The following is a 72,089-nucleotide window of genomic DNA, read 5'->3' as shown; positions in this document are numbered from 1 at the left end:
GCTTCTAGTGCCCATCCTGGTTTCCATGTAAACATTTTTCTTTTTCAACCGTTGCTTGTCGCCTACCCCACTGAGCAGCAGGTTGTGGGTTAGCCGGTGCCTTCCCCTTCCTCTTACTACCTTTCTTCTTCTTTCACTTGTTAGTGTTAGAAGTAGAAGGTACAAACTTAATTCCTAAGGTCGAACCTCGATGGAACTTCTTAGATGATGAAGCAACATTTTCCTCACCAACCTTCTTTTCCTGGATTTTCAGTAAGGATTGGAATGTCTGCAACTCGTTGAGGAGAGTTGTAAAGGTGTAATCAACTTTGTTCAGAACAACGTTGCCGACAAAGTGTAGGAAGCTTTCTGGCAATGTGTGCAGAATAATACTAACTTGGCTGTCCTTATCGATGTGAGCCTCATTCATCTCTGCCATATTAAAGTGGACCATCATGTTCAGAACATGTTCTCGAACAAATGTACCCTCTTCCATTTTGGAGTTGAAGATGCACTTAAGAGCTTCATCTTGAACTGCCTAGACGGTTGTCCGAACATTCCCCTTAGGGACTCCATGATCTCATGAGCAGAGACCATGGGCTCATACTTCTTGGCCAAGACATCATTCATGTAGGGATGGTACTAGCACACAACGGAAGAAATTAGGATCGATAAGTGATGCCTTATTTTATGATGTGGAATTATAGATGAAATGCATTGATGGAGTTGCGTTGAGCACTCAAGTTTTCTCAGTGGAATCCAGTGTAAACCCCACTGAGTTTCCTGGTGAGTCTGGGGTCAAACTCAGGGACTTGGGAAAAAAGGTTGCGGTGGTAATTTTTAGGGAAATTTTACGGTAACCAAATAAATCAATAGGTGTTGAGGTTGATGTTTGCGGTAATGAAAAATAAACAAATGCGGCAGAGTTTGAAAGAGTTGAATAAACGGAAGATGCGATGAGTATGCGGTGAATGAGTTGAGAAAAGTTTCGACTAACACTTCCTAGGATGCGTTCATGTTATGCGATCATGCAATGCATGCAACAGTAAACCACCTCTCGGTGTGAATGCCACGGCTTCTAAGGCTAGAACGCATGCGATATATGTGATAAGTCTATAGGACCTACACATAAGCCTCTATTCTTATTTATGCGATGACAAAATGGCGCATATACAAATAAGGTGACCACATAATATCATTCACATCTCTAGGATGCATGCGATGCAGGTTGACAAACAGAGCTTATCTCTAAGTCCTTATCTCTTGTTTATGAAATTCTAATCTTGCTCTATCGAGTCTAGATTCTAACCTAGCTCTCTCGAGTCATTAGTTTCTTTCTTTAGACTCTCTCTCGAGTAGCTCTAAAGGGGTATTGGGCGCAACATAAAACAAGACAATCGCAAGCAATGAACTTCCTAGGTCATGTTAGCTTAGTTCTTCTCAACCCATTCGACTAGTTTAACTACTCATGCATGCTAAGAGTAGAATAAGAGCTTCCATTGTATAGATATAAAGATGAAGTACAAAATAACAATGCAAGGATAGAATAAAGAGTCTGGTAGCAATCTCTTGCTGCCCAGGCTTTTACACTATTTTTCTACTCCTGTTCAAAAGATAATCTTGCTCTCATGAGAGTTAGCCCGCTCTCTGCTTCTACGCCTCAAGTTCTCTCTCGAGTTTCCGCGAGAAATTTCTGACGTCTTTACTCTTCTCTTGCTCTGCCTTAAAATAAAAAGGAAAAACTATGGACAAAGACGTGCTAAGCTAACTGATGAATTTTCTAACTGGTGAACCCCTTTTCTGAAGGATGCCATTGGTATTTATAGAGCTTCGAGGTAAAGACGGCTTCTCTCTTATGATTTCTCAGATGGGATGAGTTTAATTCCCTGACTGATGTGCCGAATATTTGTCATCGGAAAGCTGAATGTACTTGTTATCATTAGCGACTGTTAACTTAATTCGGATTCGACTGTCATCAGCTTTCTGTCCCATCACGATTAATTATGCCTTTCACCCAGATGCGCATACCAAGTTGCGCCCACCAAGTTGCGGCAATCCTTCTTGAGCAAATGTTTGCGAAGATAATCACCGCAAAGCCTTACGGTAATGCTGCGCTCGACCAATGATTTCTTATGATCGCAATTTTCGCCTTGCATCAGTGCATATTTTGCATAGAAATACAAAAATCAACTATTCTTATGCGATGAATGCATGCGACCGCAATATTATGAATTTGATGCTTTTTAGACGCAATCTAACATATTTTATCAATGCAAGCCAGCATTGTTTAAAAGCTTAGCACTATGATAACGTGCATTTCTACCCGTTATCAATAAAAACATGCTTAAGCAGAATTTAATGTGCTTCAAGAACATACCTTTGAAGAACCTTTGAAATCTTGATTTCTAGCTGCTAAATCCTCCAAATCTTTGTGTAGACCATCACAAGATCTTCCCTACTATTCTTTTGGTGCTCTATATTAAGTTGTGGGACTCAAAATAAGCTGGAATCAAAAGTAATTTTGAAAAAGTTCACTACAACAACCCAAATGAAGAATATCTTCTTCTATCCGATTTTTTCAGAAAAATTCAATCGGTTGCAATAACTTCAACTTCACTCCAATCTCTTCATTATATTATAGACTATCATGCAAAGAAATTTGTTGCATGGGATGCAGCTCATGGTTGGAGTTATTGAATGTTGAAGATAATGGGTTCTTTGTGATCTACTTTGAAGATGGATATGAAAAATATCATTTTTCCCCTTTTGTGTAATTTTCTATTTACAAAATCCAAAATTGATTTTAAAATCATATTTGATTTTTAAAATCATAATGTATTAATTACAAATTAATTTTATGATAAAACTAATAAATAATTATTTAAACAATTTAAATAATTCTAATTAATTTAATATCCAATATTAAATTAATTTTACACAAATCCATCTTTATATATTTAAATATATATTCTCCAATTTCGTTTGATTCTAATTTGAACGTTTCAAATTAAATTATCACGCTACTCTAGAACTAATCCATTTCCGAGCTAATAGGGGGACCTTGTGGACCACAGATCATGGGCTCCAACGATCCATGATTAATCGACTAAACTCATTAAACCAATCTAGCCTTCATTCGTTAACTAATGGGTCACTCCACTAAAGCCCATAGTTTAACTCCCCTCACTGTAGATATATTATGTCCACTCGATATAACCATGATTAGTAAGTCAACCTTTCACAGGTTGTTCGTAATAACGGCTGGGTCAAATCTCTATTTTACCCTCGAAATTATCTCTTGTTTCTTAAGTCCCACTGATCCCCTAATGAACAATTGTTTTTTTTATCCAATCAACAAAACTGAATCCCTCTCGGGCCAATGAGAGGGCGGGGCTCCTTGTTCAAGACCCAAAATCAGCACTTAAGGGAACAACCTCTCTACTATCCCTAAAGCGGGTAGAAAATTCCTTCTTGCAACTTATGTCCCTAGCTATCTATTCGATCTTACCCATGAAATGGGAGGTTTATTGAGCCGGTGCTGTTGAGCCAAATCTTACCTATGTAAATCTAAGGATAATTCCAAATAAACAGGAGTTCATAGTTAGCTCAGGATCAAGGTCAAGTTACCTAGGTCATCGCTTTGAAATAGTCAGTCTTGAACAGTAAACAACATTATATAGTAAGAGTGACTAATTTCGTGGTCCGATCTTGTACAAACCTTTTTGCACAAGGACACCCCCACTACTCATGTCCCAACATGAACGAATTAGGATCACTTCATTTGTAGCACTTTAATACTCTTTGTAACAACTACAGAGTAGGCTGCATCCAATAGTGTTACCAGAATAAGGTACCCAACCTTATTCATATACTATAGATCATTTTGACTATTTACTCTAACCTGATTCATCTTTATGTCTCCACATAAAGTTCAAGTACTCATCCAATAGTTAAGGGACTTTCAGGTTTATTGGATTTCTATTAAGAAAAACGTTTATTTTATAACACTTTATTGAACTTTTAGAATAAGTTCTATTGTTTACAAACCATGAGTTCTAGGACATAAAACCCAATAGTTCAGATTGGCCAAGATGTAAGCTCGGGCCTTCTCATTCGTCCGTGTCCATTTCTCATATGCCTCTCGAACATTTCGAGCAACAGTTTGGAATAGGAGGACACTCCTCTATAAGGACGAACCAGAGGTCATCGATGATTAGTATGGTATTAATCGTGTTTTTTCAACTAGCGTAGTTTTTGCCAGTTAGTTTGTTGACAGACAATAGAGCTAAAGTGGCGGTTGCGATTTTTAAAGTTGCTGAAAAAGATGAACAAATTTAATAAGTCTATTGGCACTACCACTTTTAATAACAATTTTAGGTTTTAGCAAAATAGTTCGAATGTACCCTAAGTAAAATGACATCTATTTTGTAATGATGCCCCAACGAGGCAAGACAAAAGTCACTGTCGGGGTGATCAGATGTCCCATCACTAGGACTGTCTCTTATACACATCTAGATGTGTATAAGAGACAGGATGTACCCTAAGTGAAATGACATCTATTTTGTAATGATGCCCCAACGAGGCAAGACAAAAGTCACAGAAGGGGTGATCAAGTGCCCCTTCTCTGAGATGAGAGATTCTCAACGATTAGACAGAAACAACTCTTGTAACTGACTCTAACAGTCACCATTTTTCGGTACATAATTTGTTAACAACCTTAACAATTCTGCGTAAGTGTAACCCCTCATTTTAGGCCCTAGAGTCCCGCCCTAATGTGCCCACAGTAGGGAAAGAGCAGATTAGGACAAGAGACTAAATCAACCCTATCCTTTTCAAGAGATTAGATAAAGAGTTGTGTAAAACTACCATCCTTTAAGGCGACACTCCCAGAGTGTCTCGAGGCGATGCCCGAAAATGTTATCCAACCTAATGAGAGAGACTGTGGGATATGTTGTCACACGTCCCGCTCCCACTTACTATGAACATTCTCTCCATTCACCTTCGTATTGACCTACCCAAACACCATCCTTTAAAGGGGACACTGTCAGGGTGCCTCGAGGCTGAGGATAGATCTCACGGTGTGAACTTTAGGGAGAAACATGTAGAGGTTTAAGTGAAGTATCATATACCCCACGTACCTCCCACTGAATGTTTTACCTATGGATTCATTAACTTAGACAATCTGGCTATTGATTTTTTGAAAGAAATCAAACACGAGGATTTACATGAGCAGTAGAAGAGATCGTTCCAAATTCCAATCCAATTGAACACAAACAATTACAGTCTTTAAACAGAAACTAACAAGTCATGCATAATAAGAAATTACAGCATGCTAAACGATGATACAAGGGATAGAGGATGCATACCTTTGAAGAACCATTCTTCATGAATCCTTCGATTAGTCTATAAAGCATCTACAACAATCTTCGAACGCAACGAACAAACTGCTACCAACAGCTTGAACACAACGAACACAGCCTCCACGAACCCAATGGAGTCGCACTTGATTCACGAACTGAGTTAGGACACCACTGGTTACCTTGGTATTCTCGGTGTGAGAATCCAGGAGTTGTGGGGTCTATTTGACATTGGCTTGAGGAAGAGACTGGAGGTTTACGATCGAGCAAGTAGGAGATAAGAAGTTTTCTATCGTATAGACAATGTTCATGATCGTTTAATAAACGACAGCCTATCATATAGACTTAGCCACTCAATCGTTTAACAACGATCAGCTGAATGACTATCGTATATTCAAAGGTAAGCGATCGCTTAGCTGAAAAGGTAATCTCTCAATGTTATCGCTTAATGAAACACTTTCACTTGATAGCTTGTCACCGTGAGTTCTTTCTGAATGAAGTAACCTCTAATTTTAGGGAAAAAATTTTCCTTTTATCTCATGGTTACAATAAAACTACTAATAACCTCCCACTCAATTTATTATTAGAGAAAAAGAATTAATTATCATATCATTAATTTATTATAAATAAATATGATAACCAACTTACCATATTATACTTATAACCTATAGTTTTAATATTTCATCTCATGAAATATATAAACCATAGTTTTTTTTTTGTATTTTATGGTACTTAATGTAAATCATATTTACATTAATTCATCCACATGATGTATCTCATACATCACACCAATTATATCACATATAATTGAATTTTCTCTTGTCAATTTGAACACTTCAAATAAACCCCAAAGTCTGATTCTCAACTTGAATCCATTGAGCTACCAAGGGGACCTTATGAACCTATAGCTTGAAGCTCTAATGGTACGTGAATAACTGACTAAACTCTTTAGTCACGAGATCCACCATCCATTAACTGTTAGGCACTCCACTAAAGACCGATAGCTGCACTCTTCTTACTAAAGATATATTTCTGTGTCCATATTAACCAATAAACAGCGATAACCCTTCACAGATCGCTCATAAGCACAACGGGGCCAATTTACCGTTTTGCCCCTATAGTTACTATTGGGGTTGATGCCCTAAAGTCTCATGTCTTGTAGTTTATAAACACATTTTTTATGAATGCTTGTGACGTATAATATATGATATTTACTTCACTTCTTAACTTTACACATTTGCTGTTTTATTTACTTTTCCACAAACTAATAAACATAAAATCCCTAGTTGTCTTTATGTAACTTAAGCATGTATGTGGTGACATATAAGTGGATCATATCTTAAGTGACAACCGAAATGGTCTATAGTATATGGAAATAGAAGAGAAACCTTATCCTAGTAACGCTACGGACGCGGCCCGCTTTGTGGAATAGTTACAAGTGTTGTGACTTGTCACAGATGGTCTGATCCTGATCATTTGTGTAGGGGACATGCGAACGAGGACGTCCTATACAAAGAGTTTGTATAAGACTGACCACGAAGTCTTAACGTTCGTCATATAAGCCTATTCATGACAGAGACTTCATTTCACTAGGATGATCATAAGTATATGAACTCAATTTTGAGTGAGTTGAGAACTCCTGCCATTGAAGACGGTCTTTTAATTTACATGAGTGCAAGTGGCCAGAGCGCCGACTCAAACCTACCACTTTGGGGATTCGTCTGATTTGGGAGCTAGGAACTCAACTACACAAGATGGAGTCCACTTCTTCCCCGAAGCAGAGGTAAGTAGATAGAATGCTCTCTTAAGGGTTGATCCCGGGACTTGAACAATGTGGCGCCACACACCTTCTCATGGCCGAGAGGTGTTCACACATAGTAGGACTATGTTGTATTGTTCATTAGAGGAATCAGTGGTACTTAAGTAGTAAGATGTAACTATAGGGGCAAAACAAAATTAGCCCAACTGTACTTACGAGTATCTGTGAAGGGTCATCATACTGATGATTGGTTATATCCGATGGACATAGGAATATATCTATGGTAAGAAGAGTTCAGTGTTGGTCTTTAGTGGAATGTCTGGCAGTTAACGGATGGTGGATATCGTGGCTAAAGAGTTTAGTCAGATATTCACGTACCGTTGGAGCTTCGAGCCATAGGTCCATAAGATCCCCTTAGTAGCTTGGATACAAGTTGATAATCAGTTTTTGGGTCAGTTTTAAATGTTCAAATTGACAAGAGGGAGTTCGATTATATATAATTGAACCAGTCAATTATATATGATATAATTAACTTTATATTTGAGATACATTAATTTAGAGGAAATTGGATATAAATATGATTTATCTCTAGTAGAGGAAAAATACTATGATTGATATATGATATTATTCCATAGGTTATGAATATAATGTGATTATATTTATTATTTATTAATTGGATAGTTAAGGGATAATTGGCCCGTGTCTCTTCCTTTTTCGTTACTGATGAGTAAGATAAAGAATCGTTTTGAGACACTTCAATAACTCACGGTGTGTTAAGCATTGATCGGATATTGTTTGAGAGGTCATCGCTTAGTAAATCAGAGCCTATACGATAGTGCAGTTTACTAAACAATCGCTTACACCCACACACGCCATTTACTAAACATCGTTTATCTTTTACTAAACGATTGTTTAGCGCCTGAGTTTTACTAAACGATCGTTAGTTTTTCGTTTAGCGTTGAGCTTTACTAAACGATCGCTTAGCTTTTCCTATACGATCGTATACTTCACCTAAATGATCAAGCATTTTGTTTATATGATAGACGAGTCTTTCTCCCATTTTCTTGATTGTCGTATATGATCTTTTTTCCTCCCCCCTTCTACCAAATCCGAACAAAGCCCACCCTTTGGATTCTCACTCCGAGAATATTGAGGGCTCCGAGTGGTGGTGTCATCCTCGTTTCCTTCTGTTCGTGTGGAGACTGTGGTAGACGATTGGGTATTTCTGAATGATAGCTTGCCATTCCAACGAAAGCGAGATTTTCTGTGAAGAAAAGTCTTCAATTGGTAAGTTTTCTTATTCTCTTGTTTATTTATCTCTAAGCATGCTGGTAATTTAATAGTTTGAATGCATATCTGTATGTTGAATGTATATGTCAAAATTCTGTCACAATGAATTGAAAAGATCCGCTTCCGCTCATAGGTACTCTTGTATATGAGTTTCTTCAGTTACATCTAACTCCTTAAGTACCACTGATTACTCTAATGAACAATAAGTCATAGTCCTAATATGATTGGATCCTCTCTTCCAAAGAGAGGATGTGACCATTATGTTCAAGACCCAAAATCAGTTCTTAAGGGAGCAATCTATCTACTTACCCCTGCTTCGGGGAATGAGTGAATTTCGTCTTTTGTAACTGAGTTCCCAGCTCCTCAATCAGACAAATCCCCAAAAAGGTAAGCTTGTTGAGTTGACAATTTGGCCACTCTTACCCATACTTATCAAAGGACCGCCCTCATAGGTAGGAGTTCCCAAAACACTTAGGATTAAGGTCATATCACCTATGGTTGTTTTAGTGAGATGTAAGTCTCAATTATCAATGGCGTTATATAAAAAGAGTAATCATCTCGTGATCCGGCCTTATATAAACTCTTTGTATAGAACACCCCTGCTCACATGTCTCCACATGAATGGTCAGAATCAGACCATCTATAGTAGTTCACAACACACTAAACCTAGGCTGTATCCGTAGTGTCAATAGGATAAGGTATCCCTTCTTTATCCTTATACGACAGACCTTTTAGATTATTACTTAAGGCATGATTCACTTGTATATCTCATATACATGCTTAAGTTTACATACAATAACCACGAATCTTTGTTTATTGGATATGAGTAAATGCAAATAAAATAACTCTTATTTTATTAATAACAATGTGTACAATGTTTACAGACTATGAGACTCCAGGAGAATTAGGACACCAATCCCAACAATTTTATTGAAGTGTGAGTTTAATTTACTCAAAAACAATTCTTGCTTTTGATAATTAAACAAGTTCAAGTCAAGTCCCATTAAACACTTTAACATACTATCATCAAATTTGCATGCATGCAGTAAATCTATCTAATTCACCTTTCTAGGTAGGTTCCCAGGTAGGGGTGTTCCGTTTCCGTCAGCTTAAATACCCCAGCCTAGACAGATCCCGCCTTAAACAAAAAGTCCTTTATAAATAGATTTGATACATATTTAATTTTTTATTAGTTAATTTCATCTTATTAAAACGATTAAAAGATTAAACTTACGTTTCTAATTTTATTAGAACTGTGATCTTAAGTCTATCTCAATCAAATTTTAAAACTCTTTTAAAACATGATTTAAGCCTAAGTTTGCATGCATGTCTTTCTTATTGATTTTAGTTCTAATTTCCATTATAACTCTTATAAAAGGAAACAACTAAAAATATCCACATTGCTAAGCTAGACTAGGTATTTATAACTTTTATAAATTAATTTATGTGTCATACCTCATGCAATGTTCATTCATTACTATATATAAATCTTATATAAGTTGTAATGAACTAAGCATACATGTTTTCATTCACCCTTATACTATAACACTTATAATATAAAGATGATGTATTAATATGCTTAATGCATGCATATATTATAACTCATATATTATATGATGCATGAACATGCTTTAATGTAATTTAATCATGCAAGCTACTATATTATAACTCTTATAATATAAAGATGATGCATGAATATATGCATAACCTATGGTGGGATTAAAATTATATGACATATAATTTAAACAAATATCAAATGTATATTCATAAAAAATTAATGGATCGGGATGATTAGCCTAAAAAACTGGAAATTAAATCTATCTATTACATAAACCATCGAGTCATCCGGTTCAAACAAGTGAATTGGGTCTTGAACCGCCCAGGCAAAGCCTCGCTCCTCTAATCGTGTAGCTTTTTCTTGTGATCGTCGAGTAACATTGGTCGAGTAACCACGATCGTGTAGCATGGATCGAGTGCCTTTGACTATGCGATAAAGCATGAAGGTCACTCGATCGTGCAACGCACCGAGTATGACACATGCCTAAACGATCGAGTAGAAGACAACTATGCGATGAAGCATGATCGTCTAAACGATCGAGGAGCAAACGTCGAGTATCAAATACCGAGTATCGAGTAGCTAGTGACTATGCGATGAGCATGCTGGCCTACTCGATCGTTTAGTGGGCGCCCCTACCATGCAATGAGTATCTCATACTCAACAATCATTTACCCTCATCGTTTATACGATCAAGTAGCCAACACAACATGATCGAGTAAACTCTTTACTCGATTGCGTAGCATCAACCATGCGATCATTTAGTAAATGCTACATATCGAGTAGAGCTTTTCTACACAATCGCCTAGCCAAATCTAAACGATCGTTTAGCCTGGGCTACACGATCTGACCAACCCTTGGTCTTCTTTCTCGATATGAACTGCATCTTCATGTGTTGAAGCTTCATCACGAATGACTGTTACAGACTTAAACACTTTGAATACATACTCGATAGCAAGTTAATTATGCCAAAAAACACAGGGGCCCTTACAAATTAACTTTGAAATATAAAAGAAAGCAGTAATAAATAGAGGCAATCATCCAGAACATCCATTAATTCACATCCACAAATACATCTAACACTTAAACGCAATGTAGACATGCTTAAAACCCACCATGATTGTAAATGCAATTCAATACATCAATAGAATTTAGAATATCAGAACAACCTGACTCTGATACTAATTGAAGGAACTCTTAAATAAGAGTACCATTGAGCGGAAGTAAGATCATTCCAAACCCATTGTGAAAGAATAAAACATTTACAAACAAACAACCACAATTATGCATCATTGAGTAAATTATAACATGCTTTCAAGTTAAAAACAAAGTGAATCAAGTGACATACCTTTGAAGAACTCTTCTTTAAGTATTCCTTCGATCAAGACTAGTCCAACGTTCAAGTAAACTTGATCAAATGCATGAATGCAATGAACAACCAGTGTAAATCAAAAGCTGTTAGATCCTCGAACACAATTGAGTAATACTCGATCCTCGAACGACAATTCGACACTACTAAGAGGCTACCTTGGTATTATCGGTGTGAGAATCTAGGAGGTGTAGGCTCTGTGTGAATTTTATAGAAGGAATGAGGAAGTATACGATCGAGTAAGTGGGAGAAAGGCTAAGTCTATCGCATAGACTGAGTACTCGATCGTTGGGTAAATGTGGAACTATTGTCTAGCAAACTCGCTACTTGATACTTGATCATTCACTCTCTCAGTGGCTATCGTATAACTTTTTTTTTTTTACCCGATTGAAATGACTTGCATTACTAAAAATGAAACTGATAGCAACTTCCCACTCAAACGGTTAAAGGAGAAAATAATAACCAACCATACAATTATCTCATAATTTTTTTAATTATAAATAAATATAATAACTAATTTATCATATTTTATTTATAACCTATGGTTTTAATATCACATCATATGTAATATTTAGACCAAAGTTCTTTTTCTCCTTAATGACATTTAATATAAATCATATTTATACTAATTCCTCCAATTAACGTATCTAATACATCAAATCAATTATATCACATATAATTGAATCAATTTAATTATATCATATATAATCAAATTCCCTCTTGTTAATTTGAACACTTCAAACTAACCCAAAAACTAATTCTCAACATGAATCCATTGAGCTACCAAGAGAACCTTATGAACCTGTAGCTTGAAGCTCAAACGATACGTGAATAACTGATTAATCTCTTTAATCATGATATCCAACATCTGTTAACTGTCGAACATTCCACTAAAGATCGACAGCTGCACTTTTCGTACTACAGATATATTTATGTATCAATTGGATATAACTAATCAACAGTACAGTGATCTTACATAAATCGCTTGTAGGTACAGCTGGACTAATTTACCATTTTGCCCCTGTAGTTACATCTAACTCCTTAAGTACTACTGATTCCTCTAATGAACAATATATCATAGTCCTACTATGAGTGAACACTTCTCGGGCCATGAGAAGGTGTGACGCCACATTGTTCAAGTTCTGGAATCAACCCTTATGGGAATAATTATCTACTTATCCCTACTTCCGAGAAAGAGTGAATTTCATCTTGTGTAGTTGAGTTCCCAGCTCCCCAATCAGATGAATCTCCAAAGTTGTAGGTTTGAGTAGGCGATCTGGCCACTCGCACCCATACAAATCAAAGGACCGCCCTTATAGGCAAGAGTTCCTAATTCACTCAAGATTAAGGTCATTTTACCTATGGTCATCCTAGTAAAATGAAAGTCTCAGTCAAGAATAACGTTATATAACGAGACTAAACATTTCGTGGTCTGGTATTATACAAACTCCTTTGTATAGGATACTCCCAATCGCATTTCTCTACATGAATGACTAGGATCAGATCATTTGTAGCACTTTAAAACACTTGTAACATCTACAAAGCGGGCCGCATCCATAGTGTCACCAGGTTAAGGTTTCCCTCCTTTATCCATATACTGACCATTTAGGTTATCACTTAAGGCACGATCCACTTGTATGTCTCCACATACATGCTTAAGTTACAACGATAACCATGGATCTTAGTTTATTGGTTTGTGGTTAATGCAACTAAAATATCTCATATTTCATAGATAGTAGTGAATAAAATATCTCATATTATTACATCATAAATGTTTGTTCATACACGTGTTTACAAACTACAGGATCCTACGAGATTTAGGGTATTAACCCCAACAGTAACTATAAGGTCAAAACAGTAATTTTGACTCAATTATACTTACGAGCAATTTGTGGAGGGTCATCGTACTGTTGGCTGGTTATATTCAATGGACACAAAAATATATCTGTAGTCCAAAGAGTGCAACTGTCGATTTTTAGTGGAGTGACCGACAGTTAATAAATGATGAATAATTTAATTAAAGGAGTTTAATTAATTATTCACGTACCGTTGGAGTTTCAAACTACAGGTCTATGAGATCCCCTCTATATCTTAACAGAAATTAATGAGAATCAATTTTTAGATTCATTTGAATTGTTTAAATTAATTAAGAGAATTAATTATATAGATATTATTAATTTAATCTAATTATATATATATATATGATATAATTGCTATAATGTATTCGATACATTATAAAATTTATTTGAGAGAAAATAAATAAATAAATATTTGAATATGATTCAAATATTAATTATATGAATTTTATTCATATAATTAAATTTAATATAAATGAGATTTATATTAAATGCTATTGTTGAGAGAATATAAACTATATATTATATTGTATTTGACACAATATAGAATCTATAGGTTATGTGTTATATTTGATATGACATATAGTTTAATGTATATATATGTGATAAGGTAATTACCATATAAATATATATTAAATTGATTTATGAAAATAAAATAAATTATTTTATTTTATTTTAAAAATATTACTCCCTTCCTTTTCTCTATTATTATTATTATTTTTTTTTTTTTATAAAAAACATGGTAATGGGGAAGTTAGAAGAGAGGTAGTTCTTCTTCCTGGTGTATGGTTTTTTCTCAATAGTGAGATACACAGAAGGGTTCTGTGGGAAAATTGGAACATATTTCTTCCTCTAAAAATCTCTCTAAAATCCCTCTATTAAAAGCTTCTATACAAGGATCAAATATCCAAAATATAGAAGTAAGGATGACATGTCCTTCAGTTGACATTTCTTTCACTCTTCACTACACACGTGTTCCGGGATTGGTCTGCTTAACCATATACAGTCACCTGGGTAACAATTTGTATGACTTTTCCCAGTCACTGAACACTTTAGCCAATGCCTTTCTTTTGCCCGCCCATACCCTATGGTAAGAAACATGATATCTAAATTTTATTTTATGTCGGACTATTGTTGGGTCATGCTGATGGATGGTTTTTCTCGTACGGCATAACAAAACTTTGCAATCATCGATGAATCTAATTGCACATGATTGTGACTAAGTTCTGAGTAAAAACATGTATGCTGATCAATATATTTAGTGATCTCAAACAAGTCATGAGACTTTTTATTTGTTGCACGAAGTCTCCATTCGCAACATTCTTCCAACTTCTTACATCGAATTGCCAAAATCGTCGGTGTCGATTCCACAACCTCATATGGAGCATGACATTAATAGCAAAACATTTGACCGTATGTTGTAACATTTCTTGAACTTGACAAATCATCCCATTATATAATTGGGTATTGTCAACATCCACAGGGGCTACAATTGGGTCGTGTTCTCAAATGTTATCTATTACATTCATATCCAAATCGTTGAATGTACTAAAGGTAACTCATGCTCATGACCATAAAAATCTAACTCTTCAAATTCATCGTCTGTTTCTGTTCTAAAATCCATTTTTTGATTGTTAGCCACCATATCTTCATCATCATAGGGTGGTGCAACTGATTCAGAATCAGGGTCAATACATTGAGTCGGATCTTTAAACTGACTACAGGGTGCATTCAAGTTTATATCCAACCCTACCATTAACATATAAACGCACTAAATTTGAGGAGTGACATCGCGATTAAGAACATCAAGTTCATTGTTTGTTCATTAGGAATAGGAAATAACATAAACCTTACTAATTCTGATGGTGTTAGATTAGAATGTCTATATATTATTTCTAACTGACTTGCTCTCATATTTACACCAAGTGACATCCTTACCATTTCACTGAATTGTTAAAAAACAAGCTCACTGTTCACATTTATGCTAAAAACCGCACGTGGTGGTTGGTCATAATGAACTCCATCAACACCATCAATCACATTACCATTTGTAAAAAATGTAAATTCCAAACATTTGTCTATCATTTTCTAAAAGAAAAAAAAGACAAACAATACATTACTAATTATCAAACTTAAATACAAAAAAAAAAAAATATATATTAAAAAATATTAAAAAAATAAAATTAGTTTGAACATCAAAGTTATTAAAAATAAAAAAATCGAATATTATTAAAAAAAACAAACAAGAATACTAAACTTTTTATAATAAAAAATTTTAAACATCAAATTAATAAATTTGTATTAAACTATAAACTAAAATTTCTTCTTAAAAAATAACTAAAAAAACATACTAAACTTTTTAAACGATAAACATTAAAGTTAAATACTAAAAAAATCAAATATAAAAGTCTTTATATACACTGACACACGAATGATTGCATGAAATATATATAAAAAAATCACAATAATTTTGTATTAAACTATAAACTAAACTTTTGTATTAAACTAAATATTTTACTAATTATTAAACTTAAATACAAACAAAAACAAACAAAAATATATATAAAAAAATTAACTTAGTTTGAACATCAAATTTATTAAAAACTAAAAGAATTGAATATTATTTATAAAAAATAAACATGAATACTAAACTTTTTATGGTAAAAAACTTTAAACATTTTTTTAAACGATAAACATCAAAGTTAAACAAACTTTCATTAAATTAATAATTTTTTTTTTTAAAAAAACAAACAAAATACTAAATTTTTTTAATTAAAAAAAATACTAAAAAAATAGAATATCATATAAAAAAAAAAACAAACAAACAAGATTACTTCTTTTGCCTAAAATCTAATGTCTTAGATTTAAGCCATTAGATTTTAGGCATTAGATATTGTACTAACAAAATCTAATGTCTTCAAAAACAATAAATTCTAAAAATCTTAACACTAATATTATTTAAAATGTAAAAGAAAATATTAACACTGTAGATGTAATATAATATAAATAAAAATATTAAACTATAAATAAAAAAAAACTATTAACATTCAGACTATTAAAAAATTATTATTGAATTGAGACTAACATGGTAGATCTAAAATACTAACATAGTAGACTAACATTAACATGGTAGACTAACATAAACATAGTAGGTCTAAAATATTATTGAATTCAGACTAATAGCAATATATAACTAATATTAAAAAACTATTAACATCAATATATAAGGAATTAAAATGATATATCTAGCATAAAACAAATATAAACAAGTATGAAAAACAAAAAACTAGTAATAAATAAAAGTTAAACCCACAAATTCAATAGTGATTCTACTTTTTCTTCAAAGTGACAGCGTTCCCCTTTTCTTTTGTTATTTGTTATCTGGCAAAAAATACAAAAAAATAAAACAATATCAGAATCTATAACTTATTTTTTTAATTAAAAAATAGGAATTGAGTTGAGTGAACGTATACCTCTTTTTGAATCTTTGTTTCTCGAACAACACTAAAAACTATAAAAAAGAAATAATAATATGAAAATAGAAACAAAATTTATAATTATTTTTCAAAAACAGAAATCCAGTAGAGTGAATGAACAAACATGTATAACTTGTGATCAGAGAAGGGTGAAGTGTGGAGGAAAGGATTCACACGAAAGAGAAGAAGAGAGTAATGCAAAGAGCAAGAAGGCATGGAGCAAGAGAGCAAGAGGCGATTTGAGTTATTGTTTAAAAAACCATAGGTCGAGAGTTCAAATTCGACCCACAGATTTAAAATCTCTAACTGTGATGAGCCAATTCGGTATAGGGAAGTGACGAGACGATTCGACATGCGGACAGAGAGCAGAATGTCGAGGGTTGAAGATTTTACCTATGTAGGTCGAGTTTTGAATCCTCGACTTGCTTTTTAATTTTTTGTATGTCGAAATTTCAATCCTCAACTTACTTTAGGTCGAAATTTTAATCCTGACTTAATTTTTTATTTTTTTTTCTGTCTCAAAATTCTAAAACTATCACAAATCTCAAAATAATTTGAAAATACCATATTTCACTCATTACTTTTTCAAACGGCAATATTTAAATAAAAAGTCCGACGAAAAGAGGGCATAAGGAAAAGATTCAACGCTTCAAATTCTTATTAAAGCCTCCTGGTCTAGGTCTTATAGTAATGTTAATCTATGCAAATCACACATCTCCAAACTCCATATAAAAAAAAATAAAAAAAATAAATAAATAAACCTCTAAAATAGATATACAAAGCTTCGTTTTGTCTTATATAGATAGGGTAGATTGGTTAATGCACACTTTTGCACTGGTTGCTTTTGGGGTTGATTTTAGAATTAAAACTTAAAAACTGGTTTTTAAAAAATCTTAATCGTTTTCGTCTTGGATTTTTTTAACAGATTACTTTATTTTTGGGTATACCAAACAGATCAAACCAAACTTCAATAAATAAAAAAGTACATCGAAAATTAAAAACGAATTAAGTTCAACACTGGTGCCTAATATCTCCGTTGCCGGCTTCTTTTTCCAACTCCATCTCCACCTCCTCTCGTTGCATCGAATTTCTCACCCAATAGTCCATTACAATGTCCTCCTCTGAACTCCTCAGACTCTTTGACTTCCACTTTATCTCTTCCTTCAGCACTTCTGTTGCAATAAAAACCCCACCCAGATCTTCGTCGTTGTCGTTAACACAACAGTCACCTACAAATCCGACTGATTCTATGAATGTGATTTCATCTCCTCCGCTGTCATCTCCTTTTATCAGTTGTTACTCCCACTTTGCTTGCATCTAAAACTCTACCACCATCAAATGTCCACTGTCTCCTCTGCCGCCTCGGACGGTTTTGCCAACAACTTCACCACCAACTCCGTCCTATGTTCCGCCTCCGTTCTAATGTGTTTAGTAAAACAAATAGTTTATTTTCAATAAATTTTATCAAAAGTATTTAAATAAAAATATATTTTTTTAAAAAAATACTTTTTTTCTCAAATCAATTTAGATGAACTTTTAAATTAATTAAAACAATCGATTTTTAAACACAGGCTCATGTCAGGGGCTTTCAAAACCAATTTTCTATTAAGATTTATTTTATATCTTTCTCACGTAACGAGTATATTCCCTAATTTTTCATAAATTGAATGCGACCAATTTTTTCAAATCATACCATATCGGTTTTTTTTTTTTAATTAAAAAAGTTACCGATGTTTCCCATAATACTCAACCATTAATCAAGCTCTAAAGCTTAAAAAACACTAATTTGCATCATATTATTATTGATTTTTCTAGTACATTCGCTATCAATTATTTTAAAAGTTACTACAATTCCAATCTAATTCTTAATAAAATTAATACTATAATTTATCAAAGTTATAGCTCAATTAATATATAGATATATTAACGATCAAAAAGTCTATAGTTCGAATCCGCACCTCCTATTTTACTCGTTAAAATTAAAAAAAAGATTATAACTTGAGTACACTGAATATTCTCAGACCTCTTCTTCTATTTTTATATATAAATATATCTGAGTCGTTTAGACGTTTTTTTTCTTTTCATCAGCTTGCTTCTAACTTCCAAGGTGAAATTATCTTTTCCTTTAGATTTGCCTAAATTTTAGGCTCCAACGGGTATTATTTTTTTAAAAAAATAGTAGATATATACGTACAAAAAAACAATATTTTCATTGATATAAGACTTTTGGTGAAGAAAATTATGAGCGTTTATATCAAAATATACAATATTAAACTAATTGTAGATATACATGTGGGAGGGTGTTATCCACAATTGAATTGAAGTTATTTGTTATGATAAATTGAAATATATATTTCCCCCCCTTTTTTTTTTCTTTTGCTTTTCTTTGGATTTAATTGTTATCAATTTCACTTTGATTGAGAGTTGAATTGGATTGGTTCAGATTACTCAAACTATTGATTTAAATTTTTGTTCTAAAAATCATATATTAAATGAAATTAACCATTCAATTTCAATTTATATTAAAAGTTGATTTTTATGATTTATTGAAGAATAAATTATTAAAATAATATTAAAATAAATATATGCCTATATAATTGTACTATAAATAAAAAATATTTGTTAAAATTAATAATAAATTCAAGTTAATTCAGATAAGTTTTGGTTGTTTTAGGTGAATCATCCATCTTTGACATATAGACCAGAATGTAGCAGCAAGTTAATACATGTTTTCTTTTAACTTTAATTAGGAACTTCGAGGTTGTATATATACACGCATTTAAAAAATGGTTACACAAATTTGATGAAACATTAATTTGTCATCTGATGTGCATTGATTTATTTGTGTTTTTATAATTAAGGATATTGAATATTTATATTAATTTTTTTGATGCTACACAAGTCACATAATAAAATTAAAAATTTGATTGATTTAAGCTTTGTTGTCTCTTTTTCATTTTATTTGATGCTACACACAGTGACAGATTTTCAATAATTAAGGTTGTTGAGAAATGACCATCTTGAGAATTTTCAATAATTGAGGGTGTTGAGAATTTTTAATTATTAAGGGTTATATTTGTAAAAAAAATGGAAAAAAAATACGGCTATATATGTTGTATGCTATATTTAAAATTGAGAAGATATTAACTTACACAAGTCAAAGTGTTATGAATAAAAAAAAGAAAAAAACAAGAATCTTCAATAATTGAGGATTATATTAAATAACGATAGGATTTTTTATTTTTTTTTATTTTTTGTCGTCTTTAGTCCTAACACCTTTTGATATTCAAGTTAAGGAAGTTCTTTTCCTTCAAGGTCCCATCCTAAACGAGGAAGATAATCCGTGTTAAGTGATAAATGGAAGAGGAAATAGGGAAAAAAAATTTCTCAGTTACCGATCAGGAATGCTTGAATATGTTAAAAAAAAATGAATACATAAGGGATTTAGGTTGCCCGTTTGCGAAGCTTATTCGATCTCTTTATGAAAACATTCATTTACCCTAGGGCGATATGTCCTATTTAGTCAATTGAATGTAAAATAGATGTGAAATAGTTATTGCACCTTGGAGAAATCATTGTCCTGAAAACAATTACGACCCAACCTTGGTGTCAATCGTTGTGTCGGTTGCTCCCCAAAGTTAACACAATATCCAAATTCAAGTGTGCACTCGTCGGTTGCTCTCTAAGGTTAACACAACATTCAAATTCAATCGTGTACTTGTCGGAAGATAGATTCGAATCAAGAGGACTCACCGGAAGATGGATCAAAATCAAGGAGAAAATGATGCTCAAAACATAATGGAACAGAAAACAATATTGGGAAAACCTGATTTTACAGAATGGTGTTTCTAGGTTTTTAAAGAAGAACTTGATCAAAACGGCAAGGGTTGAACTATCACAAATGGGAAGAAAATTTAATTTTTAGGTTGAAAAATTTAACCAGATTACTAATAGAAAGTTGTTTCTTTTTCACGCAAGCACGGTTACCCAAACTCGTTCGTCGACGATGACAAATGGAGATGGCGACGGACCGTGTTACCCAAACCAGTCTGTCGACGACGGACGACGACGACAACGCATGCGTGTGGTGAAAGAGTTATACTTCCACCACCACCACACTTTGCGGTCACCTTAGTATTTATACCTTTAAGGTAATGCTTAATTCTCTAATGTGAGATTCTTTTTACTTTTGCTATGGGCCTAAGCCCAATAGCCATTTTCAACAATCCCCCACAAATGACTATTATAGAAAAATTTAAATAAAATAAATTATTTGAAGAAAATATTCTGAGTAAAGATAGGAGATCAAACTTAAACATTAATATCTAATGATTTGAATTGATGCATAGTGAAGCGGGGCAACAACTTTATTAGAGAAAGTGAGTTACCTCTTGAGCTTTCAATACATTAGTTGAGAACCTCACAACACGTTTTACTCAAAGTATTTTTCCTTGATTCTGTAATATGGAGTGTGCTAATTAAGGCCATGCACGTAAACCTCGGGTCATCGTGAAAGTTTTAGAAAGAGACCATTAAACTCTTTCATAGAAGGCAACCACATCTTCACTATCACGTCAAATGCTTTATCAAGTCTGTTGTAAACAAACCACTCATAATTGAGCTATGAAGACTTCATCATCTAGTCCATACCAGAACCAACTTCATCAAGTCTGTCAGAGACAAACCATTCAGATACTGAGCTATGGAGAATTCAACATTATCCATCAAGTCCATATCAGGATCATCCAAAGAAAGAGCTAATCATTTAAAGGTTTTAGTTTTATCCATCAAGTCTGTACTAGGATCACTCAAATAAAGGACTATGGATCATCAAGTCTATCGAAATAGACCTTCTGAAAAGGAAAAAACTATGGACCATCCAGTCTATTGCAATAGACCACCCAGATAGAGGGCTATGGACAACTAAAAGGGTTTAAGCCCCATGTTCACCGAGGATTCTAAAATTATTTTCCTTGTTAGCCTTTTGGTAAGAGGGTCAGCCAGATTCCTCTCGAACCTCACAAATTTCAAGGAAATAACTCCTCCTTTTAACAACTATTTCACAGCTCCATGTCCAAGATAGATATATCCTTTTTCGATATTATATACACTATTCTTGGCAATTTCTATGACAACTTGTAAATCACAATGTATCAAAACTGGTACGAATGTCCTTACAATGGTACATCTCCTAGTAGACTTCTAAGCCACTTCAGCCTCTTATTCTATTAATCTAGAGTAATAAATTCAGATTCCATGATGGATCTAGCTATGCACGTCCATTTTGAATACTTCCACGATATGGCTCCTCTGCAGAGTAAGAATGCATATCCATTAGTAGAATTGACCTCATCATTATTAGTTACCCAATTTGCATCACAATAACCTTCTAATACAACAAAGAATTTATTGAAATGCAAATAATAGTCTATCGTGCCCTTAAGATATCTCAACAAACGACGAAGAGCACCCCAATGTCTTTATCAGGTTTATGTGTATATCTACTCAATGTACTCACAACACATGCAATATCAAGTCTGGTATAGTTCATTAGAAACATAACACTACCTATGATTTTTGCATATTTAGATTGAGACACACTAACTCCTTTATTTTTCTTAAGACTTAAACTAACATCATAAGGTGTTCTTATAGGAGGATCATCAAAGTAGCCAATTCTCTTTAATAATTTTTCAATATGTAGTGTGATTAACATAGAGAAAAACTATTTTCTGTTTTCCTTATTTCAACACTAAGTATTATGTTAGCTTCTCCTAAGTCTTTCATTTCAAAATGCGACAATAATAACAAATTGGTATTATTTATTACCTCTATGTTTGTTCCAAAGATGAGCATAACATCAACATACAAGCATACAATCACACACTCTGCTTAAAACAATTTTGAACAAACACATGTATATGAGAGATTCACTTTAAACCCTTTTTTTTTTATTAAAGTATTTTTGATTTTTTCATACCATTGTTTGAGATCTTACTTAAGACCATAAAGTGATTTTTTTAAGTTTACATACTTTATTTTCCTGACCGACAACTATAAAACATTCAAGTTGTATCATATAAATTTCTTCTTCTAGATCACCATTAAGAAAACTAGTTTTGACATTCATTTAATGAATTAAAAGTTCATGGATGGTAGCTAGTGCAATCAAGGCTTTAATTGTAGCTATTTTTGTTACAAGAGAATACGTGTCAAAGTAGCCAATACCTTATTTTTGTGTACACTCTACTACTACTAACCTAGCCTTGTATATTTGAATTGAACCATGTGGTCTTAGTTTCTTCTTGAAAATCCATTCACACTTAATAGGCTTACTTCCTTCCACTAAGTCCTAAGTTTGGTTCATGGTTAGAGAATTTAGTTCAATCTTAATAGCCTTTTTCCATAAGCTAGAGTACAGAACTTAAGGCTTCTTGGTAAGTTTTAGGATCCTCATTTATTAGATACATACATGCAAATTGCCAGTCAATATCATTTGACCTTTCAACTAAAAAAGTAGTCAAGAAATCAGGACCAACATTTTTCTCAGTTCTCTATCTCTTACTTCTTCTAGGTTAAATTTCATGCATTCTATCAGAGGTTCTAGCATCTTCAATTTCAAGCATACTACTAGTAACTTTATCATTTTCAGTTTCATTTATACTATTAAATGAAGAATGCATTGAATTAGATACATTATCATAACTAGATGTTCTATCTAATTCATATTATACCTTTTTCATTGAAAATATATGTTCAAAGAATTCGACATCCCTATATTCACAGATGGTTCTATCATTCAAGCACATAATTCTATATGTAGCATTATTTTGAGCATAACCAATAAACACACAATCAAAAGTTTTAGATCCTACTGTAGGTTTTTTAAAAGTAGGATATGCTACCTTATCCAAACATCCCCACATCCTTAAGTAATTGAGATTAGGTGCATAACCTCTCCAAAGTTCGTAAAGTGTCTTATCTAGTTTTTTGTGAGGTACTCTATTAAGAATAATAAGGTAGAAAGCACAACTTCCCCCTACATATCATCATACAGTCAAAAACTTAACAACACAGCATTCATCATTTTCTTAAGAGTTCTATTTTTACGTTTTGCTATACCATTTTGTTGTGGTGAATAAGGTGCAATAATAATTCATGAATAATGTCATTTGATTCACAAAATTCTTTAAGATAATTATCACTGTATTCACCACCTCTATTTGTCCTTAACCTTTTAAACTTCTTATATAATTGATTTTCTACTTCTGTTTTATATTTAAAAAAACATAGTACCAGCTTCATCTTTAGTTTTTAAAAGATAGATTTTAGTATATCTATAGAAAACATCAATAAAAGATATGTAGTAATTTTTTCGCTTCTACTTGTGGTGTTTTTGAAACCAGCTAAATCAAAATGAATCAATTCAAGCAGTTTTGTACCTCTATAGGTAACAAATTTGAAAGGTTTCTTGTTAAACTTTGCTTTCACACAAACATAACATTTACTAATTTCACATGTTTCAGATGCATTGAACACTTTTAAATCTTTAAGTTTCTTAACCGATGCAATATTCACATTTCCTAATCTACCATGTCACATATCAAGAGACTTAACTATGTAATCATAATTAGAAGCACTTGCATTCATCATATTCATAACAGGAACAGTATTCAAGACAAAAGACCATCAGTTGGATACCCCTTACCAAAAAAGTCTTCATTCTTGGTGAGGATAACCTTGTTAGCTTCTAGTACAATTTTAAGCCCAGCCTAATTTAATAAACTTCCAGATACCAAGTTCATACATAAGGAAGGTACATACAACACATTACTTAAGGATAAAGTTTTTCTAAAGGTTAATTTTAAAAGAATCTTCCCTTTTCCAAGTATTCCTATCATGGTAGAGTTACCCATGAATATACACTCTCTGTTAGTAGAGTCCTGGTAGTCTTGAAGAGCTCTCAGTTTGAGCAGAAGTGTTTTAAAGCTCCAGTGTCAAGAATCCAGTAAATTTTGTTTGAAATTGAGCAAATAGCTCTTTCTTTATATCAGTTAGTAAACCCAAATCAATCTTAATGAGTAAGATATCATCCACATATAACACTAAGAAAGCTACTGAACTGTTGATGATCTTCTTGTAAACATAAGGTTCCTCAACATTTTGGTCAAAGTCATAGGACTTGATCGTAATATCAAATCTTATATTCTAAGATCGAGAAGCCTATTTCAATCCATAAATGGACCGATTAAGCTTGTAAACTTTTTGTTCTTGACCTTATTTAATGAATCCCTTTGGTTGATTCATATAGATAGTTTCATCAAGATTATTGTTTAAAAAGGAAATCTTGATGACCATATGCCATATTTCATAGTCATAATATCAATGGACGAGAGAATTCAGATAGACTTAAGGATAACAATAGGTGAGAAAGTTTCTTTAAAGTTTACTCTCTCAACGTGGGTATAACCCTTTGCCACTAGTCTAGCATTAAAGGATTACACTTTACCATCTACACCTCTCGGTCTCTTATAGATCCATTTGCAACCTATAGGTTTTATCCTATCAGGCTAATCTACAAGATCCTAGACAGGACTGAAGTACATAGACTTCATTTCTAGATTCATGACTTTAACCCATTCATCTTTGTCCACATCAACCATTACCTACTTGTAGGTTAATGGATCCTCAACGTCATCATTTGCTATGATTGCTTGAGTTTCTGTTAAACCCAAATATCGAGTAGGTTGGGTTATAACTCTCCTACTACGTCGAGGCTCTCTCAACTCTTGAGAAGGGTGTGCTTGGCTAAATAAAGCAACATCAAGCAACTTTTGTTGAAGTGCTAGCTTATTCAACAACTCTTGTCAAAGTTTCGGTAGTCTCGTTGGAAAACTCATTGAGTACGGTTTTACTTCTTGGTTTATGCTCCCTAATGTGGTCTTCCTCCAGGAAAGTAGAATTTTTCTATACAAATACTTTATTCTCTTTTGGATCATAAAAGAGACCACCTCACATTTCTTTGGAGCATCCTACAAATAGGCATAACTTTGTAGCACATGAGTTGGACCCCAAATCTTAAGATGTTATAAACTACTTTTACGACCTCTCTATAATTCAAAAGATGTCTTAGAAACACTTTTTTATGGAACTTTGTTCAAAAGATAAGTTGCAGTCTTCCCTGCATAACCCTAGAATGAGTTAGGTAAATAAGCATAATTCATCATCAACTGACCATGTCTAATAGGGTTCTGTTTCTCTTATCTGATACACCATTTTATTGAGGTGTACCAAGTGTTGAGAGTTGAGATATGATTCCATGTTCTATCAAATAGTCATGGAATCTCACATCCATATACTCTCCACCTCGACCTACTCAAAGTGTTTTTATATTTTTACCCAATAAATTCTCAACTTCAGGCTTATACTTCTTGAACTTTTTAAGTGTATCAGACTTATGTTGCATCAGGTAAACATACCCATATCTAGAATAATCATCTGTAAAAGTGATGAAATATTCATACTCTCCTCTTGGCTTAATATTTATCAAATCACAAAGGTCTGAATGTACAAGTTCTAAGGGCTCATTAGCTCTATAACCTTTAACCTTTTCCTGTAAAAGTTTATTTGTCATTTTTCCTTCTAGACAAGATTCACATATAGGTAAATAATTTTCCTCTAACGCTTTTAGAAGTCCACTCTTAACCAACCTCTCAATTCTATTGAGATTTATGTGATCGAGTCTTAAATGCCAAAGATGGACATTTTCTTTTGGAGAAACTTTTAGTCTTTTATTTTGTGTAGTAGCAGTGTTTAACATATCAATATTATGGAGCATTTTTTATGTTAACAGCCTTAGCGCAAATAAGTTATTTTCGTTTATTGCTGAACAAATATGAATACCATTTTTCGAAATAAAGACTTTATCACAAATAAACGATATATTATATGAATGTTCCAATAAAATAGATACTGAAATCAAATTCCTTTTAAAATTACGAACAAAAAATACATTGTCTAACAATATAAATTTAGAATAAAAAAATGACTTGAAGCTCCCAACTGCTACCCTGTCCTAACCCGCAGAGTCATATTTATAGCCCCTAGGTGCTATCATGGATTAGTTTCCTATAGAGAAAGAAAAAAAGTGGTTAGTGGCCCCTGAATCAAATATCCAGGCAGAATCATCATTTTCCACTAATAAAGTTTTCAAAATTAGTAAATCATATTTACTTTCTTTTGCTTTTTTCTTCTTAGCCAAATATTTTGGACAGTTCCTTTTCTAATCCTTATCCTAGTTGTAATAAAAACAGGTTCCCTTTGCAACCTTAGCCTTTTTTCCCTTGTGGACGGAAACAACAGAGATAGCTTTATTCCCCTTACCACCTTTCTTCTTCTTCCATTTCTTTAGTCAGAAGAATAAGGTGCAGACTTCGTCCTAGAGGTAGAACCCATGTGAATTTTTTTGAGGAACTGGCAACATTTGCCTGCCCATGTTGTCCTTTGACTTTCGTCAAGGACTCATAAGTCAATAACTCATTGAGAAGAATCATAAGAATGTATTCTATTTTGTTCATTACAATGTTGCTGCGTAACTATAAGAAACTCTTTGGAAGAGTCTTCAGGATAAAGCTTACTTGGCTGGACTCGTCTATAATAGCCCCATTCATTTTTGCCACGTTGAAGTGGACCATCATGTTAAGGACATGCTTCCTAATAGATGATCTTTCGTTCATCCTGGTGTTGAAGATGAATTTGAGAGCGTTGTGTTTGAGATGTGTGGACGATTGCCCAAACATCTCATGTAGTGACTCTATGATCTCACGTGCAGTGATCATGACCTTATGCTTTTTGGCCAAGACTTCAGTTAAGCTTTCCAAAATGTAAACTCAAGCCTCTTCTTGGCCTTAGTCCACTGGACATAGGCATCATGAACATTTCGTGATGCGTTGGGTCCAGGAATTGGAGGATACTCATCTGTTAGGGCAAATTTTAGGTCATCGATGACCAAGATAGTGTTTATCATATTTTTCTAACTAATGTAATTTTTGTCAGTTAATTTGTCGACACAAAGTAACAAAATAACAGTGCTAGTCATGATTATAAGAGTGCTAAAACAAAACAAATTATTTATATTAGATATTTTTTCAAAAACTCATTTTATCCAATAAAATTTAGCAAAAAATTAATGAATCTTAATATCATTTAATTTTGCAATGAGACTTCAGTGATTTAGAATAAATGCCACCTCGGGGTGTGCAATTATTCCTTCACTGAATTGAAACATTCTTAATCAAATGTTGCATTAGAATAACTTTTATTCTTATAATATTTAACTATCATTGATTTGGTCAATAAATCATTAACTTCCTTAATATTTTCTAGTAAGTGTAACCCTTCATTTTCAACCCTATAGTCCTACCCCATTAGCCTGCCTAAGGGAAGAACATAATTGGTACAATAATCAGCGCCTAAAACACATATGATTATGACTCACACTAAAACAGTTGGTACTCCAAACAGACTATTATATTCCATATACTATTATAATTTATAGACTATAATAATGTAACTAACTCAACATCCAAACAATTCTTAAATTTTTGCAAATTTTAAAGTATTGGAACTAAATTGTTGCATTTCATAAAAGTTTAGAAACCAAAAGTGGTTTTTAGCCATACTAGAGTGTGTTTGGAATACCTCTCTAAGTGATTAAATTAATAAATAAGTTATTTTGAAAAATATTCGTGTGTTTGCCAACTACTTAAAATAGATTTTTAAAAAATGAGTTTATAAAATAAGTTGGTTTTAGGATAAACGCTTGAAACTAACTTTTAGAAAAATGAATTTTAAGTGTTTAATGGTTAATCTCTCCCTATTTGTATGGAAAACTTCAATAATCGCTACCGACAAACCTCCAACCATAATCTCCAGCAACCGCCACGGGCCAATCTCCGGCCACCACTTCCGACGGTTGCCATCTGCCACATCTGATGATAGCTATTGGCCAATCTCCGACCACCTCTTCCGGTGACCCTCCATCGGCCAACCTCCGACCACCACTTCCGGTAACCTTCATCAGTCAACCTACGATCACCATTTCCAACGACCGACACTGGCTACCTCCGACCACCATATCCGATGACCATTGGTCAACTCCGATCATCACCTCCATCTGCAAATTCTTTTATAGTAATTTGAAACTAGTATATAACAAAACCAAACAAATTTTTATATAAAAACACTGCTGAAAAAGAGTTGCCAAACATGTATATGTGTTTTTATTCTGAGGAGTTTTTATCCAAAATATTTAAATGAAAATGCATTCTTGAAAAAAAAAAAATTCGTAAATCATTCCAAATAAGGCGTCAAATTAGAAAAAAGAAACAAATGGAACAATAATAATATTAGTCACATGCACATAGCTCATCACATTCTCTCTTTTCTCTTGAAGTTAAAGGTTGAAAACAATAACGATTGCAATAATAATAATATATACGATCTAAATTAAACCCGCATCACCACACACATTCTCTAAGCATTCTTTGGAATAACGTCAAAAGATATGCCATTCTCTTGAAGTCTTTGTTGAAGATCAGTTGGTCCAAACACAATACCTGGAGTTAGAACTCCTCCTTTTGGCAGAACCCCACGTTTAGTTAGAACAATCAAAGCACATTGAATAAGGATTATGGAAGTGGTTGTATACCCAGGCTCAGGCCCCATCAATCTCGTTACAATTTCCTTATTATATCCTTCTTCATCTTCTCCACTATCATCAAACCCACGTCCCACGAACCACATTTTGAACGAGCCATTTTTTACTTCATCTTCTGGACCTTTCTTTTTGAACAAACCAATGCTAAAAATGAAAGGGAATGTCAAGAGAAGCCACCTTCCAAATGAATATTTAGCAAACATCCCTATCAAAATCCCAGCTGCCACAAACCGTCGGATTTCAAAGTAGGATTTCGAGCAAATCTTTACTCCGAAACGAGCTGGCTTCACTGATGACCAAAATTTCTTTCTTTGTTCGATGTCTTCAGGAGTTTCGTTCAGGCCAGGAAGGCCTCGGGGATTTTCAGCTAAAGTAGAGAGTGTTCTTCGAATTACACTTGAATCAGCCGAAGGTAATCTCACAGCCCAAAGGCCTAGATCCTTGTTGTGCTCTATTAAAGGTTTCTTAGGAAGAACAGATCCAGGAATCTGCAAAAATTCAACAACCTCAGAGCTTGGAATCATTAATTAATTTCAAGCATGTTCAAGATTCTAAAAAGGGTTTTCAAAAAATTTAATGAACCGAACAATCAGATCAATTCAATATAATCTTATTACGATTTGAATCGGGTTATTATCAACTCATTTTAGTTGGGTTGGATTAAATTTATGGGTTATCAAATATTAACATTATTTATAACACTTTTACACAACTAATTATAATTAAATAATTTAACACAGAAAATAAGTCAATTCCAAACATATCCTTAAGTCAAATGAAATCAATTTTAATTTCGATTGGTATAAAATCAATTTTAAAAGTGTAGACCAAACATTAAAATGATTTAATTAAAATCACTTTTAACAAATCATTTATTAATAAATTAATTTTGTTAAAATAACTATTTCTAAAAACACTCCCAAACCTGCCCTAACGTTATAATGTTATACTGTAGAAATATCTTATTTCTAGAAATTTATTTTATAGGTTTGTTATAATACTATCTTAACCTTGCTCCCTTGCTTTCCTAATATAAAATATTGTCTATAGTCCCACCTTTTAATAATATATTAACTTCATAACCAAACATATAAGAGAATTTGAGTCACCAACTTATCTTGAGTGGAGTGGACTAATGCCATTATAATAGTTGAAACTCTCGATTATTATAATTCATACTTAGTTATAGTAAAATATTTGAAAATCCTCATTGTCTATGTTGTTTATTATTTTGTAGTTATCGTAGCTCTTTCATCATTTAATTCAGATTAAATAGTATGTATCTAAACACATATTATCATAACTCAACCAAATAGTGTGTATAAACACATATTATTATAACCCAACACCCATAAATCAACTTGGTAATTAAATAACAACAATAATCAATTAAAGCAAATAAATTTGGTAAGATTTTTAAGTAATAAATAGTTAAATATTATGTTGGTGAAAATTGAGTTTTTAAGGAAAATAGCTTTTGAGAATCCCATACTGGTTAAGTTGAGGAATGAACTATACTTCTTATACTCTCATGTTGGACTTTGGTTTTGGACCCTAAGGGGTATCTATGTTTGAGAGGGAGTGAGGAGATAGATCAATGTGGGTATGGTAGAAATCCCACAGTGTGCCCCCGTCCGTTTGATCGGACGAACATGGCATGGCGTGGCTAGGCAAGGCACATGTTCGGGTGGCTGGGCCCCACTTCCCTCTCACACATCATTTTTTTCATTCTCCCAATGCTCTCAATCACTCCCTCTCTTTAAAGGTGTGAGTTTCCAATCGATGATGGTGCATTTCCAACCAATACCTTTTTTTTTATCATGAGGACGAATGGCCGTATTGGTGACCTACTTGCACACTTGGGCAGAGCCACAAAATATCTTAAAGAGAGTGAGATCTGTGACTCAATCTGTAACAAGCTTCTTGCAGGTTTCGTTCCTTGCCCGATCGTCATTTCCTTACCGTTCGCCCGTTTGTTGTTGTCCTGTTCATCATTTGAGGATTCCCATTTCCAACAATTTTAAAACAACTCCCATCTACCAAAATTTTGTAATAGCCTTTGCAAGCAACAACGACATTATGACATCAGACCTCAACCGTTCATTCCGATTCGAAGGAGCAAACCTCAAAGGGTAGAAGTAGAAGATGTTTTTTCTTACCGTAAAAAAGGTTGCCAGCGTTTGTACTATGGATAAGCCAACCGTCTTGATAGAAGATCCAACTGAACAACAGATAAAAGAATCTCCTGACTGGGAGGAGAAACATTTTTTACGTAAAAATTTTATATTAAATGGTTTGAATGATAATCTGTATGACTACTACAACACAATGAAGACTGCAAAGGAAGTTTAGGACGCCCTGCAAAAGAAGTACGACATCGAGGAGGTTGGGTCCAAGAAATATGCTGTCAGTCGTTACCTCAAGTTTCAGATAACGGATAACAAATCTGTGGATGCTCAGTCCTATGAACTACAGAAGATAGCCCATGAGATAATTACTGAAGGTATGCCTCTAGACGAACAATTTAAATTTATTGTTATTATTGATAAACTGCCCCCTTTGTTGAAAGATTTTAAGAAAACGTCGAGCCGTAAGACCAAGGAGTTTTCCTTGGAGGGTCTTATCACCCAGCTAAGGATTGAGGAGGAAGCCCGAAAGTAGGACCAGAGGGAGGAGGTGAATGTCGTACTTGGGAGATCCACCTCTGCCATGGTCAAACCTGACCAAAAATCAAAGCGGATAAAGAGAAATGGTCAAAACCATGGTTCCAACAACCAGAACCAACAAAAAAAAGCAGAAACCCCCTTTAGAAGAAACAGTATAGTTCCTTTGCTTTAATTATAACAAACTTGAACAAATGGCTAGGAACTGTAGAAACAAACGTCGTCCTGCTAGTAAGGCGAACCTGACAGAAGAACCGTTAGTTTCCATGATCATAGAAGTAAATATGACTGGTGGTTCTGAGGGATGGTGGATAGACACTAGCGCTATGCGCCATGTTTGTCAACACCTTAGTCTCTTTAAAACCTATACTGAAACTACGGATAATAATATTCTGTTAGAGGATCACCACTCTATGAAAGTTGTTGGAACTGACAAGGTGGAGCTGAAGTTCACTTTTGAGAAGACCTTCACGTTGAAGGATGTCTTGCACACTTCGGAGATAAGAAAGAACTTAGTCTCAGGCTATCTCCTCAACAAGGTCAGATTTACTCAAACCATAGGAACAAACTTATATACCCGCACTAAGAATAATGTACTTGAAGGGAAGGGTTATGCAACAGAGGGAATGTTCAAATTAAATTTCAACCTTAATAAAATGAGATCTTTTGTGTATATGTTGTGTCTATGAATGTTTGGCATGCTCGACACTATCATGTTAATAAGAAACTAATTAGTAACATGATTAGGCTGAAAATGATACCTAAGTTCCCTAAATGAATTTGATAAATGGGAATATTGTAATCAAACTAAAATTACTAAAATTGTGCATAAATCTGTACTTAGGATATCTGAACCTCTAGACTTGATTCATTCTGATTTATGTGAATTTGATGGCATCTTGACTAGGAATAGTAAAATATATTTTATTACTTTTATTGATGAATGCTCTGATTTTACTTTTGTATATTTGTTGAAAAACAAAGGTGATGCATTTGATGCCTTCAAAATGTTTGTATCTGAAGTACAAAATCAATTTAATAGAAAGATTAAAAGACTTCCTAGTGATAGGGGAATTGAGTATGGCTCAAACAACTTTAATGAGTTCTTTAACTCACATGGAATAATACACGAAAAGACTGCACCCTACTCTCTTGAAATAAACGGAAAAGCCCAAAGGAAAAATAGAATTTTAGTTGAGCTAGTAGTTGCTATTTTACTTAGTTCAGGAGTCACGTCTTATTGATGGGATGAAATCATCCTTATCGTGTGTTATTTTCTAAATAGAATCCCAAAGTCTAAAAACACAACTTCATCTTACGAAATCCTCAAGAATAAGAAACCAAACTTGTCAATTTTAGAACAATGGGTTGTCTAGCCGATGTAAGGATTCCAGACCCGAAAAGAAAAAAGCTAGCTAGTAGAGCCTATGAGTGTGTCTTTATAGGCTATGCTATAAATAGTAAAGCCTATAGGTTCTGTGATCTAGTAAACCAAGTGATCATTCAGTCAAATGATGTCGATTTCTTTGAGTATACATTTCCTTTTAAATCGAAAAATACTAGAGGCTGGGGATCCACTAATCTATCCCTAGTTAGAAATAGAACCTCTAGAAAAGAAACCAATCCAGAACCTAGAAGAAGCAAAAGATCTAGAATCGCCAAGGATTTCAGGAATGACTTCCAGACCTATAACATAGAAGAAAATCCTAAAGATCTAAAAGTTGCCTTGTCCTTAGTAGATGCCAACTTATGGCATGTAGCCATAAATGATCAGATGTACCCACTTGAGTCAAATAGGACTTGGCACTTAGTAAATCCCCGACGTTGCAAGAAAATAGGTTGCAAATGAATCTTAAGAAAAAACTTAGACTTGATGGAACAGTTGACAAGTTTAAAACAAGGTTAGTGGCAAAGGGCTTTAAACAAAGAGAAAACATAGACTTCTTTGACACCTTTTCCCCTGTCACTAGAATTACCTCAATCCCTGTTTTGTTATCTCTCGCTGCTCTTTATAACCTCGTAGTACATCAAATGGATGTAAAAATCGGCTTCTTAAATGGTGAACTTGAAGAAGAAATTTACATGGAACAACCTGAAGGTTTTTTAGTCCATGGTCAAGAAAATAAGGTTTGTAAACTAGATATATCTCTCTATGGTCTAAAACAAGCTTCTAAGCAATGGCATGAAAATTTTGATAACCTAATCCTATCTAAAGGTTTCAAGGTTAATGAAAGTGACAAATACATCTAGTATAAATTTGAAAATAATCTTTGCACTAGGTCTGATATAGCTTATGCTGTAAGATTCCTTTGAAGGTTTACAAGAAAACCTAGTTTAGAGCATTAGAATGCTATAGAAATGTTTATGAGGTACTTGAAGAAAACCCAAAACCTAGAGTTACATTATAAGTTTCCTGTTGTTCTGGAAGGATTCAGCGATGCTGATTGGAACTCCCTCTCGGATGATTCAAAGGCTACATTTGGCTATATCTTCAATATAGTAGGCGAAGTTATCTCTTGGAAGTCCAAGAAACAGATTATTTTAGCTCAATCTATGATAGAGTTAGAAATAATAGCACTAGCGACAGCTGGTAAAGAAGCAGGCTAGCTTAGAAGTCTGCTATCAAAGATTCCCCAATAGGAAAAGCCAGTACCAGCAATATTAATCTATTGCGATAGTACTGCAACAATTGCAAAAGTTCAAAATCGTCTTTATAACATAAAGATACGACAAATACATCATAAGCACAGTACCATTAGAGAGTTTCTCACTACTGGTGTCGTTAGAGTGGATCATATACGGACTGATGAGAACTTGGTCGATCCTTTAACCAAAGAACTGACCAGAGAGAAGGTTTTCAAGACCTCATAAAGGATGAAACTCATACCTATAGACTCATAAATAACCAAGTGATATTTAGTGAATCGTGCTAAAATGAACCCGGAGTTCCATTCTTATGACTTAAAGTTTGAGCATGATATCCTGAAACGTAAGAGAGGTTGAACGCAGTTCTTAATGAGATCTATACTTGATGTCATGTGCGCTACCTAGCTACAGGAGTACTCTTGATAGACTCACCTATGTGTATGTGAATGTGGAAGTAGGAGCTGCTTCCTGTGGAGTTTTTTTAGGCAAACTCTCTAGAGCGTTCACTAAACCGGGGATACACGTGTTAGGTCTTAAAGCACGGGCATTCGAACTACACCCTAATGACATTGCGTGTGAGATGTTGTTAGAGATAGAGTTCAAAACCAGGGTTACTTTAGTATATTCTGAATCATCTACACTACGTAAAGGTTCAAATCGTAAAATACCTTTACTTATGCATAGTGTTGTATGGACTGAAACTACTCGATGGAAAATGTTTTTCTTATATTTTTAAATTTTCAAGTGGGGGATTGTTGCTGAAAATTGAATTTTTAATGGAAATGACTTTTGAGAATCCTACATTAGTTAAGTTAAGGAATGAACTCTACTTCTTATACTCCCATATTAGACCTTGGGTTTGGACCTCAAGAGGTACCCATGTTTTGGAGAGAGTGAGAAGATAGACCAATGTGGGTACAATGAAAATCTCACACACGCGCCGCCGTCCAGACGAGGCAAGGCGAGGCGCGTGTGTGACTATTTTTTTAAATAATTTTTTTTTTATTTTGTTTGTTATAATAATTATTTTTATTTCAAGTGTTTCAGACACATCATTTTTTCATTCTCCCAATGTTGCTCTCAATCACTCCCTCTCTTTTGTTTTTCCCTTTTTCCGAGCAATCCAGTCTGAAGGTGTGAGTTTCCTGTCGGTGACGGATTATTTCTAACCGAGAATGTTTTTGGGTTGTTTTATCCTAGGGACGACGTGGCCGTATTGGTGACCTGCTTGCACACTTGGGCGGAGCCGAGAAATGTCTTAAAGAAAGCGATATCTGTGAACTCAGCCTATAACAGCTTCTGTTTTGCAAGTTTTGTTCCTTGTCCGACCGTCATTTTTGACCGTTCGCCCGTTCGTGAGGTTCCCTTTCCAACATATTATATTGACAAGTATTCTTAATGGGTGTAAGGATTGAAATTTAAAAATTTTAAAATCAATTGAATGGAGTAGGCTAGGTTGGTTCAAACCATATTTCGGTCGATTTGATTTTCTAAAAAATTAAAAAGAAAAAAGAAGTTTGTCAATTCCAATTTGTACAGTTTTTATATATTATTTAGAGTTCTGTTGGATTCAGATTTTATTCCAAAACATAAAAGATTTTTTTAGTAGCGAATGAATTTCTAACTTCAAGAAATATAGAGATAGTATATATTAAGTAGCGTTAGGTTTAAAGCACATATTCACTAGAAAGTAGTGGTTTTGATGTTTATTTTAAATGTTTCTTAATATGAAACTTCATGTAATAAAGCAATAATTATTATGAAGATTTTGTTTATTTTGTTGGTAAACATTTTAAAAAAATAATTGCAAATTTAATTAAATATTTATTGTATATAACAATAATTCAAAACAATTTAAAGTCCTTCAAATAAATACTTGACTTTATATTTTTTATTTGAAATTTTGCTTCTTTTCTATCATTTTCTTTACAGTAATTTCATATTTCTTAAATAAGAAACATATAAATTCATAGCAAAAGTTTAAAGACAATAACTAGTTTAAAAAAAAAAAGAAAAAAAAAAAACTATTTGTTGATCCATTTGATAACTTTAATTCTAAACTTTTGAAAATTGTGCTTCTTCTTTTTATTACCATAATTTTCATGGAGAAAATTTAAAAACAAAAACAGGTCTATAAATGATATCACACAACTTTTTCTTTTAGTTTTCAAAATTCAGAATTTAAAAAAAATAAAATAAAATAAATTTATGAGTGTTTATAAACTTAATTTTGAAAAAACAAATACTTTTATTTGTTTTTAAAATAGTACTTCTTTCTCTTAAATTTCTTACACATTACTTTCTAATTTTACTAGCAAAGTAACATTATATTTTCAATACATAAATATGATTATTTCATTAAATAATTAAAATTTAGCAGTATTTGGGTGTACTTTTTGCAGTTCACTCCAAACACTGAAGAAAGAAAACTCAATGATATTTAAGAAAAAGAAGAAAGTAGTGTTTGCCACGTTACAAATTGTGATAAACTATGGTTAAACGATCAAATGAACGGTAAACAAAAAATTGATTCATCCACCTTCAGGCTTATCAATGGGCTCGAAGCTCAAAAATCGATTAAAGTCCAGCCCAAGTTCAGTCCAAAGTCAATGTTTGACCAACCTAACTCATTCTCACACATTTACTCAATTGGAGTGAATATAGATTACCATTTAGAAAAATATGGGCCAACCCTTTTGGGACATGTATTTGGATCGCCACATTGGGTTGAACTTATCATTAGGCTAACCAAAAGTATATATTTTATATATTAAACAAGTATATTTTTAAATATTACTTTTTAACATATATCAAAGTCTTTTAAATAACATAAAATTTAAAAAGTGTTAAAAAAAAAAAAAATAAAGCCTTTTAAGAAAACTAAATATTAAATAAAACTTTATAATAAAAATCAAAAAAATATAATAAAATTTTGATATAATATTTCTTTGAGAAGATCTAATTAATTATATATATAGTTAGTTAGATTAATAATATTTAATGAACTAATCAAATAAGTGACTCAAGCCTAACAAAGCTCATCCCAAAATTTTGATCCAATGAGTCAAGTCTAAAGGTTGGATCATGAACTTGACTATTGAAAATTTGACCTACCTAATCCAAGATCAATGATGCTTTAGACCATGGGATTAGATCATACCTTCACTTTAGGATGAGGGTGATCAACCTAATTTTCTCTTTCTTTTTTAAATAAAAATTTCTTTTAGTTTACCAATATTTAGAAATGATTAAAATATTTTAAAATCTTCAATCTCAATCCAAAAATTTAAGGTGAAAGTAAAAAGATCTATATTTTATTCACATAAAAAAAGTGATTATTTTAATAATTTATTTTTTTAAAAAAATTATAATTGGCACGTGGCAACTTTTTTTTCTTATATATTAAAAAGTTGAGAGGTTGGTTGTAGGATATATGAGATGAGAGAAATTATTGCTGACCATTATTGGGCGACGTGTAGGGGGCCTTGAGCGTTTGAGTCGAACCAACTCGGCATGATTAGCCACACCCAAAACAGCGGATTCGTTAAGTCCCAAAGTTGAAACCCATTCCTCTATCATACTCCACGCTCACATACGCTTCCACCCAACTCGGGGCGCTGATTTCCCAACCCATTGCCTCGAATTGAAAATCAAACCCAATTCAGCTGGAACCGAATCAAACCCACATCCCGAAACCACCAAACTCCCACTCTCAACCGCCCTCTCATCATACTCTGCCTCCATTCTCTCCATAAACTCTGGCTCCCCACATATGTCCAGTAATCGCACCCTGTTTCCACGCACGCCGCAACCACCGGCTCACCGTGTCGGCGGAACGGCCCAACGCAGTTCAGAATCAGCTTGGTTTGGGAGCAGAGGTGGTGAATGGATTGGGTTCGGCGATATTGGAAATAAGGAGGGGAATGGGCGGCGGAGCAGGGGATGAAGCTGTCCATTTGAGGGCTTTGGTGAGTTTGGCGTGGTCTCGACCGGCGAGAGCGAGAGATTTGAGAGGAGAAGAAGGAGATGGGTTGAGGAATTTGAGAGCTTCACGGACAACGTACTTGCCTGTGAAACCAGTGGCTCCTAAGATTATGAGATCGTAGAGAGGGGTGGAAAGAACTTGTTGAGGTCCTCCACTCATTGTTTAAGGAAGGGTGGAAGATGGAAATGGAAGTTGCTATGGGGAATGATATAAATAGGGGTATAAAGTAAGTAAGAGAAAAACTTGGTAAATTATTTTTTATTTGTGTGTAAAATGAATGCCTATGGTATTGCTCAATACTCATGCATCCTCTCTACACATCCTTTTACAAATGTTGTTTGGTATATAAATAGGGATATAAGAATAAGGATGAATTTTATTTTTCCGAATCCAAGTCAAGTTTTGAAAACTAAATTAAATAAAGATAGTTTTTTAAATGTGTTTCTATTTATTTATTTTTTAATGTTTCTACAATTTGACTAAGAATTCAAATGACTATCGCTTAAAAAATAAATGAAGAAATGGTAAAAAAAAAAAAAAAACACGGTTTTCAAAAACTAAAAACCAAATGGTTATCAAATATGTATTTATTTTGAGTTTTGAGTTTTTGAATATTAAGCTTAGACACTATTTCAATTTTCCATATATATAAGTTTCATGGTTTAGTTATATACTTTTTGTTAATGTTTTAAAAAATTAAATCAAATTTTGAAAATTAAAAAATATATATTGTGAGTTTTTAGAATTTGATTAAAATTAGAGTGATTCTTTAAAAAAAAAAAAAATGTGAAACCCATAATATAGAAGTTTGGTAGAAAACAAACATAACCTTTGAAAAACACAAAATACTAAAAATGAAACCATTATCAAATGGAGTCTTGGTTTTTAGTTTTTCATTTTCTAAAAAATTAAGTTTATAAACACTACTAGCTAGTTGCACTTTTAGTATCTTATTAATTTTGTTATCTTAATTTTAACCATGTTTCAAAATCGAATTGAAATTTTGAAAAAAAAATTATAAAATGTTTATGTTTTTGGAATTTGAGTGAGAATTCAAATATTTCATTGAGGAATATGAAGATCATAATAAAGATATTAGAAAGAAATAAGCATAAATTAATAATAAATAATAATTATTATTATTATAATTTAGCAAAATCATTATCAAACAAAGTTTTAATAATCCATATTTTTAGTTTTTGGATAGTTCAACAACAATATGTAGGAGTGAAAGATTCGATCATTTATCTACGTTAAGTCAGGAATATAAGTTTTTGAACCTATTGAACTACGCACTCGAATGATACAACAGGTTTGAATTTGGGTTAAACAAACAAGAGAAACCCATCCTATAGAGTTGATATGACCTATATAGAACAATGTTCTATTTCAAAATGATTAAGTAAAACATTAACCTGATATATATTAATTAATTTGAGAGATATATGTCTTAACCAATTGACATGTGACCGCTTGGTTGAGGAATCTATCGCTTAAATTAGGCTTAAATCGACATTGGTAAAAGCAATATAAATTAATTTAGGAACTCAACTAGTTAATTATTAAATATTGTTAAAAAAAATTAATGCGTTTAAGTTTGATTGAATATATTAATTGTGATTAATTACTTAAACTTGAATATATTAATTGTGATTAATTAGTTTGTACTTGATTATATATATAGTTAAAGGTAATTGTTTTAAATGATAAAACTACTAGAAATAGTTTCAAATATAGCAAAATGACATTGTTTATCATTGATAGATAGTGTGACATTTTGCTATATTTATAAATAAGTTGACTCATTTTCTTATATTTGAAAACAACTCTATAGTTAATGAACGAATGAATTAGAATCAGAAAATCCAAATAATTATTATTATTAAGTTAAAATAAGATTTTTGTACATGTATTCTGAAGTTTCTTCAATTTTAATTCCTATACTTTCAAAATATCCATTTTTAGTTTCCGTACTTTCAATAAATCTTAAATTTTGTCCCTCGAAGTTAATATTTTTTTTTTATAAAAAATGGTATAATAATAATAATTTTCATGCAAAAAAATAAGTGAATATATTTTCAAATTTTTTAGAAAAAAATACTAATAGAACGGTAATAATTTTTTGTTTGAAAAAATCAACAATAAACTAGTAGGAGGGATCATATTTCATATTTATTAGAAGTACATAGTAAAATTGGATATGTCAAAGTACATGGATTAAAATTGAATAAATTCCAAAGTACATGAACCAAAATAATCATTTAACCTGTTTTGATAACATTTATTTTCTTTAAAAAAAAGGAGTTAATATTGATTATTACACGTTATTAATTAGAAATAATCAGCTTTTATAATTATCTTATTAATTAGATCTTAAATAATAATGCTTTCCCTAAATAATAATAAATGAATAATCATTACAATAAAATTGGGATTTCATGATAGTAAAATTCTCACCATTAAAATTCATGCAGTTAACTACAACAATAATGGATTTCCATGACATTATAGTGAAAACAAATTGCGTTTGGAGGGAGGAAAGTGTCATAACATTTTTTAGTTGTTGTATCACCCGTAAAAGTATGAGTATCAGTGATATTTTTGAAAAATGTCATAACTAGACTTTTAACGATAATTGTCAATAATAAACAATTACTGATAATTATAAATTGTCACCGACAAAATTTACTATAACAAGTTATCATTGTTATCATTTAATTCAAATTTGGTTTATTATTGTAGTATTATGGATATTAACAACAATTATAAGATGTTAAAATGAATATATAGTTACATTTTTTTTTTGTTAAGAATATCTAAACCACACCACTTTTTATTATCAAGAGTACGTGAATCATGACAAATATTTTATGTCAACAAATGTTCTATCACGGCACATTTGTATTGTTACAAAGTTTCATATTATGACACTTTTGTATCGTCAATAAAATACATGTTTTGATAGTTTGTTATTTATTTGAATCTTGTCAACACATGATAAAGCTGATAATATATTTTTACAAATAGATCGTCTAATAAACATTGGTAAAAGTTTTACTGGAAGCTAGTTATGTTGAATGAAAACAAAAGTGAGCTTAACTCAATAAAAATTGGCATGACCTTTCACCTTAGAGATTAGAGGTTCAAATCGTTTGATCCTCATCCCCATAGTTGTTATACTAAAAAAATAATAAAAATTTTCTTTCAATCATAAGTTATCACGTTATTATTTTAAATTAATGATAAAGATACATATTGTTAATTTTGAGTCCAATTACAAATTAACTTGTATAGATCAAATAAGTTTGGTGTAATCAAATTGGATTGTTTATAATAGAAATGACTTCACAAAATGGACCTCTTTTAGAGACTCATATTACTTCATAGTTAACAAAGAAAGGAATCACAAATATGAAAATGTGACCTAAAGTATACCCATCTGACACTATATTTGTTATAGTAATTGGCCTCAATATTTCAAATAATAGGGGTATACATAAATACACCGAAAATTGATTCAACCGACCGATCGACATATATATTAGTCTTTTAAAAAAAAAATTAAGAGAAATTATGTAGAATGATCAGAATCCAATACCCAATTGAAAAAAGTGACCACTATTTGAATCCTATGATTTCTGGCCATAATGTGATGCATAGGCTCGTTACTGAATTTTTCAATTTTGCCTCCTCCCTAGAATCCAACGCTTCCATCAATTAAGGATGGATATATCTTCCAAAATTTAAGCAAAATTTAGTTTTTTTTTTTTTTAAAAAAAAAATACAATGTTGAATATCTCGTCTCCTCCTCATAAATTTTTTATTTATATATTTCAAATTCACGCAATATTCTCAAATCTAGTCTAATATTTTATTTATTTATTTATTTTTATGAAATTCAATTTTAGAACTTTTAAACGTGTGGTAGAGCACCATAAAATCGGTCCTAGCTTCATTTTCGGCTACTCCTAGAGTTTGCAATTGCGGGGAGAACCTACAAATATGGAAGTTGGTGTATCATTAATGTGAATTTAGGTAAATAATTGGTTTTTGAATTGCATTGCATATGGAGAAGGATTGATTTGGGATGTGTGGTAGTGTTAAACCACATTCGGATGTAGCTACTTCTTTGTCACTGTGAACCTTTGGTGTTGGCACGCCCTCCAATTTGATAGATAATTCCAGAAATAATGTAATCGGCAAGACCGGGTTCGAGACAAAAATTCCGAACAAGGTATTTAAAATGTATGTATGTATGCTTTATTATCACTTTGGACTCTATTTAGTTTACCCCTAACCCCTTTTCTTTTTAGTATAATGTATTTCCATGACTCAACAAAAATTTTAGTAATTAAGTTCAAAGTATTTGTGTGGCTTCTACTCAAATAAATATATTAGAAATTTGCAAAGCTCAATCCAAGTTGCAACACTATATTTAGGTACAAGGTATTCCTTTTTCTCAAAAGGAAGGAATCGTAGATTGAATTTGTGTGGCTTCTTGTTATTACAGAAAGATGAAAACAACTTCAAGGTTGTTATAAATCAGTTACATACAAGCTGCCTTTATATACATTTTGTAACTACATGTAAAAGAAAGTGAGAAAAATACAGAGTGTTCAAGAAAGGCTAACAACTTATCTTGTATCAATCTTGTAACTTCCCTAATAAAAATTCCCATCAGCTTCTCCGTGGAAGTAGGCTATCCTTGGCCGAACCACGTAAATCATTGTGTTCATCTTCTTCATCGATCTTCTTTGTTCTATCGTTTACCATTTAGCCATCAATCGTTTACCTCAGCACCTCTATCGTGTAGACCATCGTCGACTTCAAACCCCATCGTCTAGGCGATCTTCAGTAAACCTTTCATCGTCTAGACGACTATTCCCTTATCGTCTAGACGACTCCTTGCTTTACCTCCAATCGACTAGACGATAGTAGCCTCATCGTCTAGGCAATTTTCGGCAGCATCTCCCTCAGGTTCTCTCCTTCTTTTCTCTCGGTTTTCTCTGCAACAAAGAAAATATAGGAATAGTCATTTGAGTTCTACAAAAACTTCAAAAGTGCTTATCTCTAATCACAGTCGTCGAGGTGTAGGGTGGAAATTTTCTTCACGCGGATTGTGTTTTCAACACACTGATTTGTGTTTGTGTTTTCAACTAAGGTGGTATCCGGTATTCAATATAGGGCTTGGGTTTCTTTAAGCCCAAAAGATCATCTTTAGTTTAATAGTGCAGTGTGTTATCGGCCCATTATAAGCATATCAAGCCCAAAAAGTGGTATCAGAGCCTGCAAGAAAACTTCAAGATTAGTCAAGATTCTAAAGAAGCAAAATCTTGGAGCTTTCCAGATAGAATTTGAATCAAATATGGCAGTAGCAAGGTATGACATTGAAAAAGTCAATGGGAAAGGAGACTTTGGCTTGTGGAAAGCCAAGATCAAGGCCATCTTGGGACAACAAAAGGCACATAAGGCCCTAGAAGATCCAGCCAAGCTGGCAATCACTGCAGCTAAAGAAGAAAAAGAGAACATGGAGCTAATTGCTCATGAAACACTGGTTTTAAACTTGCCTGATAGTGTCCTAAGGTAAGTGATCGACCAAAAGACAACTTTTAAGATGTGGAGCAAGTTGAATGAGCTTTATGAGACTAAAAATCTACCCAACAAACTTTTCCTAAGGGAAAGGTTCTTTACCTTCAAGATGAGTGCTTCTAAATCCTTGACAGAGAATCTAGATGATTTCAAGAGGATAACTACTGAATTCAAGACTTAAGAAGAAGAGATTGGGGTAGATAATAAAGCCTTTGTGCTTCTCAACTCATTGTCGGATTCCTACAAAGATGCGAAGACTGCCCTAAAATATGGGAGAGATTCCTTAACTACTGATATTATCATTTTAGCTCTTAAAATCAGAGAGATTGAGCTTATAACTAGCAAGGAAGACAAGCCTAGTGTAGAGGGCTTATTTGTCAAGGGTAAGTCAAAACAGAACAATAAGGAAAAAAGAAAACAAAGCTCAACAGAAGAGGGGAAAGGAAAATCTAAGGTTAGATGTAAATATTGCAAAAAACTTGGACATCTAATCAAGGATTGCAGAATTTTAAAGTGGAAGAATGAGTAGAAAACAAGCAACCACAACCTCAACAGAAAGTCCAACCTAATCAGTCAGGTGAAGCCTCAATTTGTAAGAACTCTTACTTCTATTCAGATGCTTTGGCTACCTCTAATTGAAAGGCAGAAGAACAAGCTAATAAGAACCTAGATTGGGTTCTAGATTTAGGGTGTTCTTTCCACATGATACCCCACAAAGACTGGTTTAGTACCTATAAAGAGTTGGATGGAGGATCTGTCTACATGGGTAATAATAACTTATGTCCAGTGGTTGGGATTGGCTCAGTCTCACTGAAACTTAAAGATGGAACAGTCAAGCTATTGAGGAATGTCAGACATGTGCCTAAGCTGAAGAGAAATCTAATTTCACTAGGCATGCTTGATTCTATTGGCTGTGAATACAGAGGTAAGGAAGGTTACTGTGAAGTTTTGAAGAACAGTAGGTCTATCCTCAGAGGGGTGAAGATTAATGGTGTGTATGTTGTTCAAGAAGTTCAGAAAATTCACTCAGCTTTAATTGTGACTCAGAAGCAACCTACTGAAGGAGATCTTTGGCACAAAAGGCTCTCACACATTAGTGCCAAAGGTCTACAAGCTCTTGTCAATCAAGGAATTCTACCTAAGGAAGTTCATCAAAGCCTATTCTTTTGTGAACATTGTGTGATAGGGAAGGCTACTAGGTAGAGATTTGTGAAGGCTCAGCACACAACCAAGGCTATCATTGACTATGCGCATTCGGACCTATGGGGTCCTTCACCTTTCCAGTCCTTAAGTGGAGCTAGGTATTTCTTAACCTTTGTTGATGACTATTCTAAAAAGTGTTGGATCTATTTCCTTAAATCTAAGGATTTAGTTTTTGAAAAGTTCAAAGAATGGAAGATTATGGTTGAAAAATTATCTAATTGTCGAATTAAGTGTCTAAGAACTGATAATGGGCTTGAGTACTGTGTAGAAGAGTTTAATATTTTTTGTAGACAACGTGGTATTACTAGACATAAGACAGTTAGGTATACACCTCAGCAAAATGGGGTGGCAGAGAGATTGAACAAAACTATAATGGAGAGAGTAAGAAGCCTATTGTCAGATGCTATACTTCCTGAGAAATTTTGGACAATAGAAACCTCATACACTGTCTATACACTAAACAGATACCCCCATGCATCTCTCAACCTTCTAACCTCTGAAGAAAGGTGGACCAAAAAACCTCATAGTCTAAATAACCTAAGGGTGTTTGGTTGCACTGGCTTTGTTCATCAGAGTAAAGGGAAATTAGCTGTCGGAGCTGTGAAGTGTATGTTTTTGGGCTTCACAGAAGATGTTAAGGGGTTTAGAATGTGGCATTCTACAGAGAACAGATGTATCACCAGCAGAGATGTTGTTTTCAGGGAGGATGAAATGTATATGCAGAGATCTAATTCTAATGTTAGCACCTCAAATGAAGAATGATAAAATTAAGGCGAAGCAAGTTCTTAACCCTAGTTCTGATCCTTCAAACTCTGAATCACCTTTTGATCAACTACCTCATCTTGAAGAAGAAGTAGAAGATTCCATTACTGATCCCGAACAAGAAGAACCAGATTTGAGGGGGTTCAACCTAGCTAGAGATAGGCAGAGAAGAACTATTGTGCCACCTTTAAGGTATGAAGACTACTTAGCTTTGAATGCTTCTGATTTATCCAATGATTCAGAACCCTCAACCTTTGAAGCAGCAATGAGTTATCCAAAAGCTAAGTTTTGGATAGAAGCAATGAATGAAGATGTTGATTCACTAGTAAGAAACAACACTTGGGAGTTGACACCTTTTCCAAAAGGATGCAAGCCAACATCCAAATGGGTGTATAAATTGAAGGAAGGTTTCCCTAATGATCAAGGACCTAGATATAAAGCTAGGTTGGTTGCTAAGGGTTTTACACAGAGGCCAGGTGTTGATTTCAATGAGATATTTTCTCCAATGGTCAAGCAAACTTCTATCATATTGTTGTTGTCTATTGTGGCTCAGAATAACCTAAAGTTGGAGCAACTTGATGTTAAAGCAACTTTTCTACATAGCTTCCTAGAGGAATTTATCTATAAGAGCTAACCTAAGGGGTATGAGGTCAGAGGGAAAGAAGACTATGTATGCCTACTTAAAAAGTCTATCTACGACCTTAAACAGTCCTCTAAATGCTGGAACAGAAAATTTAGTGATTTTGTACAGAAGAATGGCTTTTATAAAAGCTCCTATGACAGCTGTGTTTACATAAACACAGATGCCTATACTCATCCTATCTACTTGTTACTATATGTAGATGACATACTTTTATTAGGAGCAACTATGAAAGAGTTCAATAAAGTAAAAGATTTACTCAAGTCAGAATTCGAAATGAAAGACATGGGCAATGCAACTAGAATACTAGGCATTGACATTATCAGAAACAGAAAAGCAAGTATTCTAACCATTGATCAATCACAGTATTACCAGAAATTGTTAAAGAAGTATCACATGACAGAGGCCAAATCAGTATCTGCTCCTATAGCTAACCATTTCAAACTCTCAGCAGAGAATTCACCTAAAGAATCTGACATTGAACATCAGAAGGTAATGTCAACAGTCCCCTATTCCCAAGTTGTGGGAAGCTTAATGTATCTAATGGTGTCTACAAGACCTGACATTGCCTATGCTACTAGTCTGGTGAGTAGATATATGGCTAATCTGGGTAAAAGGCACTGGGAGGCAATTAGGTGGATAATAAGGTATCTTAAGGGTACTTCTAATGCTAAACTAATGTACCAACAGCTTCCAGATAGTGAACTAGAGCTGATTGGGTATGTTGACTTTGACTACGCTGAAGATCTAGACAAGAGAACATCCTTATCAGGGTATATCTTCCTATATGGTAGGTGTGTCCTAAGTTAGAAGGCTACTTTACAATCAGTAGTAGCCCTTTTTACTACTGAGGCAGAGTTTATTGCCCTTTCAGAGGCAGTAAAGGAAGGTCTATGACTAAAGGGTTTCCTATGTGATTTCGGGATCAAACAGAATGCAGTGAAATTTTTTTGTGAAAATCAGAGCATCATACATTTATCTAAGCATCCTCAGTACCATAACAGAACTAAACATATTGATGTTAAATATCATTTCATTCGAGAACAAATAGAAGCAAAACAAGTTGAAGTTCTGAAAGTACATACCTCAGAGAATGCCACCGACATGTTGACAAAGACAGTCACTCAGCTCAAATTTCAGAAGTCCCTTGATATTATAGGGTTTGAGCTGAGAGACAAAGTTTAAAGAAGAAGACAATCAGTTCAGAGAAGCTGAAGAAATACTTGAAGTTTATTTCAACGTGGAGATTATTATTACAGAAAGATGAAAACAATTTCAAGGTTGTTATAAATCAGTTACATACAAGCTGCCTTTATATACATTTTGTAACTACATGTAAAAGTAAGTGAGAAAAATACAGAGTGTTCAAGAAAGGCTAACAACTTATCTTGTATCAATCATGTAACTCCCCTAATAAAAATTTCCATCAGCTTCTCCGTGGACGTAGGCTATCCTTAGCCGAACCACGTAAATCATCATATTTATCTTCTTCATCGATCTTCTTTGTTCTATCGTTACCATTTAGCCATCGATTGTGTATCGTTTAGCCATCGATCATTTACCTCAGCACCTCTATCGTGTAGACCATCGTCGACTTCAAACCCCATCGTATAGACGATCTTCAGTAAAGCCTTCATTGTCTAGACGACTCTTTCCCTTATCGTCTAGACGACTCTTTGCTTTACCTCCAATCGGCTAGACGATAGCATCCTCATCGTCCAGGCAATTTCCGGTAGCATCTCCCTCAGGTTCTCTCCTTCTTTTCTCTCGGTTTTCTCTACAACAAAGAAAATATAGGAATAGTCATTTGAGTTATACAAAAACTTCAGAAGTGCTTATCTCTAATCACAACCGTCAAGGTGTAGGGTGGAGATTTTCTTCACACGGATTGTGCTTTCAGCACACTAATTTGTGTTTTTGTTTTCAACTAAGGAGGTATCCGGTATTCAGTATAGGGCCTAGGTTTCTTTAAGCCCAAAAAATCATCTTTAGTTTAATAGTCCAGTGTGTTATCAGCCCATTATAAGCATATCATGCCCAACACTTCTTTAATACATTGTATTTTTGTTTAAGCTTAGATTTGTCTACACATATACCGTGTATTAAGAGTTTGGTGTTTGTAAATCACAATATATTCTTTTATTCTCACTTTCTTTTATTCTTGCTTTCTCTCTCCAACGTTGTATAGTTTATTTACATACAATTTAGCAACATGATTATATATTATTTTTAAGACATTATGTTTGTCTATATTTTTTTTAGATTTGTCTAGTGTTTGGTGTATGCAACAATTTGAGGTTGGCACGTCGAAGCTGTCGAGTTTCTTAGAGCTCATACAATTTTAGGTGATTTTGACTATTTTTGTTATGATTTTTTGGTAGTTAGTTGTGATTTTGGTCTCCATGGTACCTCTTTAGATTTTGTTATTTTGAATCTAAAATTTTGTTTTAACTCTTTTTTGGTTTGGATTTAATAGGAGTTTATATTTATAATTTGAGTATTTTATGTTTGTTTATTTAAATAATGTATGTAGGTTGTTTGGGTAGCTTAGACATTCCGTAAATATTAATTAATCAACTAAATAATTATTTTGTCATATATCAAATCCAATGGTCATCTTTCAAAATGACTAATTAAATTTGGTCATTCTTGCCGTCAATACCACCAACCTAAGATCCGATGGATAAGAGAATGGAGAAGGCCTAAAAAGCGCTTGGGTGTAAGAAGGATTTCCTGCAGCACAGTGGTTCTTCCATACCAACTTAGCTGCCCAGAGCTGCTATTGGCATAACAATCGATACACCATAGGTTGGCCCAACCCAGTCCTCTCGTACTAGGGTTGGCTCCTCGCATTCCTCCCTTTAACACTAACTGTAGATAGGAACTGAACTATCTCACGACGTTCTAAACCTAACTCATGTACCACTTGAATTGGCGAACAACCAAACCGTTGGCACCTTCTTCAACCCCAGGATATGATGAGTTGACATCGAGGTGCCAAACGACTCTGTCGATAAGATCTCTTGGGAATCATCAACCTGTTATCCCCGACGTACCTTTGATCCGTTGAGCGAGAACCCTTTCACACGAAACTCCCAGATCACTATGGTCGACTTTCGTCTCTGTTCGACCAGTCGGTCTCACAGTCAGCTTATACCATTACGCTCACGAGCAGAATCTTAGCTTGAGAAGCCTACTACTTTAATATCGATTTATAATTTTTTCTATGTTGCCTAATTTCCAAACCCACTACATCATTGATTTAAATTTTTTCATAAAAAATGATTGAATTAAATTTTTGAAAATTGTAAATTATATTAACCTAACAATAATACTTCATCAGTCTATCTTTTCTTTTCATTCACCCTAACTTTACTTGTAGAATAAAAAGATAAGAAACCGTAAAACGACCAAACCAACCAATAGTAAATAAATCCAAAAACTAATTAAATGAGAATTTGGTCCAAGGGCCAAATTGAAAGGATTGACTCAAAACTAACACTGAACACACATGTCCATATAATGGTTATGAAAAACTCTATAAATCGAAAAGTCGTCCCTCCATTTCAATTTAGAAGGATTCAGAGAAGAGGCATTTAATGATAGATGAATGATTTGAAACCCAAAATCTTATTTGAATACCCAAAGACTTTGAAGACAAGTTGAAGATATTTTAAGATACAAGACTTCTAGACTTCGATAATCTTTAAGATAATCAACAAACCAAAGATCGATCCAAGAAGATCAACATATCAAAATAAGCCAAAAGTGGATACAAAAAGATCAACACGCTAGGGACTCATCCATAAAAATTAACAAATAAAAGGTTAATCCAAGCCTAAAAGCTAATAAGATGAACAAACCAGCATTTGATCTAAGCAAATCAACAAAAGTTAGATCAATCCAAAAAATTAGCAAGCTAGAAGGTCATCAAAGTATATTAACAAGTTCGATGATTAAAATATGCATAATCAAGAGAAAGAATCCAAGGATAAATATTAGAGATCATGTACCCTCTCAATTTAATAAAATTATATTTAGTCGATGAATTAAATTTTTTCGAAAATATAGTATTTATTAATTATAATAATTAATTTGATTGTATATATTAGATTTAATATATTAATAAAAATTTATTTAATGTGAATTTACTAAAATTTTGTAGTAAAGTTGTTTGAAGTCAATTTTGAATTCTTATTTATAGATCTGCTTGAAAACTTTAAAATAAGGATAATTGTAATGGATAGTAAAATTGGTTGTTTTTTTCTTAGTATGTCATATCAATAAAAAAAAATGTAAATATGACAAATATTTTTAAAAAAATTCAAGTCTATCATTGATAAACATCTATTAGTGAAAAACAAAATTTTTTTCTATCACTTATATACCATTTCTATGTTTACCATTAATGGATGTCTATCTTATCGACCATTTATATATATATATATATATAGTAATTGAAATTTTCTTTAAATAAGATTTGAGAGTAAAAAAATTCATAAAGTTTGAGTTTAAATTTTTATTAGGCCACTAAATTATGTCTAACATTTTAACCTTTTACGTTTAAAAAATGATTCTAAAAAAATGAAAATGTTATCAAATCAAAATTAGGGTTTTTTATAGCCTAAATAAACATACCTGTTATGCAATTGCAGTGTAATAGACTAATTTTACACACAAAAAATGTCAAATTTACTTTTTTAGCCCTTCTTACTATTCATTTTTTATAATAATAATAATAACAATAATAAAATAATAATAATAATAATTATTATTATTATTATTATTATTATTATTATTATAANTTATTATTATTATTATTATAAAAGAAGCATGTAAAGAAAGTTTTTTTTTGTAGTTATAAACTTTCCAAAACAATTTTCTTCTTAGAACCTATAGAAGTAAGAAAAGCTTCTCTAAAAATTCGAAAATTGTTGTCCTCATAAAAGAAAGAAAAAATCAATACGAAACTTTAAAGGAGAAAAGAATGTATATTTGATATATTTAGTATTATATATTTGAATTTTCTAAAAATAAATCAGTATATATTTGATAAGTGCATGAACAATACAATTTGTACAATCTATCATCTTATATACTGAATAATATATTTGATGTATGTTTATATTTTCCACTATATTAACAGGATATTTGACATATACATGAGATCTTAATAGATAGCTAATCTAGGGAAAATAGAATAAAATAAACGAAATCAACTAAAATGGAGGGTACGTTTATTTTAAACAAAGAATAGAAGAGAGGGAATTAAAAAAAAGAGAATTTAATAATAATAATTACATTAAAAAACTCCAAAAGAAAATATAATTATAAAAAAGTGAAAACGTATTTTAAAAAATATTATTGTAATTAAACTAAGGGTCTCTTTGGAATGACTTAGAAAAAAAAATGTTTATCAAAAACTCATTTTTATTTAAAAACATTTGATAAAAAATCATTAAAATATTGGCAACTATTTCTTAAAAATGTTTTATACCAAAAATTGTTTGATTTATTTATATATTAAAAATATTTTTATTAATGTTTTTCAAAGTTGGATGGTGGCGATCACCCGAGTTAGTGGCAAGAAGTTTGTTGGGACCACCGAAGGTGGTATTGGAAGTTGGTCGACGAACTTCCTAAATTAAATTAAAAAAAAGAATTTAAAAAATAGTAACTCATGAACTTGAATAGTGTTTACTATTCAAATCCATGAAAAAGCGTATAGGAGGTCTTTTTCTGTATGGATAGCCTGATTTGGGAGGCCTAAATAAAAAATGGCATCGATGGAAAGTGGTCTTCTGCTTACATCATAAGCATGTGATTTTACCAATTCGTCCCTGTGATGCACCCCTTGCACCTTCCAATACGAATTTACTCGATCTTCGATAGCTCATCACACGTTCCTCGATGCAAGATCATTCGATACCCAGCTTCATGGTCACTTGATACGGCTATAATCAACACGTGTATACTCCATCATATCAACGTCATACTCGATGCTCGATTATTTTATACTCAATTATTTTGAATTTAAAACCCGTTTGAAGACCTTTTTTTTCCTCAAATATTTATTGTCTTTTAAATTTGTTTAAACAAGGATGATTTTAAGACAAAAATATCTGTAATTTGTTATTAATATAATAATATAACATTTAAAAAATGGCATAGGATTAAAAGTTATAAAGATAAATATGTCAAGGTTGCTCCAAAATACTACAAAGGTATTAATTTCAGAAAGTTAAATATATTCATATAATTAAGAATTGTGTTATAAATAGTAGTGAGTAGTAATATCGTTTAAAAAAAAGTAGTATAGTATTTAATATTAAATAACGATATTATATTATAGAACTACATCCAAAAGTCATTATATATAACTATAAGTATAAAAGCAACACATTCAATCATGATTGTGACAAGAACCAAACATCTAGGCTAAACATGTTCAAGATATAAATCATTCAACATGCTTCAAGAATTAAAAATATATTCAAGAACACTCAATCAAATTGTAAATGATAAAGAAAAGTAGAAAACTCAAAAGAATTACAAGAACTCTTGAAATAGAAACAAGATTCAATGATTACTTCACAAATCCATAGAAAAATTCATGAAGAATTACAAAATGATGCTTACAATCCAAAAGGATATCAAAATCTAACCTAAGTGGGAAACAAAATTGCCATAGTGACGAAATGATATGGAGAGAAATCCCAACCTCCATCGGAATCATGCTTCTCTCTTTGCAGAAAGGAAAGAAAAACTATTTATACTTGCAGGGTAGCGTCACGATATTTGGGCTAGCGTTGCAACACTAAATCACAAGAAAACCAAGAAACATTGCACTTGAGACGTGACACTGCCCTCGACGCTGTGTTGCGCGAGGCACGTGCGCGCGGACAGTCACATCAAAATCTGGAGCATTGCACGCTGCCCTATTTTGCAGTAAAAGTGTGTTTTCTGTCTTAGGTTGCTCGACACTTCTCCTAGGATCATGACGCTAGGGCTTGATGGCATTTTGATTATTTCTCTGATTCTCTTCAACTTTGTTGACTTTCTTGGTCATTTTTTTTATCCCTTTTAGCCTAATTTCTCGTAATGACTCCTAATCACCCCCGAGAGCATTTTACCTATAAAATGAGTATTAAAAGCAAATAATCAACACAATTTTGAGGGAATTAACATAGAAAATATTTTTTTAAAGACCTAATATAAATAAATAATTGAAAATTGCCACTACTACAAAACTGGACTCTAATGTCGGTTATCTTTAATGTTAGTTTTAAACTGACATTATAAATGACCAAGATTTCAATGCCAGTTATCTTCAATGTCAGTTTTCAACCGACATTGAATACTATTTTCAATGTCGATTTTCAATAGACATTGAACATTATCTTCAATGTTGGTTTTTCACCTAATTTTTGTCGGTAATTGTCTAATATTAAATGCCTATCATCATTTTGTTATTGAGTATATATATTGATGACGAGCAGAAATGCACATCATTATAAGTCTTTTATTTAGAATTATGAAGGCTGTTAAGTAAAAGATGCGGCGATTATACTTAGAATTCATGAGAAAATGAGTTTGCATCTATCAGCATTAAGAATCTCGGCTAACCCACTATTATGTGTTATTATGTGTTCAATTGATTATTTTTATAGCTAACACAGGAATCGATCGTATGCACGGGAGCCAGGCTATCGAAAGGAAGACCGCATGTGGGGAGTCTCTCCATCGCAGAGGCGAACGCATACGTTCAACGCATGAATATTGCGTCCATTAATCGCATGTGGTGATCGCATACGTCAGTCGTATGGGTGTTTCGGCTATCAAGTGAATGTGGTAATCGCAGGGAGATTGCGGCTACAAAGTAATAACCATAATAGAAGGATGAACGCAAGGTTGGTGGAATGCAAGCATGAACGCATACACTGGTATTATAAAAAATATGATGTTGACATTTCACCTACCACGCCGTTAGCAGCAGAGATTCAGAAAAGAACCATCACGTTGCGAGTGTCAGATTCAGAGCAGGTTCATTAATGCTGTCGACGATCAAGCTCTATAAATAGAAGCCGTTGAACAGCACTTCAAATCATCCAGGGTTTTCCATCTAAGGTTCTCTACCTTCGAGTGGATCCTTGTGATCCAGACAAAAGCATGAGAAGATAGCTTAAGAGTTCTTTGTCCCCTTAACCATTCCGAGTGCTGACGAAGCCGTCGCTGGAGTTAGAGCTCGAGAGAGTCTACTCCGCCGCCCATCCATGGCACCATCGGCAGCCTTGACACACATCTAATGGAAGCAAGACATTGCTTCCATCTGGCCCTCCATATCTCTTTTATCCTTGTATTGTATTACATTTTTGCTTAAGAAATTAATACATTTTGTGATCAATGCATTTCTATATTTTCCTTCGATTTCATCCCCATCTTCATTTACTAGCATCCTTTACTTTTATTACATCACTAAGTAAGATTGTTAGAGTATCACACACTTAATCACACGACATAGGAATATAAAGCATGTAGCAAACCACCGAGAGGTGTGCATTACGCGAGTGTTGTGAGAAAACCTTATTTGTTTAGTGTGAAGTTGTAGCAACGCTTGTCTATAAGCGGACGTAATGCTTGTCTATGAGTAGAATCAACAGCAACCAACTGCCCGGGAGGGTAAGTGGTTTATCGCATTAAGCAATGTAAGCAAGTGTTCACTAGAGATAGGAATAATCTTACGTCAACCAGGTTTATGTGATTACCGTGTCTTATGAGCGCATCATTCATCATTTAGGCATACTTAGGAAAGTAGTCTAAAAACTAAATCTAAGACTCGAGAGAGCGGATTGGATCGCGTAAGCAAGAATATGGAGCTTAGGAATAAGCTCCGTTTGCTACTACACAGCGTATGCACCCTTTAAGTAGGATATAGTGGTATGCGGTCATCTTGCTTATGTGTGAGAGCACGTGAGGGGGATTGTAGAGGCTTAGAAATAGGCTTCTCGACACTATCGCATATACATCGCATGCGTCTATGTCAAGTGTGTATAGCATGATCGCATAACCTGCGTTGGCTGGGATTATCCTTACAGTAAAGCTTAATGTTGTAGTGAAGACATCCTCGCCTTTTCATCTATTTTTTCATGCATTTTACTACGCATTAACAGTTGTCGGGTCTCTACCTCTCAGTCATACTTCCACCACTTAATCTGTTAGTTAGGAGTAAGAGTAGTGCATACCCTTTTAACCTCAAATTCTTTTATTTCTTTGCCGCAAATACATTACCGCATAACATTTAGCTATAAGTCCCTGAATTCGAGCTCGGATCACCCAAGAAACTTGCGATCTCGTTATGTTTGGTGAGAGCACAAGAAAACTTGTGACAGGAACACATGGTCATTTCATAAGAGATTAACGCATACATTCCATCCCAACGCATGACCACCGACGCATGAGAACCAACGCATAACCTAAGACATGCATCGCATATTGTGTTACCAAATCCACGTCACCATATATATATATATATTTGTTGCTTACGCACGTGCAAATCAATAATATTTCTCTTTTACCCATACATGCACAAAATAAAATCTTACTTGCTTTCATAAATTCCCAATAAGTCACAAAAGAAAAATTGGATGATAATTTAACTCCAAGCCAAGATAAAATATATTTTAAATCCAAATCAACTCCATATAGTTTTGATAGTAAATCCCTACGTATAGACCATGAAGTATACATATATATCTATATTAAAAAAAGTAGAGTATATATGCTAAGTTGCACACTAGAATAAAATTCAAAATAAATGAATTACAAAATGGTTAAAATGATAAAAAAAAATAATAATAAATAAGCTGAAGATAATTGAGGAGTGTTCAACGATGTTTTCTCAAGTTTTTCTAATGTCAATTTTTGAAACCTAGAAACTATTATCCCACCTACAAAATAGATAAAACAACAAATTGAATAAATAAGTAAAAAAAACATAACATAATATTACTCTCAATGAAGAGTAATAGAAAAACTAGTGAGATAACAAATAAATGCAAGCTTGCCAAGCATAAAACTATGATGATAATGTAAAATAAATAAGGAAATCTCATGTAATATAAGCATATAAAATACAAGTAAACCTTAGAGTAATTACAAGTGAGTTTAAAATGACTTACAAGTATTATTTTTATGTGAAAATCTTTCTTATAAACATTTCTAAGAAAAGTACCAATTAAGAAAAAATACTTTAAAATGCGTTGAGTAGTCTAGAATTCTACTTACTTAAAAAGTGCTTCTAAAATAATCGAAAAACTCCTAAAATAATAAAACCAAAGTTCCAATGTTAGAACTTAGTTCGAAATCTAATTCAGAGACTCAAGAAGCCAAAACAACCTAGAACCTCAATTCATATACCTTGAACCAAGTCTAAACTATAATTAAAGTATATCCATGAATTAATGACTAATTTACATAACCTAAATATGATCCAAAAGAGTACAAAAAGAGTTTTTAACAAGTAAAATTCACTCAAATAGGACCCACATCCATTGCTTTCTTCAAAATTCAAACTGAACAGTGTAAATAAACACTTCAAGCTAAAAGAAAAAAAAAGCCAACAACAATCAATTTAAATGCATCATCACGACAAACATTAATCTAAAGTAGTTGGATTTTCACTACAAGAATTTTGGGCTTTAATGTCAGTTGAAAAAAGTGAAATCGGATGTATAATGTCGGTTTTAACAAAAAAAAATGAATCTTTAATGTCGGTTTTAAACCGACATTGAAGATGGGCTACAATGTCGGTTTAAAACCGACATTAAAGGCCTACATTTATTTTTCTTTTACTTTGCATCTTTTTTCCTTTCATATCAAATCTTCTCTCTCATTTCACTTCTCTCTTACCAAACCCTCTCTTCTTCTTAACTTGGTCGTGCGAATCACTCCGATCGTCGTCATCACTGCGTTGCTTGGATCTCTATCTTTGTGGGCGTTCTTCCAGTTGTTGGTCATCGACGTAGGCGTTCTTCCGGTGTTTGGTCGTCGTGGTGGCCGTTCTTTTGGTGGTTCGATCTATAGATTTGGGTCATCGTCCGGTCCAACTTGTTTTGATCTTCGTCACCGGCGTGGTGGAGTTCATCGTCCGTAGATTCTGTCAGTGGTGGAGTTCTCTTTTCTCCTTGAATTTGTAGATTCCGGTGGGTCAGCTCGTCGTCCTTCCAACTTGTTCTAGTCGTGGAGGTGAGTTGTCGGCATTGGATCTATAGATTTAGTTATGGGTTTTTCGATCCGGTCGTCTATTTGTCCGATCTACTCGTGGGTCTTCCGATCCGGTCATCGACCTTGTACTTTTCAAAGGAAACGACTTAGGAAACTGACTGAGCATTTAACTAGATGATAGAAAATGAACTTGAAAAGTTCCATTTTCAGGTAGCCAATAGCGCCAGAGGCCAGCTACCGATCCCCCGTTGACTGAGCGAAACGACTTTAATCAAACTTCTCAATAAAGTATGAATGATCCTTATGAAAATGATTGTCCCATATGAGTGTGTTTTTTAGAGAAAACTAAAATGCATAATGCATCTCTTTTATTTCATCAATTAGTTGCTTTGATCAAAGGCTTTCTCTCTTGTGTTTCAGCTAAAACTTTAATTGGATTTCACTTTTCTGTAACTGTATTGATTGGTTGGATTTCAAATGCCACTGCCTATTCTAAATCCAAGTCTATTCCCTTCTGGGAACTCCTTTTGTTCTCAATTATCGCCAACACGTCGATAGTAGCCATGAACTTCAGCCTCATGTTAAACTCTGTTGGATTCTATCAGGTTCAATTCTTACTCCTCTTACTCTTAAGTCATCACTCATCATCATTGACAATAACTGAAATTTGTCACTACTTTATATGCTTGTAGATATCAAAGCTGAGCATGATACCAGTGGTTTGTGTACTGAAGAGGATTCTGCATGGAAAACAATACTCAAGGGAAGTGAAGATGGTCGTTACTGTGGTCGTTATCGGTGTTAGAGTCTGTACGGTGACTGATGTTAAAAGTTAATGCCAAAGGCTTTCTTTGTGCCTTGGTAGCAATCTTATGCACATCACTACAACAAATTGTAAGCAATCTCTTTTCTCCCTATAGAATCACTTGAAATTCAGCATTTGAACTCTAAGAACCTAATTATGAGACATCAAGCTCAAATCTTTTGCATTGATTTAAATAGTCAATAGGTTCATTATAGAAGAAGTACTTAATAGGTTCCTTTGAATTACTATGCAAAACAACTCCCATACAAGCACTTTCCCTTCTAACAGTTGGTCTGTTCATTGACTATTGCCTTACTAGCAAATCTCTACTGAAATACAACTACATTTTTGGTGCATTGGTAAGTTGTTATTCTAATATCTCTCTTTTTCGAATCTTGTATTCGTTTCGCTTTTACTTCCGAAGTTCAATCTATCCTTAGTGAATGTTGCAATGTTTCATATTACTGTCATGCTCCCTAGTTTTGTTCTGCAACATCAGTCAATATCTGTGCATCGGGCACTTCTCGACCGTATCATTCCAGGTTTTAGGCCATATGAAGATGGTATGCGTGCTGATGTTGGAGTGGCGGCTCTTTTATTCAGAGATGACATTTAAGAACATATCAGGGATGGTTCTTGCTATTGTTGGGATGGTGGTGTATAGCTAGGCAATTGAAATTGAGAAAAAAGCCAATGTAATGGCCATCCCTCAGATAAGCATCATTTTGTTTATGTGTTTTTTAGGTGTTTGGAAGGGGTGGGGAGGAGATGGATTTCTTGCAACAGCAAGGGATTCAGGTGAAAATTGTTCCTGGTAAGTGCATTTTTGAATGCTTGCAGTTTTAAGCACAGTTTCTAAGTATTTTCAAGTGACTCTAATGATATGAAAATTCCTGTTTGAGAAATTATAGTGTGCTTATTGCTCTTTGGACCATATTGGATAGAATGTAACACCTGTCTCTTATACACATCTAGATGTGTATAAGAGACAGTCCATACACTATGGTAGTTTTTGTGACAACTTTTGAGATTTGAAGTACATTGTGAGCTAAATTTGCTTATTGATGTATGTGTTCTTGAATATTCATTTTTTGGGAATTCTGATAGTTCTGTTGAGAACAAGTGGTTGTGAAGTATTTTTGGGAGTGTGTTTCTTTGAATAGGTTCAAGGTAAATTTTGGGTTTTGTTGTGGTAGCATCGTTATGCTGCCGAAAATTTTCCATCGTCTTCGTATCTCATATCTAGGTAACCAAGCTTCTCTTCTTCAAGATCTTGAAAAAGAAGATTATCTCATTTATTCAACTATTGAGTTTTCTTGGTTTGCAGATGGAATAAAGGAGTAAATATTTGGTATCGCAACCTCTTTATGTTTTTTCTTGGGGAACTTTAGATCCAACACATTCATTACAAGAATTTTCCCTTGAATGTACCATTTATGCACAAATAAACACGGTTAGTTGAATATGAATTCTTATCACATTTTCACTTTCAATCCTTTGTCTTAAACCTTTTTTGTTTGTGATCCTTTGAACAACAGTGGTCAGACAAAGATGCCTATAACCAGACACTGCTAAAGCTAAAGGGTTGGTTCAATAAGAATTATGAAGGGATCCATACTTACCAAGTGGAGAGAGACAGTAATCTCATAATGTTTGTAAAATCATAATGTTTGTATTACTTGTAATTTGTGTTTTCAAGGCCTGAATTATTGTATGGCCTTTTAAATTATAATTTTATAGCAGAATTTGTGGATTAAATGTAATAGATTTATAATCCATGCATGAATAATATGTCATAGCCACAACGTCTAATGATGATGTGTCATTTTATACTTTTTGACCAAAAAAGTAGATTCGACAATGGAATTTAAAAAAAACGGACAGATTCGGGCTTCAATGTCTTAAGAATTTTTTTTTAAAAAAAACACAGGCTTTAATGTCGGTTGGAAATTTCACTGAAGGTCTTTAATGTCGATTGGAAATTTCACTGAAGGTCCTTAATATCGGTTGCAACTGACATTGAAGGCTATATTATTGAAGCCCTTTAATGTCGATTTAAAACCGACATTAAAGGGCTTTAATAACACTATCTTTAATGTCGGTTTTAGCCCGAATTTCTTCTAGTGTTTTCATGTCACCTCAGCAAACAATAATGTCAAAGTGAAAAAAAAAAAAAAAATCAACCTAACATTTTGTATGTCAAACTAATTACATTGTAGACTAAGTGTTTATATTTTAAAACCACACAAGTAAGCTTGTAGGCTCTATAAATCAAAAGCAATCAGTTATCCCGTTCTTTCAAAATTAAGACCCATCCATTTACTATCATCTTCAACTGCAAAAAAAACTACTCAAATCAAGGGAGAAATAGAAAAGAACGATCAAATCAAGAATCTAATTTTCACAACACAAGCTAGTAGATGTAATCAATCACTTTTTTTCTCAATAGTGCTCACATAATCTTCCATTCAAATCTGTCGATCAAATGTCAAATTGGAGGCACAACAAACAAAAGAGTGATGCTTCTCGAGGCACACGGAAAACAAAAGTGAGGAAAAGAAATTATTCATTGAAAACAAAAGAGAGGAAAAGAATCATTCACTTTACTGCTATTAATGAATTGCTTGAGCTATGCATTTTCTTAGCATATCAAAAACTACGGTTAAAAAGTAAACATCACTATAAAAATTTAATAGATTATTAACATGATGTTTTCACTAATTGAAATATTTTAAAAGTTCTTCTTGATTTATTTAGAAAATTTTATAAACTTATAAACACGAATAACTTGATGAAAACTATGAACAAATTTTATGAACTCAAACAAGTAATACAAAGTTGAAGCTTCAGTAACAAACATCTTAGTACAAATTTTTGTTTTCAAAGAAGCACCATATGATATTGATGCTTATCAAATGATCAAACAATTTAAAGCGATATTTGCATGATACCTCTCGAGTCCTAATACGAAAATGTTACTAATGTAATAAAAATATTGATTTTGATATAGAGCTACATATTATCAACAATATGCATTATTTGAAATTAATTTAAATTGCTAAAGTTCTGTTTTATAGACTTGTAGTAACCATGAGAAAATACCAATGCAACATGACAATTGAATTACAATGGTAAATGATGGTTCAATTGTCAAAATGACAATATTAACAGAGTGCAAAATTAGTAAATAAGAACAGAAAGAAAAAACTAATACTCACCACCCCATGTTTGTGTGCAATAGTATTAGCATTAGAATCATCAGCCTTAGGACTAAGCTATCCCTTTGAGTGTGAATCATCTTGATTGCTGTTTTTTAGGATATCAAGTTGTTCCTGGCATGTATTGTCATAACATACATATTCTACATTACTTTAAGGAAATACATACTGCCAATAAAATATTCAAAACAAAATAAAGTTCAATAACTATTAAGCTATTGATATCACAATGTGCCAAGAAACAAAATTACTTTATTAGAAAGAATACTAACCAATAAAGGACAAACTTGTGTGTGTGAAAGAAGAAACAATCCAACACTTCTACCTTCATGAACATCGTACCAAATGAACTATGATTAAGCTTATCCATACAAAAAAGTGTGGCCTGATTAAAATAAACTTTGAGAATTTTTTTCTTTTTAGCCACAAGTTTTATCAAGCAATATAAATATTTCCATATAGACTGGTAGAGTGGTATTCTTATATTGTACTTAGTAATCTTCTAAGTAGTTGGATAGCTCACCTCGTGTTCAACATTGCCTCTCTCTTGATCTGTGTGTGATACATATCTACATAGTCCTTTTGATGTTTCAACATAAACTCTTCAAGAGCACCAATGCTTTCAAGCTGATTCAAGACAAGTAAAGGAGTCAAACATGGTGGTTGCACAAAAGGGAGCTGATTATGATGCTAGCAAACGGTTCTGTACGATGCCGACAGGGAGATGGTGAACAACAGTGAGAGGGTTTTCAGAGAGAATTTTGTGAGAAATGAGAGAGCAAAATCGTAGAGAAATAAAAGAGAGGATTTGAAAGAATGAATGGATAGCTACAATGTCAGTTTTAAACAAACATTTTAACCTCATTAATATATATATTTAATGTCTGTTTAAAACCGACATTAAAGATCCTCATTTTTTTTAGAAACTGATATTGTACATCCGTTTTTAATTTTTTCAACCGACATCAAAAGCCAAATTTCTTATAGTGTGCTAATCCTCTCTAACTATCCCCAATCTCACAAACAACTTAGAATCTACCAAGAGTAAATAAATATATGGAAAAACTTGTCTTATGGAAGAATTCCATGAAGTGTATATATATAAATACAACATGTTACATTATAAATAAATGGGGTATATATGTAAATTTATAATAATATTCAATAAAAGTGAGATTACAATGATATATCCAGATAACATATAAGACTTATATGGGGTTACAATGGTATACTTGACGAGATTTTAGTAATGATTGCATGCACAAATTAAAATGAACCAACCTCAATAGTTTCATAGAGTGCACTCCTCCATTTGAAATTCAAAACTCACCTTACTCTCCAGTCTCAAACCCTAAAAGAAAACTCATCAAACCCTTTAGTTTGCTTCTATGATTATGATTGCAATTGAAATATAGAACTTCTACTGGAGTTTAGTAACAATTTGCACATAAGAGATGATGTAAGGTATACAATGCCATGCTTGAAAAAGCTGCATAAGTTTTATTTTTTCGGTCCAGTAGAAGGCACAATTAGGATAGGATCGAAGAAAGTAGAGAAGGAAACTTCACCAATGGACACAATACTTTTCTCTCTCATTCCTTCACCATGTCTACTACATGTGTGTTTATGTTTTTATTGTCGTCGATGAAAGAATCTTGTGATGTAGTAAGAGGATGAACATATCGTAAACAGGAATTGAGAAATCTCAATCCTAAATATAGATAATTTAAATAATAATAAACCGATCGTTTTGAGTTATAGAGAATATATATTATTCCAATTTTCTTAAAAATCTCTTACTTCTAATAGAAAAAATGGTGTTCATGTTGTCATAGTATATATGTAAAATTAAAATCTTGTAGGCATTTTAATAATATTATTGACATTTTAGACATATCTCAACCTTTGGCATTTTAAGTAGGTATTTGTTATAATTTCCCACAATAGTATTTTTTAGCCTTTTCCTTTTTTGACAATGTTGTAGACAGTAGAGTGGTCAGTGGAGCACCCAACTTCTATGGCCTAAGCTAAGAGGGTTTTTCTTTTTTTTTACGAGACGAGCTGTAAAACTAGAATTGTACTTCTTGACACCGACAAATATACAACCTGATTTGCAGCTGTCCTTCGGTACACAGAATGACGACGACGGCGACTCACACTCAACGCCACGATTCAAATTCTTAACTGTGGACGACTGCGAATCTGCTACACAACCCACCAATCCTCTTCCATTACCACCCACCATCTCACATTCCTCTGTCGTTTTTTTGTTCTTTTTCCCTCCCTTCTTCGTTTTTGTTTCAATGGAGGCAAAAGTTTTGAGAACCGCCCCTTCTCTTCACCCGGTTCGATTCCGCTCAGCGATTTCTCGATCTAGGTGCGCTTTCGCCATCCAGAATCGGACGCCCTCAAGGTGTTCGACGTATTGTTCGAGTACGGTGAGATGCGGTCTTCGGCCTGTTGAGGCTTCTTCCGCTTCCACCCGGTATATATTTGACAACCCTTTTGAAGAATCTCGTTGTTTGTTACTTTTTTCGTGCCTACTGGTTATTTTGGGCTCATATTTGTTATGCTTTCCAAATTCTTGTGATGTTACGTTCAATTTGCTTACTTTTCATGAGATGCAAAAGCTCAATTTCTATAAAACTTCCCACCGTCGTTGAATGGTAGATTTGTCACTTTGGCAACGTGGTAATTAGGAAAGGTTTCGTGATCCGGGGCATAAGGTACTCACTCTATCACGCATCACTTCCTCTTGTTTACGAGAAATTGTTTGAGGAGGCCGCTACTTTGTTAGTTTTACACTGTTGGATGTATGAGGGCGAAATTGCAAAATGCTTCAAATTTGCATCTTTTGTCTTGTGATTATTAGGAAATGCAGATTTTTGGATTTACATCCAACAGGTAATAAGAGGCTACAAACATTCTCATTGAATAATTTGTGTACCAGATGTATTTGTACACTCACACTCAGTCAACTCGTAGTTGTAGACTAACACGTAGTCAATTTTTTTTTTTTTTTTCATTGTTTTAGGTTCTGAACTTGTATTCTATTTTGAGAACTTTCTTGGCCAGTCGTACAAGAGGAGTCTACACAATTTTATGCTTATAAGTTATAGGCACAGCCAAAGTCAATCATTAGAGAATTACTGTCATCATACATCTGTTCATTCTCTTTTCCACTTGTCAAGAAATGTTCCGGAAGGTTCTCAACAATACTTGTATAAGAAAATGGTTTTAAATGGATGGATCTCTGGTCCATATCTGGCGTCTCTATGATTACCTTGACCATAGAGATCCTTGCTTTATTTTTTTTTGACAAGCTAAAAAGTATTTTCTTGTAGCCTGAAGGATCTGAATCCCTTTTGCTTCTCCTATTCCTCGTCAATTAATTGTGAATGGATTGCTATAGATCACTAGCAATGAAGAAACGGGTGGACATGAGTGAGACCTTGACCCTTGAGAGTATAAGATTTTCATTAATCCGACAGGAAGATAGCATAATATTTAGTCTTTTGGAGAGAGCACAGTATTGTTACAATGCCAATACGTATGACCGAGATGCTTTTGCTATGGATGGGTTTCATGGTTCTTTGGTAGAGTATATGGTCAGAGAAACTGAAAAACTTCATGCTCGGGTATGCAAGACTGGAACTTTTGTAAAAAATAAGATTTAAAATAATGAAAGGAAGGTTTCATTTTCATTCAGATTTTCCGTTTAACAACATTCTGTTTCATGTTAGGTGGGTAGATATAAAAGCCCTGATGAACATCCTTTCTTCCCTGATGACTTGCCTCAACCGCTATTGCCTCCACTGCAATATCCTCGGGTAAAATTATGGTTTCGTTTGAAATGAAAATTCTTAGAATACTTCTGAACTAATCTACATGTCTCTCTAATCTCTTCAATTTAGTAGAAATTGGTAACTTGTGCTCTTGCTGGTTCAATGATGCTCAAGTTGGATATGCTGTCACAAAATTTTACTTATAATAAAATAGTTGCATTGACCCATCCTATTTCAACAATTCTAACTTTTCAAGTTGAAATATTTGGAGTATCTGGACTTTTCTGCAATCATTTTTCCCTATAACACCTGGCTAATTGCCCATCCGGCCATCCTTGTATGTTATATATGAGCATGCTTTACGGCAGACTGGGTAAAGTGGATTTATTTATTTTGATCACTCAAAACCTAGAAACCTCTCCAAGAAATATATGTTTATGACACTTGGATTAGTGTCAATTTTGGGTCGGTTTTCGTAATTCGGTCTACAGTTGTATCTCACTAAGATTAGCTTAAAAATTAAAAAATAAATCTTAGTATTTAACTAATAAGATGCCGACAATGTGCTTAAAATCTGGCTCGATGTGTAATGGTTCTGTTGCTCTGTTTTTTCATTTGTCAACTACTTCTTATGTGGTAAATAGGTACTACATCCAGTTGCAGACTCGATTAACATTAATCCAAAAGTATGGGACATGTACTTTAGAGATCTCATTCCGAGATTAGTTGAGGATGGAGATGATGGGAATTGTGGATCAAGTGCTGTTTGTGACACAATTTGTTTGCAGGTGTGCATTTTAACCAATCTATTCCTGATTGTTTTTTTTTTATTTTTTATTTTTTACAATATGTAGAGTGGGGGAATCGAACCTCTGACTTTGAGGTTGATAGCGCAAGCACTATGCTGTTGAGCTATGCTTATTTTGGTTCCTCATTTTCTTGTTAAAGGAAATATTATGATATAGAAAAAACATGAACAAAAAAGAAAGAAAAGATATAGCTAGTGTCAAACCCTCAAATCTTGAAGGTTCCAAGTAACTCCTCCATGACTAAGGGATTGGGTCTAATTATGTAAGAGGAGAATTGCGTCGCATGTCCCTAAGTTGATGCCTGGAGGACAGTCACCCTAACTACTCCTTATCCAAATAACTAATAACTACTTTCTTCCTCTAATGGAATACTCCTATGCTGAGACGTGTCACCCTTATGGAGAATGACTCTTTTTGTCCGCCACTTGTCCTTCTTTATCGAACTTTCTTCCCTTTGCATGAAGTGTCGGCTTTAGGCTTGAGTTTTTGCTTTTCCACTCCACTTGTCATCATGCCCATGGCGTCCTCTCTTGTGGCTGGTATTCATCTAACTCCATCCTCCATTAGCCTTTTTTAAGAACCCTTTCCGTTTGCTTTGCTCAAGGAAAGCCCTCAGCCTCAACATCGAGTCATCATCCTCTTGGAGCTATCCTCCTAAATGCATCATTTGTTCTCAGCTTGGTATATGTACATTTATATCTTGGTATATGCGACTGCCAACTGCCTATGGCTTGTTGTGTTTGTCACTGTTGAGGTTTCCTTTGGCCTGGCACTATGCACTTGTTGTGCACACCCCATACCCTTAAGATGTAATCCAGCATGTGCGTGCTTGTGCCTTTATGCTTATACGTTGTCTGGGTCCATTGTGGCTGCAGTGGGATGTGTGCGTGTGCCTCCCTAGTGTGCCCATATGCTTTGCCTGCCTACTTGAGCATTCCATGAGAGAAAGAAGGTGGTTAGTTATTTGTTGTTTGGATAAGGAGGGTAAAGTGTGCAAAAGTAGAAAGGAAGACAACTTTGTATTCTACTTGAGGTGAAAAGGATTGTGTTCCTATTGCTTTTTGTAGTGGCGCTGGCACCCTAGCCTTTGCCTCTGGTTTTCCATTTCTTTGCTAGTATAAGGTTGTACTAAGATTACATCTTAGGCCGCATGGAGTGGGAAGTAAAGATCTTGGAACAATAATTGACCCCACGACAGCTTGCATGGTTACAAATTTATTGTCCTCTGACCGGCAATAATCTTTGCATATTTCAGGCCTTACAATATTGAGCCATGTTACTTGTCTTCTTATATATGTTGAAGTGCTGCTAAGCTGTTGAAGTCATCACAGTTAACTAAATTTACTTGCTACACTTTCTCAACATTTGATTTTTCAAGGCATTGTTACAAGTTTTTCCTTTATAAATGTGGCCTATTGTCCCTGCTTCATCATTCCAATTTCATGGGACCCTCAAAGGGACCTATGGTCTCCATTCCGTAATCTACACTTCTTTTTCAGAGTTCGAGTTGAGGCTATTTTAGACATTTCCTTTCTATACCACTTTCTTTAGTTGTTTGGTCTTGCTATTACTAGTTTAAGGTGCTTTAGATTCTCTTTTTGGTTATTTCAAAATCGAAAGTGCTTAAATCTCTCTTTTTTTATCAGTATATTTTACTGACTTGAAAATGGGAAGTCTAAGTCAAGTCAATCACTGGAACCTCCCACCCTCTCCAGTCCCTTAATAACTATACTAAAAGAGAGTCTTCCTTTTACATCCAAGAGATTTATGTGATATCACGACTACTAAAAAAGGATTTATTTAAGTTAAGACCCAATTATTTTATGGCTTAAATGTTACTGATTTAAGTTTACAGATATTTACCTTTCATGCATATACTTTATGCTGATTTAGATGACAAGCTCCCTGTGTAAGAACTGTACGAATGTATTTCTTACTTTGGCAGACTTTATCAAAGAGAATCCATTATGGAAAATTCGTCGCGGAAGCTAAGTTTCAAGCCTCACCCGATTCGTACGAAGCAGCAATTCGAGCACAAGTAAACAAACTCAAACCAGATGGAACCCCCCAATTGCCTGTTTTCCCACATTTCTTATTTCTTCCCCCTTGGATTTTCATTCAATAACTTTTTCCTTTTGAAATTTCAAAGGATAAGCAAAAACTGATGCATATGCTGACATACCCGACGGTAGAGGAGGCTGTGAAAAGGCGAGTGGAGATGAAAGCAACGGTTTATGGTCAAGAAGTGGCGACTGATTCGGTTAACGGTGAACTCCAAGCAGCTTACAAGATCAAACCAAGCGTGGTTGCTGATCTATATGGGGATTGGATCATGCCATTAACTAAGGAAGTTCAAGTCCAATATTTGTTAAGAAGATTGGATTGATGATCACATTAATCTCCAAAGTCTGGCTGAAGCTGTTTTGGTCTATGGAATTGTTGAGTTATTTGTTGCAGGATAATTTATTTTGTCAAATGGTTTAGCACAGATTTATCACGTTATTTGAATGTCAATGTCATACAAAAATGGGTGAACTTAGAATGCCCTTTTGTACCCCTTTTTGTCCTATTCTTCTTCCGGAAATAAGATAAAAATTTGTACTCATCTGCTTTGCTCATAAAGTTAATATTTTAAAAAAGAAAAAAAAAATCTTTGTAAAGATAAAATGAAATGCTAGTTTGTAAGAAAAGGAGCAGGTTTTTTGGTGGATCAATTTATTTGATGATGATTCAGGGAGATTTTAACAAAGAAATTTAATCCGTGGAATAAATGAGTTTTGTTATTTTTTCGTGCATTCGATTTACGTATACTATTGCAACGTCATCACGATGTAGAGCGATCAAAGTCTATCCCTATGGGTTTCTCTGGAAGTGAAAGATTTAGAGTTGCCACAATCATTATAGGTGTAATTGGTCACTTATTTTAGAAGAAAAAATGGTCTAACCAAAGTTAGGTTTGGGGGTTGTTGAGCATAGAGAAGATATTGACACTCTACAACACTCATTTGAAACATTTGTTATCCAATTTATTTATTAAAAAAAAGTTATTATTTGTAAAAACAAATGTTTATTTTTATTAAAATACTTATTAAAAAAAATTCAATGAAATTAAACAAAATACAACTAATGAATAGTTTCCAGGTAGAGGGGTCAACTTAAGTACCGCCTAGACAAAAATCATTACATATAGTTGATTTTATTTAAAATTCATTGTCAAACGTCCTATTATTTTAAATAAACTGAATTAGAAGATGGACATTTAATTAACACATAAATATCAAAATTTAATATAAATAGTATCTTACTAAACCACATTCTAACTTAATAAAATAGAATTACATTTTGTGAGTGGACAAACGTCGGTCACCTTATTATCATGTTGATGTTTACCTTAAGAATTTGAGACGTTTGATGTTCCCAACTTCATTAAAGAATTAACATGATATTCAAGAAAATGTCTCATGTGAACAAATTCACATTTTAGAAGTAAAATGTGAATTAATAATTATGAGTATGTAAGCCCTTCAAAGGAAGATTGTAACTCATTCTAAAAATCAATGTCAAATATGAATGAAATTGAAATTCGTTTAAATCAAAATTGAATTTATTTAGAGACTTCAAATTAAAACAAATTTAAAATATATTAGAAATTAAACTTGAACTAACATTGAAATTTAATTGACAAATTTGAAGTAAGATTAAAAAATATTTATGAAAATATAAAATTAAAGTTGACATTAGAATACTCATTTTTTAGAAACTTCAAATTGAAACAAATTTGAAAAAAATTATTAAAACAAAGTATAGGGCTTGACACATATTGATATTCGAGTTTTGTTTGTAGACTCCAGATTGAAATTAAAATGAAATTTGGAAAAAAAAATTATTGAAAGTTGAAATTAATGGAAATTTTCAAAATTTAAAGTCGAATTCAGTTTTATTTAAAAAAAAAATAAATTAAAGACCGAATTAATATTCATTTACAAAACTCAATTAAAACTAAATCGAAACTCCATCCAACAAAAATTGAAGTTAAGAACAATTGGAAATTTTTATTTAGAACTTATTTGAAAATTCAAAAATTCAAATAAAGTTGTATGAAAATTTTCCAATTGAATTGAAAACAAGATTTTGGAGGATAAATAAATTTTTCAAATGAATTAAGAAAATAACAAAAGTAATAAATGGAGGATAAATAAATAAAGGGAATTCTACTATCCTTTTCTGTTTCCTCTTTCTTTACTTCTTTCTCCTTGTCACCATTTTCCCCTTTCTTTTATCTTCTTCTTCAACCTCACAACTTCTTTTTCATTTTTTCTTTAATGAAGTCGCACTAGGTGTTAAGCTTCGCCGAAGCCGCCGCCGTTCCAGTCTTCGTTGCCAGAATTGTCGAGAGCAGGAGGTTGGATCTCCATCGGAGTCACGCTGCGTGGGTTTCAAAGATGTTGCTTGTCTGAGGGTCGGTCGAAATGTTTCTACGCCGCACGGGGAGTTTTCCCGGAATCGTCAGTGGTGGTTCCTTCTTGGAAATTTTCTCTCTTTTTTCTTTTGTTTTTTACTACTTCTCTATCTCACTTAAATTAGCTGAGGTTGTTGAAAATATGGGGAATGGGGAGTGAGTTAAAAGAAATGGGGAAGGATTTGAAGAAGAACGAAGGAGGGGATGAGGAAGATGAAAAATTATTCTTTTTTACTTTTTAATATATTTTTATATTTAATTTAATAAACAATCTTTTGAAGAAAAAAACAATTCAAGGAAATTTCTTTTTCTTATACCTTTTAATTTCTTCTTTAAAAAAACATTTAACAAAAAAACAAAAAATAAAACATAATTTAAATTGAGTCGGACCAAATATGATATCTCCTTATACTTATTCGAGGGTTTGAGTGTTGATTTTGTATGCTCGAACGTGATTTGTTGAACAAGTATGCTTGATCAATCTTTGACTTGTTGAACTTATACGTTGGATGGAAGTCTTGAAGTCTTTGATGCTTCAGGTTTAGAGAAATGTGAGTCTTCAAGGATTGTTTTAGGGCTTATATTTTGTTTTATGTTTTCAGATTTCTTGAGTTTAGTAAATACGTGTTTGACAGATAACTTGAATTCTATTTTTTAAAATTGTTTTCCGATTATGTGATCCCAACAATGCAAATTTTGAAAACAATTTAATTTTTTTTACTGTATCTAGATTTTGAATTTTAAAATTTAAAATGTGGAATTATATTAAATAAAAATTTAAAAATTTAAAAATAAAATATGTTAGATCGTAAACTCAATTCATTTTTTAAAAACTATAATATGTATTATGATATTATAAATGCTATAATATTACAAATTAATAATTATATAATTTTTTAAACATAAATAATATATATAAATAAATTAATAATGATTTATTGTT

General features: G+C 33.3%; 1 protein-coding gene and 2 pseudogenes across 2 annotated transcripts; 2 read left to right on the top strand and 1 right to left on the bottom strand.

Moving 5' to 3' along the window:
- Positions 1–28,871: 28,871 nt before the first annotated feature.
- Positions 28,872–38,949, bottom strand: LOC120090284 (annotated as a pseudogene).
- Positions 38,950–47,075: 8,126 nt separating this feature from the next.
- On the top strand, positions 47,076–59,693 carry LOC120090881 (annotated as a pseudogene).
- Positions 59,694–64,083: 4,390 nt separating this feature from the next.
- LOC120091225 (chorismate mutase 1, chloroplastic-like) lies at positions 64,084–69,292 on the top strand. Of its 2 annotated transcripts, none has more exons than XM_039049148.1 (6): positions 64,084–64,578; positions 65,506–65,731; positions 65,837–65,923; positions 66,523–66,666; positions 68,633–68,725; positions 68,837–69,292. In XM_039049148.1, the coding sequence occupies exons 1-6, from the start codon at positions 64,397–64,399 to the stop codon at positions 69,071–69,073; spliced, it is 969 nt and encodes a 322-aa protein (XP_038905076.1). In that variant the 5' UTR covers positions 64,084–64,396; the 3' UTR covers positions 69,074–69,292. The 2 variants fall into 2 exon arrangements, with proteins under 2 accessions (XP_038905076.1, XP_038905077.1); XM_039049149.1 differs by having other exon boundaries at positions 64,448–64,578; positions 65,438–65,731.
- Positions 69,293–72,089: the final 2,797 nt, after the last annotated feature.

This window comes from Benincasa hispida, chromosome 11 (genome assembly GCF_009727055.1).
Source record: "Benincasa hispida cultivar B227 chromosome 11, ASM972705v1, whole genome shotgun sequence".
Lineage (NCBI taxonomy): Eukaryota > Viridiplantae > Streptophyta > Magnoliopsida > Cucurbitales > Cucurbitaceae > Benincasa > Benincasa hispida.
Note: the sequence above shows the minus strand (reverse complement) of the source record. Positions and strands in the feature narration are given on the sequence as shown.

What these genes read in the sequence shown, in the direction of transcription:
- LOC120091225 (XM_039049148.1), top strand. Translation starts at nt 64,397, where the DNA reads ATGGAGGCAAAAGTTTTGAGAACCGCCCCTTCTCTTCACCCGGTTCGA. An exon ending in GCTTCTTCCGCTTCCACCCG is followed by an intron (nt 64,579 to 65,505) that starts GTATATATTTGA and finishes GGATTGCTATAG; the next exon opens with ATCACTAGCAATGAAGAAAC. An exon ending in AAGCAGCAATTCGAGCACAA is followed by an intron (nt 68,726 to 68,836) that starts GTAAACAAACTC and finishes GAAATTTCAAAG; the next exon opens with GATAAGCAAAAACTGATGCA.